This window comes from Neoarius graeffei, chromosome 1 (genome assembly GCF_027579695.1).
Source record: "Neoarius graeffei isolate fNeoGra1 chromosome 1, fNeoGra1.pri, whole genome shotgun sequence".
Lineage (NCBI taxonomy): Eukaryota > Metazoa > Chordata > Actinopteri > Siluriformes > Ariidae > Neoarius > Neoarius graeffei.
The window spans coordinates 111,668,214-111,740,302 of record NC_083569.1 but is presented as its reverse complement, the minus strand read 5'-3'; the positions used below and the strand labels follow the sequence as shown (position 1 = coordinate 111,740,302).

Genomic DNA, 72,089 nt, shown 5'->3' with positions numbered 1-72,089 from the left:
ATAGCTTACTCAGGTTCATGTTAGCTTTGATTTGAAAAACAAGAAATCCATGATAAACTACAGTATTTTTCCTCATCTATGCTGATAATGAACTGTTTAAGGCCAACTAAAAAAGAAGTACTTAACATGTAGCATTATCTAACATAGCCTATGTTAGATAATGCTACATGTTAAGTACTTCTTTTTTAGTTGGCCTTAAACAGTTCATTATCAGCATAGATGAGGAAAAATACTGTAGTTTATCATGGATTTCTTGTTTTTATAGTGGAAAGAGGAAGAGAGGAGGAAGCAGAAGCAAGGCAAGACAGTGATGCAGATGAGGGCCCAAGTTGTCACGGAGATGAGCAAGATATCCCTGATTGCTGGACATCCAATATTTTCAGGCAGAAGAAACAACAATATCCATGGTTAATATGCCAAAGCAAAAAACTTGGCTGCCTAACCTGTCAGAAAGTTAAATCAGTTGGGCCAAATGCAGGTGGGAGCCAGACGCATGTTGTTAATGAGTCGTCCAAAGTTAAAGTTACAGTCTATGGTGCAACGAGAGCAGCACAGCTGCAAGCTCTCTGTCAGAAGCTACACAAGCACAGAATGTCAGACTATCATCAAGCAGCTGAGAAAAGCATGGAAAAGGCAAAAGAAAAGAGAATGGAAACACTGGCTTCCGATATGCAGAGGGATCACTTCTTAACTACTGATCGCATATTTCGCACAGTTTATAAGATTGTGAAATCTGGAAGGCCTTTCACCGATCTACCAGTTGATATTGATCTGCAAGTCTTAAACGGATTAGACATGGGAAGAACTTTACATTCAGACCATTCATGTGCAACAATCAGCCTCCACATTGCAAATGAAATGAGAGATAGAGTAGTTGGACAGGTTCTTCAGAGTGGGACTAAATTTTCTATTCTGATAGATGAATCTACAACAGATAGTAAGAAATCTGTTTTAATCATTTACATTACAGCAAGCATAGGGAAGATTGAAGATCCATTAACATTCTTCCTAGATTTAGTGGAACTTTCTGCAACCAATGCAGATGGAATTTATCAAGTTCTAATGAATAATGTCACACCATGGCTTCTCCGAAGATGTTATGAGGGAGCACTTTGTTTGCTTTGCATCAGATGGAGCTTCTGTTATGCTCAGCAGTAAATCAGGTGTTGCAACCAAAATTGTTGAAAAGTTTCCCAACGTGATGGTGTGGCACTGCATGAACCACTGTCTTGAGTTGAGTGTTGGAGATGCTGTAGAAGAAATTGCTGGGATGAATGAATTCCAGTTTTACTTTGATAAAGTTTATAGTCTCTACCATGTGTCTGCCAAAAACCGCCGTGAGCTCACTGACTGTTGTGAGGAACTTGCATTACAGTGCCTGAACATAGGGAGAGTCCTCAGCACTAGATGGGTAGCATCCAGTTGTAGGATCATTACAGCTGTATGGAACCAGTACCCTGCACTCCACAAACACTTTTCTAATGCCTCAGCTGATCCTAAAAGAAGCTCAACAGAGAGATGCATGTTCGATGGCTTAAAAAAACGCCTATCTAATGTAACCTTTGTGCAGAACTTGGGAGTGATGTATGATGCTTTAGAAGAACTGGCTGAATTCTCTCTCTCACTACAGCTCAGAAACATGACACTCCCCAAGGCCGAAGCAAGCCTCAGTCGGTAGGTCCGAGTGCTCAAGTCAATGGCAGACCAACCTGGACCAAGGGCAGAAGAGGCTCAGTCTGCAGTGGATTTAAAGGTATTTAAAGGAGTCCCATTGACAAACAATTCAAGGTACAGAGAAATAAACCGACAACAGTTTTTTCATGCCTTGGCTGCAAAAATTGAGAACAGAATGGGATGCCTGCCGGGTAAACAGAAAAGCAAAGAAGAATACCAGTGCTTTCTTCACAGTGTTAAAGTTCTGCAGTCCTCCAACTGGCCAGATGGATGTGGGATTCGTTATGCTGAAAAGGAGATCCAGGAACTCTGCTCCTTTTTCAATCTTAATGACGAAAGACAAATTCAGAGACGGATGAGGGAGTATATTGACATGGTCACAATTAAAGCTGATGCTGAAATAAAGCCACCAGAAGAGCTTAAACCTCTCCTTCAAGCTGTGGACACACTTGTCATCTCCACAGCTGAATGTGAGCATGGGTTCAGTCAAATTAACATTCTAACAACAACTTGAAGCTCCCTAGAAGTAAGAAGTATGTCAGCGTTGCTTTTCATCCGGTGTGTTGGCCCTCCATTGACACTGTTCAAACCAGAGGTGTATGTCAAGTCTTGGCTTCAACACCATTGCTTAGCTAATGATCCAAAAGCAAGAGCCCGGAAAATTGACCACAAAAAATATGATTATGAAAGTCTTTGGACATTTCTATGAGGTAGGAAAGCCATGAGAAGTAAAGCCATTTCTTTGCCCACCTTCACTCCCCCACAAAGGAGGACTTTTTTTTTGGTCTTTTCTTTTCTTTCCATTAAAATAATAACCTGTATGGACATGTATAATTTGCATTACTCATAAGAATAAACACAATAATAACAAAAAGGAAAAAACAAAAAAAATGCATAATGCCTCAAACATCTTTTAGGAAGTTTAGTCTGATTTACAATTTACTGTTGCTTGTTTTAGCTTATTGGTTACCTACCTACCTACCTCTGTATTTAACTCAATGTTCCCAATGTTCAGCTTTGAATAAAAATTCTATTGACTTGATATGAAAAGATTCAGTTGTTCATTTACATTGCCTGCTGAGGTTTTAATAAATTATTTACCAAACGATTTAAAAGGAGCCTACCATGACTATGAAGTTACACTTCAAATTTGTCATCTGCAGAGAATGTGGTAGGATTGTCAGCCAGGAGACTGACTAAATATGACACATGACATCCACACTGTGCATGTTTTACAGTAAAATACCAGTGTATTATGTTTTTTACAACAATAAAAAGGGTACACAGTGTGTACTACACACTTTATCAGCACAAAATACTATGTCTGGTAAATGAACAAGGTCCACAGACCTACGTTGTGTGCAAACCCTCCTAAAAGCAAACCAGTTTCCCACCGACGGACCGACCGATAGGTCAACACGTGACTAAAAATTTCACCATTCCCCCTGGTTTGATTTTACAACTCGACCACTGGTTGGGGGTCATTGTCCTGTTGGAACACCCAACTCTGTTCAAGCTTCTGATGGTTTGAGGTTATGCTGAAGAATTCTGAGGTAGTCCTCCTTAATTATTCCATCCACTTTGTGCAATGAACCAGTTCCACTGGTAGCAAAACAGTTCCAGAGCTGATGCTATCAACATCATGCTTTACTTTTGGTAGTGTTCCTCTGTACCTCTGGTCACTGTGGCCAAACAACTCAATCTTTGTTTCATCTGACCATAGCACTTTCCTCCTGAAGGCTTTTTCTTTGTTCATTTGTTCAGCTACAAACTTTAGTCAAGCACTAACCCCCCCCCATATCATCACAGATGTTGGCTGTTGAATGTTGTGCTGGTAAGTCTAGATGGTCCTTATCCTCTTTAGCCTGTAGGACACAATATCCATGATTTCTAAAAACAGTTCAAAATGTGGATTCATCAGACAACAGCACACTTTTCCACTTTGCATCAGTCAATATCTGATGAGCTCAAACCCAGAGAATTTGGTGGATGTTGTTGATATCTGGCTTTCAGTTTGCATGGTAGATACAGTAATGAACTGTGTTCATGATGACAGTTTTCTGAAGTCTTTCCACACCAATTTAGTAATATCCTTTATAGAATCATGTTGGTTTTTAATGTAGTGCTGCCTGAAGGATCAAAGGTCATAGGGTTGAATATTGGTTTTCAGCCTTGCCCTGTACTTACAGAGAGTTCTCTGGAGTCTCTGAATCTTTTGATGATATTATGGATTGTCAATGGTGAAATCCCCAGATTCCTTGCAGTTGTGTGTTGAAAAGCATTCTTAAACTGTTGAACTATTTGCCCACACAGTTTTTCACAAAGTGGTGAACCTCGCCCCATCCTTGCTTGTGAATGGCTGAGCCTTTCCAATTACGAGTTCACCTCTTGACCTGTAGAACATTTCAAACAGGTGTTTTTTGAGCATTCTACATCTGTCTCTGTCTTTTGTTGCCCCTGTCCAAACTTTTTTGGAATGTATTGCTAATTTATCTAATCTGTAAATCTCTGTGATTTCACTTCTACAAATGAAGCATACACTGTAATTAAACCCTTTAAAGAAGTTCAGACGATGAAGGTACCTTGATGAATCAAAAAAAGATGCTTTTGGCAAGAATGTTTTACTATGGTTTAGTTTCAACTTAAACTGACATAAAGAACTGGTTTGCCAATGTTATATTAGCTCACTATAGACTACGAAGTGTGGAAGAGAAGAGACTACAGACATGCATCAAATTGTTAAAAAAAAGATTTTTATTTTTGAATAAATTAATTTTTATCACAAATGACAAAATAAACACATAGAATGAAATGCCAAGCATGTCATAAATCTCATTAACAGTTCACTAATGCCAGAATGTATTCCATGGCATAACGCTGAGGGAAATTTATCTTATGTAGATTGTTTAACTGGCATGATGATGAGTGGTGCTGAGTTTTTACCACCATAATTACGTGACGGACTGAAGAATGGATAAAGTTTCTCAGTGAAAGTCTGACCAGTGAAAGAGTAGATTAGAGATTTGGCCTCAACATCATAGAAGGAGATCAGACCCTCATCATAATCCACAAACACCCCCACCTTCTGAGGAGCCTGTTTCAAGGAGAGGGGCACAGGAGGAGAGTCACAAGCCTCGTATTTAGTCTTGTTTCTCAACCATATGGTCCAGTATCCATTCTTAGGACTGGTTATTATGCTTCCTTTTCTATTAACAGACTCTCGGGCCACTCCTAAATCCCATTTAGTCTTCTCTCTGACCTGAACCTCATAGTAAAATCTCCTTGAGGAGAATCCCTCCTTTCCCAGTGCACAGGCACAATAATCAAACCTCTCTGGGTTATCAAGGATATTCTGTCGCAAGTCTCCATGTCTCACTTGTTTTCTGTCATGAGACAGGATGAGTTCAGGATGAGCTGTGTCAGGATCCAGAGTCACATCCACTGAAAGGAAGAGACAAAATCCACCACCAGATTATAGCATTATATAGTGTGACTACATCATGTGTAAAAAAAAAAAAAATCCACCTTTTCGTTAAGTTGCTTCAGCTCACAGTGAAAAAAAATTTGAAAAATCCAACCTTTAATTGAAATAAATTTATTTTAAAAATCCATCATCAAGAAATAATTATTTTCAACAAAAACACATGTGCCACTATTATTGGTACTCCTGCATTTATTACTTTGGACAACCTCCCTTTTTCAGGAAAATAGAGTCTTCTCCTATAACATTTTATAAGGTTGGAGATCTAGAGCAGGGCATATGAGACCATTCCTCTTTACACAATCTCTCCAGATCATCCAAGGTCCTCTGCCCTCTCTTTTTGTGCTTTCTCCTCTTCAGCTCACCCCACAGGTTTTCACTGGGGTTCAGTTCAGGGGACTGAGATGGCCATGGCAGAAGCTTGATTCTGTGATTCTCAGTGAACCATTGTGTGGTGATTTGGACATATGCTTCAGATCATTGTCCTGTTGGAAAATCCAATGATAACCCAGTTTTAGTTTCCTGGCAGAGGCAGCCAGATTTTGATTTAAAATGTCCTGGTATTTCATGGACCCCATGATGCCATGGACCCTAACAAGATTTCCAGGGTCTTTGGAGGAAAAACAGCCCCAAAACATCACAGAACTTCTACCATATTTTACAGTTGGGATCAGGTTCTTTTCATTATAGCCATGCTTCTTTTTACACCAAACCCACCTTGAGTGTTTATTGCCAAAAAGCTCCATTTTTGTGACATCAGAATATAAAACATGGTTCCATTCAAAGTTGTAGTAGCTTTTCACAAACTTCAGAAGCTTATATTTGTGTATAACTGGCAAAAAAAGGCTTTTTTTCTGGAACTTTCCAAATAATCTGTTGGCATGGAGGTGGAGCCTGATGGTGGTTTTGGAGACTTGGAAATGCCAATATTTTACTTTTTCTTATAATTCAATAGCAGTGTTGATTGGTGTGGGTTTTTTTTTTTTTGCCTCTCTTACCCTTCTCCTCACTGTATGTGGGGGCAAAATAAACTTGGGTCCTCTTCCAGGAATATTTGTAACAGTTCCAGTTGGTGTCCACTTCTTTTTATTATTGCCCTAACAGCAGAAATCAACATTTTCAGATGAGTAGCTACTTATTTTTTTTACAACCATTCCCTGACTTATGAAGGTCAACACACTTCTCCCTCATTTGGTTCATGTGTTCTCTTATCTTTCCCATGTTGATGTTGAGGGAATTTGGCCTCTATATCACCTCATATTTGTTCGCCAGTTAATCAGGAAGTCATGGATTGCAGCTTGAAAGTTCCTATAAACTCCAATCAACACAAAAGTATACAATTTACATGGGAAACATGCTTCATTTACATTGCATTCACTATAATTTCCAGGGGTGCCAAGAATAGTGGCACATGTTTTTGTTGAAAATAATTATTTCTTGATGAGGGATTTGTTTTCCTCTGAATAAATTCATTTCAATTAAAGGTTGGACTTTTCTCTTTTTTTTTCAGTATGATGAAGCTATTTCACCAAAAGGTGGATTTTTTCCTAACCCTTTTTACTAAACTTTACAAGGGGTGCCAATAATTGTGGAGGGCATATATCTTTAGTCATGTGATATGAGAATGAGAGCTCACACACCTGCATATTGCTGAATTCTCCTCAGATCTGTTTGGAAAAGAGTAATAACTATTTATTTATTTATTTATTTATTTATAAAAGTCACAAACAAAATGGTATTCTAACCAGTGGTGAGCCCAGAAATTGAACAGTGGGTGGGCCTAGGTGACATAGGGTGGGCAAGAGGTTTGAAAAGAAAAACTCAAATGGCAACAGTCACTCAAAAAAAAACTTAAATGATTACAGAAAGTCAACAATATAGAAAATCTATCATCCATCCATTATCTGTAGCTGTTTATCCTGTATGGGGTCACAGGCAAGCTGGAGCCTATCTCAGCTGATTATGGGCAAGAGGCAGGGTACACCCTGGACAAGTCACCAAATCATCGCAGAGCTGCTACATAGAGACAAACAACCATTCACAGCTACAGTCAATTTAGAGCCACCAATTAGCTGAACCTGCATGTCTTTGGACTGTGGGAGAAACCAGAGCACCCAGAGGAAACCCACGCAGACACGGGGAGAACATGCAAACTCCACACAGAAAGGCCCCTGTCAGCCACTGGGCTCAAACCCAGGACCTTCTTGCTGTGAGACAACAGTGCTAACCACTACACCACCGTGCCACCCAAAAAGCTATCAATGAAAAGGTTTGTGCCAATTTGATAAGCCTACTTATGGACAAAAACAGGGCAATACAATGTCTCATTCTCATCTCATTATCTCTAGCCGCTTTATCCTTCTACAGGGTCGCAGGCAAGCTGGAGCCTATCCCAGCTGACTACGGGCGAAAGGCGGGGTACACCCTGGACAAGTCGCCAGGTCATCACAGGCAATACAATGTGAGAATTTAATTTCCTAGAGCTCTTCTTATTAACTCTTAGTCACTACAGCTTAACTGTGTAATACAGCTTAATTGCTAACGTTTTCAGATTAACTAAATGCAAAACTGTAGTTGTATAATTGTTTGCAGGTATACTGATTTGTCAAGAAAAGAGCTTTAAGACATGACTGGCTGAGTTACCATTTCTGAATGAGAAAAGAAATGCAAAGGGTCTCTAAGAACAGATTACAGCAGAACAATACATGACTTTTGGTTTAACTTGGAAATGCAAGTTCACCTGCTGCCTTGAAAATGCAACTTAACTCAATTTGACGATTATCTTTGTTTCAACTCAGAAAAAGTCTCAATTAGTCAAGACAGCTAAGTAATTCAAGTCTAACCTTTGAAAACTTGCACAGATTAGTTCAAATTAAAACACTTTTCAGAGCTCATTGAGTTAAAGAGAATAAGTAAGTGGACATAAAGTCTGTGCATGTTCATAACGCTTGACTGTCATGTCCAAACCTGTCAATCATCTCATCAACCACACCCCTTTTTTTGCATAAATGTGTGTAGGCATGGGTCCAGAGCATAAGTAAATATTAATATCAAACTTCAGATTGGTGGAAAAGTGACCTCATTGATTTTGATCATTGTATGGTTGTTAGTGTAATCCAGGCTGTTTGAGTATTTCAGAAACTGCTGAACTCCTGGGATTTTCACAGATAACTTACTCTAGACCTCACACTAGAGAATGTTCTGACACATTCTTGGATGTGGATATATAATCATGCTTGTCCTACAATAAAATGAGAAACATCTCTGAACAGCTGTGTCTCTGTCAGTGACTGCTGCTCCTGGATCCATGCGGCAGAATCTCCTGGGCAGCAGAGGTCTACATTCCTAGATCATATACTTTGTCAGTTCAATCTCCTTCAGTACAGGCAGATCAAAACCTATCAGTTTTGGGGGGCTCTTCTAGGATCTGCATATGGAAGGTAAGAGAACTTTTTTTTTTTTCATTTTTCAAATACAATGGATTCTCCTCTTCCATCTGGAGATCTGAAATTTGGTTATCCCAGTCATATACATATGTAGATCATACAAATAGTCCTATGGTATTTCCTTAGGCCGATTGGATGAAGTAGTTTTTGGTTATCCTAGTCGGACACATACATGAATTATATAAATAGTCCTATGGTGTTTCCTAGGGCCGATTAGAAGAAATTGTGATTTTGATTACTCGGATTTTGATTTGTCTGATTTGCCCAAGTTATCTTTATCTCCGAGTGTTTCTGGGAATAAGGTGGTCGTTGAGCCTCACTCAACCACATATATTCTAACGCTTCCATATACTGTATGGCTATGGTCTCAGTGGTGTTCCCAGAGACAGGTTGAGAGGTTTATACACTCTAAGTTGAGAATTACTTCCCAATATTATAATTTGCTGAAAAATTTATCTCACTCCACCAAGGAAATTCTCCTTTTTTTGTGTTTTGTGTGTGTTGTGTTTTGTGTGTGACCAAATGGATGGAAGTGGTCAGTCTAAGAATGAATGAATGAATGAATGGTTTATTTCGGTTACAATCTACAATACAAAACTTAAATTTTGTGCACTCAGCTGACAAAGAATTATTATACATGCTTGCACTAAACATTTTCACACACAAAAAATTTAACAAACTCTGTAACCGAAAAAGGAATAGGCTGAAGCCAAGGCTTATTTTTGCCTATCCTGTACAATCCATAAAATAACCCAGAATATCAGTAATACAAGGAAGAAAAAAATTACTCTAAATATCTCACATCAATCATTTTACATTGTAATCCTTAATTATTTTACCTTCCAATGTCTTTTTAAAACTCAACAGCAATCTACACAATTTCAAATCATCACTAAGTCCATTCCACAGTATAACTCCAAAAAATGAAACACATCTATATTTAACATTAGTTCTCACATTACCTCTTTCAAAGACACCCAACCCTCTTAAATTATCATTTTTTTCTCTTAATTAAAAAAAAAATTGAATACAGGTGGGAAGACTTTTATTCTTTACTCGAAATAGTATTTCTAATGTTTTTAAGCATACAATATCTAAGAATTTTAAGGTACAAGACTCTATAAATAGTTTATTAGTGGTTTCACGAAAGGAAGCTTTATTTACTATTCTGATACTTCTTTTCTGGAGTTTAATTATAGGGTCTATATATGTTCTATATGTATTTCCCCAAACCTCAACACAATATGACATATATGGCATTATAAGTGAGAAATACAATATACGCAGACACTTCTTGTGAAAAAAAAATCGCTTGTTTTGTAAATAATACCAATAGTTTTAGATAATTTCTGTTTTATATATTCTATATGTGGCTTCCAACTGAATTTATGATCTAAAATTACTCCCAAGAATTTAGTTTCATATACTATTTCAATTTTGACTCCATTTAGGATTAATTGAATTTCACAATTTGCCCTAACCCCACCAAACACCATAAATTTTGTTTTATTTTCATTTAATGCTAACTTATTGATATCAAGCCATTCTTTTAACCTGATCAACTCCTTTTCTACTGTTGTCAACAATTCTTTAATATCTGGTCCTAAACAAAATAAATTTGTATCATCCGCAAATGCAATAAATTACAACTTATTAAATACTGTACAAATATCATTCAAATAAAGTATAAATAGCTTAGGTCCCAATACTGAACCTTGTGGAACACCACAAGTTACTTTTCTAAGCAGTGACACAGTATTATTAATTTTTACATACTGAAACCTATTATTTAAATAACTTCTTATCCAATTTAGTGTAACACCTCTTATGCCATAACGCTCCAATTTCTGCAGAAGTAAGGAATGATTAATTGTGTCAAACGCATTATGTAAATCAACAAAAACACCTACAGTGTATTGTTTCTTATCTATAGCTGTAGCTATATTTTCTACAAATTCCATCACTTCTAAGGATGTTGATCGGTTGCTCCTAAACCCATATTGATGGTTACTCAATAGCTCATATTTCTCCATAAAATCATCCAGTCTATTTACAAACAATTTTTCGAGTATTTTTGAAAACTGAGGTAGCAAAGACACAGATCTGTAATTTGATACAATGTTTATCATTGTTTTTATAGATTGGGACCACCTTAGCCATTTTCATATTATCAGGAAAAATACCTGTTTGAAAGGATATATTACATATACAGTGGGGCAAAAAAGTATTTAGTCAGTCACCAATTGTGCAAGTTCTCCCACTTAAAAAGATGAGAGAAGCCTGTAATTTTCATCATAGGTATACCTCAACTATGAGAGACAAAATAAGAAAAAAAATCTAGAAAATCACATTGTCTGATTTTTAAAGAATTTATTTGCAAATTAAACGGAGAGCACAAACAAACAAAAATAAAAGCAGGTTTGTGGCAATTTGGCAAGATGGCAGCAGGTAGCCAGGGTCGGTGCGTTCGAAGTTGGACAGGTGCTAAGAATGCACCACGAAAGCTGCCTTGTCAGCCTCCTAATAACTCAACAGGGGTACAAAAAACGAAATGTAACCAGAGAATAATTTTCAGTTTTTGTGTAGGTTTGTGCATAGTTGTACTTGTGTGCACTACCAAGCATCGAGTTACCACCGGTAACGGCACCTCACTCTGCTCTCCTGCAAATGGTAGTCAACATCTACTATCCTCAACTTTTCTGAAAAATGGTAGTGCCAGGGTTCCCACCATCAAATGGGACACTGGCCCAAACCGGACTTTTATCAGAAATGTGTATCTTGTGGTGACGCTGCTTCTGGCTGGCGATGTGGAGTTAAACTCAGGCCCTTTACCTCTTTCTGGTAATACTGGACTATCGGACGGCGGGGGTGGAATATCTGAGGTGAATTATCCGGCTGGCGAGGGTCTGGGACATGGCTCATTACAGCAACCAGACCAAAACACTCAAGCGTTAGCAACCAGGATGCTAGCTGGGGCCTCCTATGCAGCGGAGATCAGGCGACCTCAGTTGGTAACCAGACGATGGCAAACCAACAGCGACCCGGAGCTAAACCCGGACCCATTACCACCGGCTGATAACCCGGGACTATCGGATGGCATTGGAGGTATGCAAGTGGGGATCTCTCAGACCGGCGGGTCACTGGGTCACGGCTCAGTACAACAACTTGGCCAAAACACTCAAGCGCTGGCAGCTAGGATGCTAGAAGAAGTGGATTCCCTTGCAGTGGAGGGGAGGCAAACCAGCAGCGACCCAGGGCCACGGAGTGGAGGTGAGGTGGTGCAATTAGCCCTACCGGTGGAGAGATTTCCACAACCAGAGAACACCAAAGTGGGAACGGCACGGGTTGGCACCGGGGTGCCAGCTGTCTCACAGGCGAGGGGGAGTAAGTGGCAGCCTCGGACTGGACACCTGAGGCGTTCACGGTCGGTGAATGACAACAACCAAGCTCCTGTATTCGGGGGATCTATGCACTCCCCTGTAAGTCACCAAGCCCAACATCTCTCTGCATATCAGCAAATGGATTATCGTGTCAGCAAATTCCAAGCAGAGCGCACTGTGACTCCAGATCAAGCACATCCTATCAGGTCAGAATGTTTATATGACAATGGCATTACACCTAGAGTTCCACTTAAGATCATTTTTAAAAAACAAAAATCCATAAAGTTATATCATACTCTCAATCATGCCAAAATTATTTGGGACCCAAAATGTAAGCCCAAGGGACTGCTCGGTGGTCACATAAACATCCGAAGCATTATACCAAAAAGTGATCAAGTTCAGCATCTGTTAAGTGACTCAAACTTGGATTTTTTATTTATTTCTGAAACGTGGCTACACAGCAACTCTCCAATGGCTGGCTTAAATATACCAGGATACAACATTTTCAGACTGGACAGGACTGTGGGAAGGGGTGGAGGGGTAATGTTTTATGTGAAGGAACACCTCAAATGCAATCAGTTAAAATGATTTTCTGTAAACAACCTGGAATGTATTGGCTTGAAAATAATCCTCTCTCCAGAAATGTCTGTTGTACTGGTAGGAATCTACAGGCCACCATCATCCTGCAATGGTTTTTATGATGAACTACAGGACATACTGAAAGAATGCAATTCAAAAACTGAAACTATTTTACTTGGGGACTTTAATATAAACTGGTTTGGCAAAGCGAAACGAAGGCCTCTGAAAACTCTTGCAGCAAAGTTTGACTTGTCTCAGTTAATAATATGTCCTACTAGAATAACTAACACAACACAAACATGTATAGATCTGGTTTTTAGTAATAAATGTGATAGGATCCAGAAAACATACAGTCTGCTTACAGGTTTGTCAGACCACAACCTGATTCTGTTCTCAAGGAAACTGTCTAAAAACAGACTGTTACGCCCACCCACCCAAAGGAATGGACATGTAAGGATACCCAAGAGTGAGACTGAAAACCTAAAACAAGCCTTAAATCAAATAAACTGGTGTGACCATCTGGTCAATAGTGATGCAAACAAAAATTGTGAGGAGTTTATGAGGGTGATAAAGGACACTATGGCGCAGTTTGTGAAAAAGGTTAAACAAAAACCTCACAAAAAGAACCATCTACCATGGCTTGATGAAAACATATGGACACTGATGAAACAGAGAGACTACGCACTCAAGACATCTCTTAAAACAAACTGTGCATGACAGACAGATATTTGTGTCACTGAGAAATAAGGTGGTGAGGGCTCTTAGAGCTGCGAAAGCAAACTTCTTCATCAATGTAATCAGTAATGCTAGGGGGAATGCTAAAGAAATATGGACTAACATTAAAAAAATGACAAATAACAGTAACACACACAGAGAAATTAAACAGTTGTTGATAAATAACACTGTAGTCCAGGATCCTACGGATATTGCAACAGCATTAAATGTATATTTTATTGATTCTATAACACATCTAATACAGAGCTCAGGTCCTGAAATTTTTCAGATAAGCCAGATGCCCATCAGCACCAATCTTTAACATACAGTGGCGCTTGAAAGTTTGTGAACCCTTTAGAATTTTCTATTTCTGCATAAATATGACCTAAAACATCATCAGATTTTCACACAAGTCCTAAAAATAGATAAAGAGAACCCAGTTAAACAAATGAGATAAAAATATTATACTTGGTCATTTATTTATTGAGAAAAATGATCCAATATTACATATCTGTGAGTGGCAAAAGTATGTGAACCTCTAGGATTAGCAGTTAATTTGAAGGTGAAATTAGTCAGGTGTTTTCAATCAATGGGATGACAATCAGGTGTGAGTGGGCACCCTGTTTTATTTAAAGAACAGGGATCTATCAAAGTCTGATCTTCACAACACATGTTTATGGAAGTGTATCATGGCACGAACAAAAGAGATTTCTGAGGACCTCAGAAAAAGCGTTGTTGATGCTCATCAGGCTGGAAAAGGTTACAAAACCATCTCTAAAGAGTTTGGACTCCACCAATCCACAGTCAGACAGATTGTGTACAAATGGAGGAAATTCAAGACCATTGTTACCCTCCCCAGGAGTGGTCGACCAACAAAGATCACTCCAAGAGCAAGGCGTGTAATAGTTGGCAAGGTCACAAAGGACCGCACGGTAACTTCTAAGCAACTGAAGGCCTCTCTCACATTGGCTAATGTTCATGAGTCCACCATCAGGAGGACACTGAACAACAATGGTGTGCATGGCAGGGTTGCAAGGAGAAATCCACGGCTCTCCAAAAAGAACATTGCTGCTCATCTGGTTTACTAAAGATCACACGGACAAGCCAGAAGGCTATTGGAAAAATGTTTTGTGGATGGATGAGACCAAACTAGAACTTTTTGGTTTAAATGAGAAGCGTTAAGTTTGGAGAAAGGAAAACACTGCATTCCAGCATAAGAACCTTATCCCATCTGTGAAACATGGTGGTGGTAGTATCATGGTTTGGGCCTGTTTTGCTGCATCTGGGCCAGGGCAGCTTGCCATCATTGATGGAACAATGAATTCTGAATTATACCAGCGAATTCTAAAGGAAAATGTCAGGACATCTGTCCATGGACTGAACCTCAAGAAAAGGTGGGTCATGCAGCAAGACAACGACCCTAAGCACACAAGTCGTTCTACCAAAAATGGTTAAAGAAGAATAAAGGTAATGTTTTGGAATGGTCAAGTCAAAGTCCTGACCTTAATCCAATGGAAATGTTGTGGAAGGACCTGAAGCGAGCAGTTCATGTGAGGAAACCCACCAACATCCCAGAGTTGAAGCTGTTCTGTAGGGAGGAACGGGCTAAAATTCCTCCAAGCCGGTGTGCAGGACTGATCAACAGTTACCGCAAACGTTTAGTTGCAGTTATTGCTGCACAAGGGGGTCACACCAGATACTGAAAGCAAAGGTTCACATACTTTTGCCACTCACAGATATGTAATATTGGATCATTTTCCTCAATAAATAAATGACCAAGTATAATATTTTTGTCTCATTTGTTTAACTGGGTTCTCTTTATCTACTTTTAGGCCTTGTGTGAAAATCTGATGATGTTTTAGGTCATATTTATGCAGAAATATAGAAAATTCTAAAGGGTTCACAAACTTTCAAGCACCACTGTACATATGGTGTCGCAGTCACAGGTCGACAAGGTGATCTGTGGGCTAAAAAGCTCTAGAGCTAAAGATGCCTATGGCATGGACACGTTATTTATTAAAATTTATAAGCAACCCCTCCTTTCACCAATTACAAATATTATTAATAACTCTATTATCCAGCAGGTATTTCCAGACTGTTGGAAAAGTGCAGTAATTACTCCAATCCTCAAATCTGGTGACCCAATAATAACTAGCAATTATAGACCAATTAGTATACTCCCCTCTATATCTAAAATAACTGAGAAACTGGTGGCAGAACAACTCATTCAGCACCTAAATAATAGTCTTATGCTTAACAGCATGCAGTCTGGGTTTAGAAAACATCACTCAACTGAGACAGCTGTCTGCTTCTTTCTGGAAAATGTCAAATACAAACTTGATGCAGGTGTTGTTGTTGGGGCTGTTTTTCTCGATTTTAGAAAAGCCTTTGATACAGTCAATCAGATACTGTTACAAAAGCTCACTCATTTTAACTTTTCTAGTGACTCATTGAAATGGATGGAGTCATACCTAACATCAAGGACGCAGTGTGTTAGAGTGCAACACACAACATCAACAACATGTTCAAACCATCTTGGAGTACCACAAGGGTCCATACTAGGCCCACTATTGTTCAGCCTGTATATTAATGACCTGTCAAGTTGCTGTCCTGCATCAGTAACCTGCCAGTTATATGCAGATGACGGAGTGTTGTACGTCTATGCAAAAGACAAAATTGTAGCAGCACAACAGTTAACATCAGTCATGAACAATGTGTGTACATGGTTGCAAAACTCACACCTTCATCTTAATGTGTCAAAGACTGTCTGTATGTATTTCTCAAAAAGAGTTAGCACTGACCTTGATCCCAGCGTCATGGCGCATGGTGAGAAACTGGACGTTGTTCAAGAATTTAAGTACCTTGGAGTAATAATTGACTCACAACTTGGTTTTAGGCAACATGTGAAGAAAACTATTGCCAAAATAAAATTTAATTTATCTAATTTTAGGTACATTAGGAACAATTTAACAATTGAGTCAGCTAAATTGTATTTTAATGCAATGATTATGCCACATATGTCTTACTGTTTAACCAGTTGGGCATCAGCTAATGTCACAACTTTAAAAGCCATTACAACATTACACAAACAAGCACTGAAAATTCTAGACAGAAAACTCAAAACATACCATCACTGTCATATATTGAAAAAACACAAACTATTGGACTGGAATAACTATGTTAAATACAATGATGTTGTTTTAATTTACAAAATCCTTCATGGTCTGGCCCCTCTTCCCCTACAGACATTTATCACGAAAAGCACAAACAGGGCAACCAGAGCCAGTTCCAGGGGTGATTGCTCTGTTCCACTTAGGAAGAGTGCCTTTAGTCAGGCTGTATTCTCATACAGAGCCTCTCACACCTGAAATACCATTCCCAGCACAATCAGAGAACTACAAACGTTCAACGCATTTAGTAAACAGGTAAAATTATGGCTATTGGATAATCAACACTGTCAACATAACTCTGCATAGTATGTATTTGCATTTGTTTTTTTCTTTTTGTTTGTTTTTAACTAATTTTACATTATTTACTTAATCAATGTGTGCAATATTTTTTACTTATTTATTTTAACAATCTGTGCAATACTTGCTTTTACTTTCTTAGGGACCATCAACCTGTCTAGGGACAAAAGATGGAAATTAGCCTTTTGGCTACAATCTTGTATATTTTGCATTTTTTTAAATGTTATTAATATATGCTGTCCCTTTGTTAAATAAATAAACTTTCAACTTTCAAACTTTCAAATTATGGTGGAAAATAAGTATTTGGTAAATAACAAAAGTTCGTCTCAATACTTTGTTATATACCCTTTGTTGGCAATGATGGCGGGTCAAATGTTTTCTGTAAGTCTTCACAAGGTTTTCACACACTGTTGCTGGTATTTTGGCCCATTCCTCCATGCAGATCTCCTCTACAGCAGTGATGTTTTGGGGCTGTCGCTGGGCAACATGGACTTTCAACTCCCTCCAAAGATTTTCTATGGGGTTGAGATCTGGAGACTGGCTAGGCCACTCCAAGACCTTGAAATGCTTCTTACGAAGACACTCCTTCATTGCCCGGGCGGTGTGTTTGGGATCATTGTCATGCTGAAAGACCCAGCCACGTTTCATCTTCAATGACCTTGCTGATGGAAGGTTTTCACTCAAAATCTCACGATACATGGCCCCATTCATTCTTTCCTTTAGTCGTCCTGGTCCCTTTGCAGAAAAACAGCCCCAAATCATGATGTTTCCACCCCCATGCTTCACAGTAGGTATGGTGTTCTTTGGATGCAACTCAGCATTCTTTCTCCTCCAAACACGACAAGTTGAGTTTTTACCACAAAGTTCTATTTTGGTTTCATCTGACCATATGACATTCTCCCAATCCTCTTCTGGATCATCCAAATGCTCTCTAGCACACTTCAGACGGGCCTGGACATGTACTGGCTTAAGCAGGGGGACACGTCTGGCACTGCAGGATTTGAGTCCCTGGCAGCGTAGTGTGTTACTGATGGTAGCCTTTGTTACTTTGGTCCCAGCTCTCTGCAGGTCATTCACTAGGTCCCCCCGTGTGGTTCTGGGATTTATGGCAGAAAATAATCATACCAGTTGAAAGGTCTCTTTTTTGTAAAAATACAACTCAAACATGTAGATTTCAAATTATTTTCCTGATTTTTGATGGATTGGAAGAGCCAAGCAACACACTATACTGCTATGGCTGCCATCTTGGAATTCATTCCTTCCATCTTGCCTCCAAATGAAGACAGGCCTCCAAATCACTTCAGGTGGGCTTTGACTGTTTTGTGCTGCCTTTCATTGATAATTTGGCCAGCTAGACAAGGGAAGCCATGGTCTAATGGTTAGAGAATCAGCTTTGGACCCAAAAAGTTGCTGGTTTGAATCCCTGGACCAACAGGAATGGCTGAAATGCCCTTGAGAAAGGCAACCAATCTCTCCCCAGGCTGCTCTTGGTACATTGCTCTGGATCAGAGTGTCTACTAGATGCTGTTAATGTAATGGACAAAGGGCCAACTGCAATGGAACCCTTATCCTAGAGACAGTATTTTGATGAGTTCTTTGTTAAGTACTGGTTTAATGGTAAATTATTAGCTACCTTGCCATGTCCATAAGAATAAGGTTGATAACACTGACAGAGAAAAGAGTAACTCAAAAAGTGTAAAGCTGACTAAATCTGCATTGGTGGTAAACCCATCTGTCTATTTCTGTATCGTCTGCAAATGTGTGTGTGCAAGATTCACTTCCTCCTTCAGCTCCACCATGTTAAAAGCACCTGTGAGTTTTATTCAGTATGAACTGTAATGTTTGAACAGTTAAAAATAAATTTCAATCTACTTCTAATGTCTCTCGAGTAACAGGTGTTAACAGCATCAGAATGAAATCTGTACTGCTTTCTTTACGCATTTCAAAACCGCGTAGAATGAGCATGCTTCGGATAGTAGGCATTTCACTCTGCTTTTCATAACAATATTTTTTAAATAACTTGCTTCCTGAAAATGCTTGTGTTTTGAGAATTTCCACTGCAGGTGCCCTCAGTCACATGACCATTGAGGAGGTGAGCCACAAGACTTGAGATTTGGTATGGAATTTGAAGTTGTAATCTTTTCCTACATCACTGGTTGTCATCAGCTCAAATTGTCAGATTGAGCAGTTTTTCCTCCTAAAATTAAAATACAATCTTGTTGTAGAAGAACCCCTAATTTCCTTTTCCTCATAGCCAGCAAGGGCACCACTGATGACATTTTAGCAGTCCATCATTGGTGTGGCTAGGGCATTTTAAACTTGGCAGAGCCCGTCCCTCTCAAAGCTTAATCAATGGGCAATTTAGAGTAGCCAGTTAGCCTAACAGCACATCTTTGGAGTGTGGGGGAAACTGGGTCACCTGGAAGAAACCCACACAGACACAGGGAGAACAAGCAAACTACACACAGAAATGCCCCTCATTAGCCGTGAAGTTCAAACCCAGAATTTTCTTGCTGTGAGGTGACAGTGCTAACCATTGCACCACTGTACCGCCCAATCTGAAGCTGAAGATGAAAAATTCTAGTGGCTATTAGATTTCTCTGTATAATGCAGCATTAATATTTCTTGTACTTGATATTCAGAAATATAAAAAAATTAATAAAAGAATGAACTCCACAAAAGCATATTCGTTATAAATTAGACAGCACTTCAGTAAACTTTTATTAAGTACTCATTGCTTTGTTATCATGCCTAGCTCCCCTTTTAATCTATTAGGTCGTGATATTTTGACAAAGCTCAATTGTCCCATTTTTTGAAAAAGCCCATACTGTTCTGTGCACACCAGATAACCTATGGATGGCACAGTGGTGTAGTGGTTAGCACTGTTGCCTCACAGCAAGAAGGCTCTGGGTTCAAGCCCAGTGGTCGACGGGGGCCTTTCTGTGTGGAGTTTGCATGTTCTCCCTGTGTCTGCAGGGGTTTCCTCCGGGTGCTCCGGGTTCCCCCACAGTTCAAAGACATATGGTTAGGTTAACATGAGGCAGCCTTGGGCTGAAGTGCCCTTGAGCAAGGCACCTAACCCCCAACTGCTCCCCTGATGCTGTAGTATGGCTGCCCACTGCTCTGAGTGTGTGCAAGCTCATTGCTCACTTGTGTGTGTGCATGCGTGTGTTCACTGCTTCAGATGGGTTAAATGCAGAGGATGAATTTCACTGTGCTTGAGTGTGCATGTGACAAATAAAGGTTTCTTCTTCTTCTAACCTATCTTTTGTTTCTGCTGTTTTCTGAGTATGACCTGAAGGTATGATGCATGATAACTCAAAGAGTCACTCTTTACAACAGTTGTTAACAAGAAAGCATCTCTAAACACACAGTATTACCCAGTTAAAGAATGTGGTTCCTCATAATTTGGTTGTGTATTTTGCAGAAATCTCATCTCATCTCATTATCTCTAGCCACTTTATCCTGTTCTACAGGGTCGCAGGCAAGCTGGAGCCTATCCCAGCTGACTACGGGCGAAAGGCGGGGTACACCCTGGACAAGTCACCAGGTCATCACAGGGCTGACACATAGACACAGACAACCATTCACACTCACATTCACATCTACGGTCAATTTAGAGTCACCAGTTAACCTAACCTGCATGTCTTTGGACTGTGGGGAAAACCGGAGCACCCGGAGGAAACCCACGCGGACACAGGGAGAACATGCAAACTCCACACAGAAAGGCCCTCGCCGGCCACGGGGCTCGAACCCAGACCTTCTTGCTGTGAGGCGACAGCGCTAACCACTACACCACCGTGCCGTCCATTTTGCAGAAATGTAACTTTAAATTGTACTGCAGCCAGCCACTAGAGGGCCTCAGAAACATTTTGGATTCACGCTTGAATACCTGTTATACAGAAATCCAGAAAGGCCATACATTCTTTCTTCTGTTTTTACCTTAATCAGCAATTGACACAAGAGTCTGTAGCTGGTACAGTGGTTTGCTATTTCGTCACTGCTACCTTACCATTTCAGGGTTCTGGGTTTGCCTACATGGAGCTTGATTTTATTTTTCCCAAATTTCTCTTTCCAGATCAATAAAGTACATCTATCTATCTAGCTAGCTAGCTGTCTATGTAGCTGTATGTAAAGTCCTCTAAAATAATACTGTATTTTATACTCTATATTGGACTGACCTATTGTCTATGTTAATTAACTCTATTTACCATAATGCCTTGTGGTTTAGAATATTTTCACTGCTCTGATGTGTTATGATGTACGGTAAATTCCAGAGGTGGAAAAACTGGATTGACAGAGTAAAAGTCCTGCTTAGGTTTTCCTTCTGCCTGTGCTCTCAACACAGGTGATTTCACCAATTAGCTCATCAATCTGGCTTAGGGGATGTGGTAATTAGGATCAGCTGGTTCATTGAATTGGCTGGAGCAAAAACGTGGCAGGGTTTTTACTTTCTGCACCCGGGTTTTTCCACCTCTGGTAAATTCAGACCAATCATATTTATTTGTTTTTTGTATTTTTATTTGAATTTTGTTATCAACCAATGATATTTTGTACATCAAAAATGCCTGCGAAATCGCAAGCCCTCTCAACATTATAGCACCTCACGAATGATGCTCACTAGAGTCCGTGTCAAGCCCTGGAAGAGAGAGGATCCTGTTTTCTGCAGTGTGTCAGTACTGGTTTGGGGAGACTTTATAGCTTGTAACTTCGACCTGTGTAAGTCAGTGATCATTCTAAGGGACTCCTTGCTGTTTGTCCCCTTTTTTTCCCCCCGTGTTTTGAAGTGATAAGGTTAACTTAGTTGTCCTGCTGTTAGCTACTGGGGTTAGCTGGCTAGCTGGCATAAGTTGCTGCTACACCACAGGCGCTTAGCTGACTGCTGTTAGCTCTACATCACTGCTGAGGATTGTTGCTCCCCCAAGGACTCCTCTCGTTTCTCCAGAGCTGGGCCTATCAGAGAGCTGCTGCTGAGGCTAACACCTGGCTAGGATACCAGCCAAGGGTACCGCCTCTCGGGACTGCATGAAGTTGCGAACTAGTGCACCAACAGGCCCCAACAGCGCTCTTGTTTGTTGATTTGATGCTTTTATTTTATTTATTTATTTTCCCCCTCTACTGTTTATGTAGCTCGTGCAGTTTTGATGGGCATTTTGGTTAAATCTCTGTTTGTTTTAACCAACGTAATGACGACTTAAAAAGGTTTGATATCTGTAGGGCTGCAGCCATTTATTAGCTAACTTTTAAGGTGTTTGTTTTTGCCTACTTGTCTTGTTAACCTTACTTGTCCATTTAATCTTGAGCGAGAGACTCCATTTAACGCTTTAAGTGAAAACTGTTTACACTCCTCTCTCTCGCAGGTTTTTTGTTTTGTTTTGTTTTACTAACTTTGGTCAATTCATTCCTCGCTTCTCAGGGAAGCCTTTGTTATACCAATAATATTTCCTATTATTATTTTTTTTATTGATTATTAATAAATAACATAATCATCATTATTTAATTATATCTTGGGTGTATTTACTGCTCATTTTTTTTAAACAATATTTGAATGTGCTGACATTTACACACTGCAGATAGTTATTGCCATTTAGTGTAACTCTAAGTAGCCTGTACTGTGCTGGGTGACTAGCACCCATTTGTATATCATTGCTAGACCATGACCAAATTGGTATCCGTCATTTGGGTGGCACGGTGGTGTAGTGGTTAGCACGGTCGCCTCACAGCAAGAAGGTTCTGGGTTCGAACCCAGTGGCTGGCAAGCAGCCTTTCTGTGTGGAGTTTGCATGTTCTCCCCGTGTCTGCGTGGGTTTCCTACGGGTGCTCCGGTTTCCCCCACAGTCCAAAGACATGCAGGTTAGGTTAATATGGGACGGCCTTGAGCTGAGGTGCCCTTGAGTGAGGCACCTAACTCCCAACTGCTCCCCGGGCACTGTTAGCATGGCTGCCCACTGCTCTGGGTATGTGTGTGTGTGCTCATTGCTCACGTGTGTGTGTGTGTGTTCATTGCCCCAAATGGGTTAAATGCAGAGAGGAAATTTCACAAGTGTGTGATGAATAAAGTTGTGCTTTCTTTCTTTTCTTTCTTAAGAATGACACAATAGTGGACACAATGGACACAATAGTGATTCTGCCCAGGTGATCAGATTTTTTCCCGGCCAGTCTGAGGGCCTGGGATGTCTCCATGGTTACCGCATGATGTTTGAGAGATGCTGCCTAAATCATTTGCATTTTATAAGGCAAATGGAAATAAGATGTAATCCAAATTTCAACTGAAAATAAACTGAAAAGGAAATCAGTGTTCCATCGTTAACAGAAATCGAAACACATTTCCTCTGATACACAGCTACACATTGTGCAGAGATGTTTAAACCAGTTACTGAGCAACATCACCACTGCAGCTGCTTAAATATCAGTTCCTAACAAACAAGACCTGGGCTTTGTGAATAATAGTGTATTAACAAGACTGTTGTTAGGGTTTTGCTGGGATTCGAACCTGGTTCGTTGGTGTGATAATCCAGCAAACCCCCACTAGGCCACCAGGGGGATGACTCAAATGCAGAGGCGTGAGGCGGAAGTAGAAAAAGAATCAAAAGGTTTATTTTAACTATATACACTATATACAGGGCAAAACAAAAGACAAAAAAAAAAAACCAAAGAGTATAATCCAAAAGAAAAGCAAAGTGCAAAAATACAAAAGCTAAGAAGATCAAAAAACACAGTACAAAGGAAACTGGAGATAAACATAACAGCACAAAGACTCCGTGACAAGAGGACTGAACTCAGGGGTATAAATAGACAAACTAATTAAGGACACAGGTGAAGATAATTAGGCAATTAACACAAACACAAAACACAGGAACAGTGGCGGCCTCTAGAGGCCAAAATAAACACGACATGAAAAGGAAATAACAGCGGCCTCTAGAGGCCAAAACAGTCCTAGTCCTAACAGGACCCCCCCCTCTAGGAGCGTCTCCTGACGTTCCCAGGGCGATCCGGATGGGCCGAATGGAAGTCCCGACATAGTTCTTTATCAAGGACATCCCGAGCAGGAACCCAGCAGCGCTCCTCAGGACCATAGCCCTCCCAGTCCACCAGATATTGCAACCCGCCGCGGACCCGGCGGGAGTCAAGCAGGCGATTCACAGTGAACACAGTCTGCCCCTGGAAGATGCGGGGGGGTGGGGGGTTCCTAGGGGCAGGGGCATACGTAGACGTCAGTACGGGCCGTAACAGGGAAACATGGAAAGTGGGGTTGATCCTCAGAGTCCGGGGCAACTGGAGCCGGTAGGAGACAGGGTTCACCCTGCGCACCACCTTGAAGGGGCCAATGTAGCGAGGAGCAAGCTTGCGGTTCTCCACCCGCAGTGGAAGGTCCTTAGTGGACAGCCAAACACGCTGCCCAGGGCGGAAAGCGTGTGCAGGTCTTCTATGGCGGTTGGCCTGAGTCTGGTTGGTTCTGGAGGTCTGTATGAGGGTCTTCCTGACCTTGCTCCAGGTCTTGCGACACCGTCTCACATATTGGTTGACCGAGGGCACCCCCGCGTCCTCCTCCTGGTCCGGGAACAGAGGTGGCTGGAACCCGAATTGGCACTGGAATGGCGACAGCTTGGTGGCCGATGACTGCAGGGTGTTGTGGGCGTACTCCGCCCATGGCAGCCAGGTGCTCCACGATGTCGGGTTATCCATAGCCAGGCCTCGCAGGGTGGTTTCCAGGTCCTGGTTGAGCCTCTCTGTCTGACCATTGGACTGTGGGTGAAACCCAGAGGAGAGGCTGGCAGTGGCTCCGATGACCTTGCAGAACCCGTGCCACACTCGGGAGGAGAACTGGGGCCCTCGGTCTGAGACGATGTCCTGTGGAAGACCAAAGACTCGGAAGACATGATTAAACAAAAGTTTCGCAGTTTCAAGAGCAGAGGGGAGTTTGCACAGTGGTATGAAGCGGCAGGCCTTGGAGAATCTGTCAACTAAGACCAAAATGACCGTGTTACCTTGTGACTCAGGGAGACCCGTGATAAAGTCGACTGCCACGTGGGACCAGGGACGCCGGGGAATGGTCAGAGGATGCAGGAGACCCTGGGGACGCTGTCGTGGGTTCTTGGTTCTGGTGCAAACCTCACAGGACAGGACAAATGACCTTACTTCCTTCTCCATGTTAGGCCACCAGAAGCGTCTTTTCAGGAAGTCCAGGGTCCTCCGAGCTCCCGGGTGGGCGGTGAGAGGGGAAGAGTGACCCCACTGGAGAACCTTGGCCCGGGCTTGATGTGGGACGTACAAGAGGCCTGGTGGCCCCGTCCCAGGACCGGGGTCCTGGCGTTGGGCTCGTCGGACAGCCTCCTCAATACCCCAGCGGACAGGGGCCACAATCCGGGACACAGGGATAATAGGCCCGACTTCATTCTCCCTGTTAGTGGCAGAGAACAGTCTGGACAGTGCGTCAGGTTTGGTGTTCTTGGAGCCGGGGCGGTATGAGAGGGTGAAGTCAAACCGACTGAAAAACAGGGCCCACCTAGCCTGTCGAGGGTTCAGTCTCTTGGCTTGCTGGAGGTACTCCAGGTTCTTGTGGTCAGTCCAAACCAGGAATGGATGTTGTGCTCCCTCCAGCCAGTGCCTCCACTCCTCAAGGGCCAGTTTGACCGCTAGCAGTTCTCGATCCCCCACATCGTACCGGGACTCAGCAGGACTCAGGCGGTGGGAGAAGTAAGCGCAGGGGTGCAGCTTTCCTTCCGAACGTTGAGAGAGCACCGCGCCGACACCACTGTCCGAGGCGTCCACCTCCACGATGAATGGTTGGGAGGTGTCCGGGAGAACCAGAATGGGTGCCGTGCAGAAGCGGTCCTTGAGGTCTTTGAACGCCTTTTCTGCCTGAGGAGACCAGCCATAAGATCCACCTGTCCCTTTGGTGAGGTCTGACATGGGTGCTGCCACAGAACTGAAGTTCCTGATGAACTTGCGGTAGAAGTTAGCGAATCCTAAGAACCGCTGAACCTCCTTAACGGACTTGGGAGTAGGCCAATCCCGGACGGCCAGGGTCTTGGCAGGGTCCATTTGGAGTTGGCCTGTCCGTACAATAAATCCCAGAAAGGAGACCTCGGGAACATGAAATTCGCATTTCTGGGCCTTGGCGAACAGATTGTTCTGTAGCAGCCTCTGGAGAACCTGGCGGACATGGTGGCGGTGCTCCTGCACGGTCTTGGAAAAGATAAGGATGTCGTCGAGGTAGACAAAAACGTATAGGTTAATCATGTCCCTTAAGACGTCGTTGATTAGGGCCTGAAAAACAGCTGGTGCGTTGGTGAGTCCGAAGGGCATCACCTGGTATTCGTAGTGCCCAGACGGGGTGTTAAAGGCAGTCTTCCACTCGTCTCCCTGTCGGATACGGATGAGGTGGTATGCGTTCCGTAGGTCCAACTTGGTGAAGACGGTGGCGCCTTGGAGCAGGTCGAAAGCTGTGGACATCAGCGGAAGGGGATATCGGTTGCGCACAGTGATCTTATTCAGGCCCCTGTAATCAATACATGGTCGGAGCCCCCCATCCTTCTTGCCGACAAAGAAGAAGCCGGCTCCAGCAGGTGAAGTGGAGGGTCGAATAAACCCAGAGACCAGGGCATCTTTGAGGTATTCCTCCATGGCCTTGCGTTCTGGCTGAGAGAGTGAAAACAGTCTGCCACGAGGAGGGGTAGTCCCAGGGAGCAAGTCGATGGCACAGTCGTAGGCCCGGTGCGGAGGAAGAACGGCGGCCCTGCTCTTGCTGAATACCTCCTTGAGATCCCAGTACTCTGTGGGAACTTGAGATAACTCGGTGAGATCAGGGGGCTCGGCAGGAGACACAGGAGAGCTAGAGAGCAGACAAGAGGCATGGCATGCAGGGCCCCATTCCACAACCTGGCTAGTTACCCAGTCTATGCGAGGGTTGTGGCGAGTAAGCCAAGGAAGGCCTAGAATAACTGGGAACTCAGGTGAAGGAATCAGGTGCAGGGATATTTCTTCCTTGTGACCTTGAGACTGGAGGAAGACTGGAGAAGTAACTTGGGTGACTCTTCCATCACCTAATGCTTGGCCATCGAGGGGAGACACAGACAGTGGGACTTCAAGAGGTGCAGTAGGAATATTGATGCTTTGGGCGAAGTGAATATCCATAAAGTTCCCAGCCGCCCCTGAGTCTAACAAAGCTTGACAAGAGTGGACAGACTCACCCCAGGAGATGGAGACCGGGATGTAGATTCCTTGGCCAGGGAGTCCGGGAGAGAGGGTAGGCCCCGTCACAACCCTCCCTCGGCTGGACGGGGCGGTCCTTTTCCCAAGAGTTCGGGACATGATGCTCGGAAGTGACCAGGCTTGCCACAGTAGATGCAGCACTTGTCCCTCCTTCTGCGCTCCCTCTCAGATGCGGAGAGGCGAGTACGACCCACTTGCATGGGTTCTGGACAGTCACTGAAGGAGGTAGACGGTCTCCAGGTAGAGGTAGGGAGGCTGGGGGGGCTCAAGGCTTGGTGGCGTTCTCTCATCCTGTTGTCCAGACGAATAGCATGTGAGATGAGGGTTTCGAGGTCACTTGGGCATCCAATAGAGGCCAGACCGTCCTTGATGGGGTCAGACAGACCATGGTGGAAGGCTGACACCAGGGCAGTCTCGTTCCATCCACTTACTGCTGCGAGTGTTCGGAACGAGATGGCGTAATCTGCGACGCTTCCTCCTTGCCGGATGGACATGAGCTTTCGGGCTGCGTCGGTACTGATGTCTGCCTGATCGAAGACCCGAAGCATCTCTTCAGAAAACAGCTGGAAATCAAAGCACTCAGGTCCCTGTCTTTGCCAGATAGCAGTAGCCCAGGCTCGCGCCTTACCAGCTAATAAGGTGATCACAAAGGCAATCTTGCGGCGATCCGTAGTGTAGGTGGTAGGCTGAAGCTCAAAGGTGAGTTGACACTGGGTAAGGAACTCTCGGCACTCACTGTGCTTGCCGTCATACCTCTGTGGTGCAGGAAGGCTGGGTTCGCGAGGTGAAGAAGGCAGCATTGCAGGAGGCACTGGAGCAGGAGTGGGAGCTGGATCAGGAGCAGGAACTGGATCAGGAGATGCAGGCAGAGATGTCAGCTGTGCCAGGGTTTTCCCAATTTGCTGAAGCAGTTCCTCGTGGCGAGCGAGGGCCTCACGTTGGCTGGTGAGCGTACGTCCATGAGCGTCCATGGTCGCTCCGAAGCGTGTCAAAGCTGCCATAATTCCCTGAAGGTTGGCCGGGTAGACAGTTGAAGCAGCCTCTGCTGAGTCGGTCATGACGGAGTCTTTCTGTTAGGGTTTTGCTGGGATTCGAACCTGGTTCGTTGGTGTGATAATCCAGCAAACCCCCACTAGGCCACCAGGGGGATGACTCAAATGCAGAGGCGTGAGGCGGAAGTAGAAAAAGAATCAAAAGGTTTATTTTAACTATATACACTATATACAGGGCAAAACAAAAGACAAAAAAAAAAACCAAAGAGTATAATCCAAAAGAAAAGCAAAGTGCAAAAATACAAAAGCTAAGAAGATCAAAAAACACAGTACAAAGGAAACTGGAGATAAACATAACAGCACAAAGACTCCGTGACAAGAGGACTGAACTCAGGGGTATAAATAGACAAACTAATTAAGGACACAGGTGAAGATAATTAGGCAATTAACACAAACACAAAACACAGGAACAGTGGCGGCCTCTAGAGGCCAAAATAAACACGACATGAAAAGGAAATAACAGCGGCCTCTAGAGGCCAAAACAGTCCTAGTCCTAACAACTGTACTGTAACCCCTAGTTATGAGAGTGTGTTTTTGAGCCACTGATTCTAATTCTGAGAACAAAGGAGAATCAAGGCACATGATCAACTCCCTGTTTTTAACAGAGCATTTTATTTCAAAAATAATGTAGGGCATTGTGTGTAATGTTCTGCCAGACATGTTTAAGTGAAACTAACAGTAACAAGTAAATGACCTCACCATAAATCCTGAGTTACATGTACTTACCAAAGTCAGCAAACCTATCCATTTCCTTGTTGAGAGAGTCCAGAAGCTGAGACAGAGCTCTCCTCAACATCTCCACAGTCTGTTTCGTGGCACAGTCCTTTTAAATTAAAAGAAGTATATGTTTTATGTACCACTAAAGAGGTGTGTTATTGTTTAGACTTGGTGAAGACTCAATTTTTGATTTCTGAGGCATTTCTAACTTTTTCACTGTCCTTCTGCTTGTCCTGGATAACCTTAATCTCTTCTGGACTCTTCCATATATTCCTCTGATAAATATATCATCCATTAAATAGTCCAAAAACCCTGATTTTTTTAAAGGTAGACTGCCTTTTAGATTTTGCAAGTGTAGGTCATAAAAAGAATTTTCCCTGGCACCCAATTATTTTTGTTTAGTGGACCAAAAGCTACTGAATTCGAATCACAGACTTCCAATTTTATTAGGTTTTTTTCTAATGTTGTTCTGAAACAGTTTCATCACTGATGATCTTTAACTGCCCTTGTCTTTTCGAAGCATCACAAATTTCCTTCCTCCACTGAGTCCTGTCCTGGAATGGTCTAATGTTTGCAATAATGTGCCTTCCTGTCCATTGTCTTATATTGTCACTATATTGCACACGAGGTCTTCCTCTTTTCCTTTTAGCTGGAATGTTGCCATGTATCACAGTCTTCACCAGATTGCATCCATGTGGACGACAATTATGGACGACAACTATTTCTAATAGAACAATTAATTAATTTAGGGCCATGTGACCCTAAATTCTCCGCTATTTTTTCCCTGCTTCACCATGACCCAATTCAAGATACTATGTCATGCATCATGTGGTGGCATCAGTGGCGGCTGGTAGTCTTTCAAACAGGGGAGGCTGGTCGGTTATGATATTTCCAGATTTTAAAAGAAAAAAGAAAAAACACATCAATTTTGCCCATACTCTTGCCTCTGATCTGGCTGATTGTTGGCAGGGTAACAAACTGTGAAATAACAGGTTCTTTTGGCCCATTAGCCTACTGTCCAATATACATTATGGTGGTGTTGGGGGGGTATATTTTAACATTTTATATTTTAAAATTGTGGCATGTGGCATGTTGTTTAAAAATTGATCATTATTGAAAGCAGCTCTTTGTCAGGAACCTCAGCAGTAACAGCAGAGTGTTCTGGAATAGGCACAAGCACTGACCTTGGGGAGCCAAACAGAGAGCTGGGTGCCACACATTTCATTCAATGACACTTTCCCTATATTTTACTTATTTTGACTGAGAAATGTTTTATTGACAATTTTGATAACCCTTCACTTTTAATCCAGGTCTGTAGTGTGAAATGTTCTCGGCTGTGTTTTTGTTTAAAAATGTTTTCCAAATTGCAGTGGTGTTTAATTCATCTCATCTCATTATCTCTAGCCGCTTTATCCTTCTACAGGGTCACAGGCAAGCTGGAGCCTATCCCAGCTGACTATGGGCGAAAGGCGGGGTACACCCTGGACAAGTCGCCAGGTCATCACAGGGCTGACACATAGACACAGACAACCATTCACACCTATGGTCAATTTAGAGTCACCAGTTAACCTAACCTGCATGTCTTTGGACTGTGGGAGAAACCGGAGCACCCGGAGGAAACCCACGCGGACACGGGGAGAACATGCAAACTCAGCACAGAAAGGCCCTTGCCGGCCCCGGGGCTCGAACCCAGGACCTTCTTGCTGTGAGGCGACAGCACTAACCACTACACCACCGTGCTGCCTGTTTAATTCATATCCAGAGAAATATATATTCCAATATAATATACTCAGCATAAACATTTTAAATAGATTCTATATTTTTGGTCCATCCATGACATATTACTAAAGTAGCCTATTTACTGTTGTTGATGTGGGTCACTTGCTGTTAGCCAATTCACTTACTCGTACCAGGAGAGCTGAAAGGAACGAGTATTATTCCCTACCTTTTTCACCAAGTCAATTTGAGGCATTGGTCTACCCTGCTCTTTAATTTTAATTTTTTCCTCAAAAGGAAGACTGGCAAATGGCTTTGCCAAAATTAAATCAGCAATGCTTGGCATCCGTGCACAGCTTTCTTGCTAGCTGACTAGCCCCCTCAAGTTCAAGTTCAGTCACTCAAATAAACGAAATTTCTGGAACTAAGATAGCAAACTTGACAACACTTATTTTACACTTTATTTACAATGAAAATATATATACAAACTAAAAAAGCTGGTAGAAACCGTATGTAATGAATGAAATCGAAATGTAAGCTGATCTCTTACAATAGACCACACCACTTGCGAATCCACACGGGACTGAACTGAAATTCACCGCTGCCTGTCTATATTTGAAACGAGCTGTCAATCAAAGAAAATATCCGGCTGCTTTCACCAATCACCAGTCTCCTCGGGGAAACTGCCATGTCCCTCCCACTGTGAGGCTCGGAGTCCGTAGGCGGGAATTTTTGCAGTATTTGTCCAATAACCGTCTTGCATTTTGAGATTGAAAAGCGCATAGCTCCCAAATGCCATTGCAGTCCACTGAGGCTGGGAGTCCCTGGGCGGGCGTTTTCACAGTATTTGTCCAATAATCGTCTTGCATTTTGAGATTGAAAAGCGCATAGCTCCCAAATGCCATTGAAGTCCACTGAGGCTGGGCTGCATCGCGCCGTCACGAGGGGGAAAAACTCACGCACACATTAGGCGAACTGGGGAAAGTTATAATGGAATGATTTTGCACTGTAGTTGGGTTGAGCACATATATTTCTATGATTCTGGATCTGAAATAGCAATGTTATAAGGTCGGCTATAACATAAGCCTAGCGCAATTCATCCTACACGATGTTTGTCATTTTTAGAGGAGGCTGAGCCTCCCTCATTGTCTTAGAGCAATCGCCCGTGGGTGGCATTGTGGGACACAAATTTGAAACAGGAGAGAAAAATGGAAGACATGAGTGTGTGAATGAAACATGAAAGACTGACTACAGTAACGGAAAGCAAGAAGAAAAGATGTTATGTTGCGAAGGAAAGGAAACACAGGACCAAACTAATAAATATCAGCTGTCAGTGAGCACCTCAGTGTGATCAGCTGTTTGTTTAGTGACAGAATGATGAAACTGTCAAAGGTAAACCTGCACATGCACACACGGATTTCCTCTGCCTGACTGCGCAAAGTGAGCGATTTCATGCACATTATTTGCTTGAATCCCCTCAAATTAAATAACTTCCCAGCCACAGAATGGCCTGATATTTTGAGAGATATTACAGAAATAAACATATATCACAATGACCACATTTCAGAGGGAACTAAATTTCACCGATTTTGTGAAATTGAAAGGCCGTCTAGCTTTAATGGACTTTTTTTTATGTCTAAATGTATCTCACCTTTTTGACTTGACTTTCTTGCTTTGTAGAAATTGTCAGTCTGTGTGCAGAACTGACACACACAGATTCAGTTGTCTCTAGACAACAGCTCCAGGGGGCTTTCATGTTTCTGACAGAGTAGCGCTCCAGGTTTCCAACAGAATGAACCAGTTTATGTTTTTTGATGTTAACTTCAGTTTTATGAGGCATCAGATGAGTGTTACAGAGTGAAACCTCACAGACCAGACCGGACCAGACTGGACTTTCAAGTCCTTGAAATTTTCCCTCACTTGCTCTGTGGTACTGCTGGATTTCAGCTGAAATGACTTCTTGAGATAACTGTAGAAATGAAAGCAAAGAGTTCTCATTTACATTTTTGGGGAATTCCTTCATCCAGATTGTTTGCAAAATCACAGAGGCAGTGTGAACAACATTCTTTAAGGCAGATCACGCAGATGTTGTGCTCACACTGAGTAGTGTCATTAGAGTAATTATTTTTAAAAATGAAATCTGGTGTGTGTGTGTGTGTGTGTGTGTGAGAGAGAGAGAGAGAGAGAGAGAGAGAGAGATTGAAAAAAATTCAGAACAAAATTGATTAGATTAATGATAGTATTAGCCTTATACAACTTAAGCTTGAATAAACTTGAAATACTGTAATTCCAAGGTTGTAGAATATCCCAATACCAGTTAGAGTTTAAAACTTATAAAAATAAAAAAATAAAAACCCATGACATTTTGAAGAGTGTAGTACACTTAACATAGACAGTTAATTTTAAAATTATGTGAAACAACATGTCCCATGTGTAACACTAAATTATAAAATCAAATTTGTTATTAAATAGAATTACTGTATATACACACACTTCATTAGAATTTACCTGTAGTGCTTGGAGTTGTTTGATGGTGTTCAGCTGAAATGATCTGAACTCTGACTATGAAACACCTTACCTTTCATTTCACCTAAGTGACATCAGGATTCCTTTCATTTCACCAATGTGACGCCACTCCCAGTGTTTCATTTTTCAGAAAAAGTTACAACTGCAGGTTTGTGCCACCAGTGGCCAGAAATTCACACAATCCTTCACAGCATCTCTTTCTGATCCACCCCACATATTCAACAAAAACAAAACTCCTTTGCAAATGTGTGCAGAAATAAATATCTATCTTGTCATAATTTATATAAATAATAGTAATATATGTATGAAATTCACTCACTGGTGCAATGTTGAACCTTTTTACTGACATTTTTTGTTACAAGAAATGTTTGTACTTGGCCATTAGTAGTTCAATGGTTTTTCTTTAATTTTATTAATTAAATGACACCTTATGTCTTAAACTAATGATGGATGTTGTTTCTCTTTACTTTGTTGAGCGGTTCTTGATGTACAGTGGTGCTTGAAAGTTTGTGAACCCTTTAGAATTTTCCATATTTCTATATAAATATGGCTTAAAGCATCATCAGATTTTCATACAAGTCCTAAAAGTAGATAAAGAGAACCCAGTTGAACGAATGAGACAAAAATATTATACTTGGTCATTTATTTATTGAGGAAAATGATCCAATATTACATATCTGTGAGTGGCAATAGTATGTGAACCTTTGCTTTCAGTATCTGGTGTGACCCCCTTGTGCAGCAATAAATGCAACTAAGCGTTTCCACTAACTGTTGATCAGTCCTGCACACCAGCTTGGAGGAATTTTAGCCCATTCCTCCATACAGAACAGCTTCAGCTCTGGGATGTTGGTGGGTTTCCTCACATGAACTGCTCGCTTCAGGTCCTTCCACAACATTTCCATTGGATTAAGGTCAGGACTTTGACTTGGCCATTCCAAAACATTAACTTTATTCTTCTTTAAACATTCTTTGGTAGAACGACTTGTGTGCTTAGGGGCGTTGTCTTGCTGCATGACCCACCTTCTCTTGAGATTCAGTTCATGGACAGATGTCCTGACATTTTCCTTTAGAATTCGCTGGTATAATTCAGAATTCATTGTTCCAACAATGATGGCAAGCCGTCCCGGATGCAGCAAAACAGGCCCAAACCATGATATACTACCACCATCATGTTTCACAGATGGGATAAGGTTCTTATGGTGGAATGCAGTGTTTTCCTTTCTCCAAACATAATGCTGCTCATTTAAACCAAAAAATTATATTTTGGTCTCATCCGTCCACAAAACATTTTTCCAATAGCCTTCTGGCTTGTCCACGTGATCTTTAGCAAACTGCAGACAAGCAGCAATGTTCTTTTTGGAGAGCAGTGTCTTTCTGCTTGCAACCCTGCCATGCATACCATCAGTGTTCAGTGTTCTCCTGATGGTGCACTCATGAACATTAATATTAGCCAATGTGAGAGAGGCCTTCAGTTGCTTAGAAGTTACCATGGGGTCCTTTGTGACCTCACCGACTATTACATGCCTTGCTCTTGGAGTGATCTTTGTTGGTCGACCACTCCTGGGGAGGGTAACAATGGTCTTGAATTTCCTCCATTTGTACACAGTCTGTCTGACTGTGGGTTGACGGAGTCCAAACTCTTAAGATATAGTTTTGTAACCTTTTTCAGCCTGATGAGTATCAACAACGCTTTTTCTGAGGTCCTCAGGAATCTCCTTTGTTCGTGCCATGATACACTTCCACAAATGTTTGATCCCTGTTCTTTAAATAAAACAGGGTGCCCATTCATACCTGATTGTCATCCCATTTCATTTTCAAATTAATTGCTAATCCTAGAGGTTCACATACTATTGCCACTCACAGATATGTAATATTGGATCATTTTCCTCAATAAATAAATGACCAAGTATAATATTTTTGTCTCATTTGTTCAACTGGGTTCTCTTTATCTACTTTTAGGACTTGTGTGAAAATCTGATGATGTTTTAGGTCATATTTATGCAGAAATATAGAAAATTCTAAAGGGTTCACAAACTTTCAAGCACCACTGTAATACTGATTACTACAGTTGTAGAATAGGGTTATTTATTTATTTAGTATTTTTATTACAACCCCGATTCCAAAAAAGTTGGGACAAAGTACAAATTGTAAATAAAAATGGAATGCAATAATTTATAAATCTCAAAAACTGATATTGTATTCACAATAGAACATAGACAACATATCAAATGTCGAAAGTGAGACATTTTGAAATTTCATGCCAAATATTGGCTCATTTGAAATTTCATGACAGCAACACATCTCAAAAAAGTTGGGACGGGGCAATAAGAGGCTGGAAAAGTTAAAGGTACAAAAAAGGAACAGCTGGAGGACCAAATTCTGTATTGGAAATCACAAAATGGGCTCAGGAATATTTCCAGAGAACATTACCTGTGAACACAATTCACCGTGCCATCCGCTGTTGCCAGCTAAAACTCTATAGTTCAAAGATGAAGCCGTATTTAAACATGATCCAGAAGCGCAGACGTCTTCTCTGGGCCAAGGCTCATTTAAAATGGACTGTGGCAAAGTGGAAAACTGTTCTGTGGTCAGACGAATCATAATTTGAAGTTCTTTATGGAAATCAGGGACGCCGTGCCATTCGGACTAAAGAGGAGAAGGACAACCCAAGTTGTTATCAGCACTCAGTTCAGAAGCCTGCATCTCTGATGGTATGGGGTTGCATTAGTGCGTGTGGCATGGGCAGCTTACACATCTGGAAAGACACCATCAATGCTGAAAGGTATATCCAGGTTCTAGAGCAACATATGCTCCCATCCAGACAACGTTTCTTTCAGGGAAGACCTTGCATTTTCCAACATGACAATGCCAAACCACATACTGCATCAATTACAGCATCATGGCTGCGTAGAAGAAGGGTCCGGGTACTGAACTGGCCAGCCTGCAGTCCAGATCTTTCACCCATAGAAAACATTTGGCGCGTCATAAAACGGAAGATACGACAAAAAAGACCTAAGACAGTTGAGCAACTAGAATCCTACATTAGACAAGAATGGGTTAACATTCCTATCCCTAAACTTGAGCAACTTGTCTCCTCAGTCCCCAGTCATTTACAGACTGTTGTAAAGAGAAAAGGGGATGTCTCACAGTGGTAAACATGGCCTTGTCCCAACTTTTTTGAGATGTGTTGTCATGAAATTTAAAATCACCTAATTTTTCTCTTTAAATGATACATTTTCTCAGTTTAAACATTTGATATGTCATCTATGTTCTATCCTGAATAAAATATGGAATTTTGAAACTTCCACATCATTGCATTCCGTTTTTATTTACAATTTGTACTTTGTCCCAACTTTTTTGGGATCGGGGTTGTATTTACTATTTGATCTCAAACACATTAAGAAGGCAAGAAACTCATCCACTAATTAACTTTTGAAGAGGTACACCTGTTAATTGAAAAGTATTCCAGGTGACTACTTCTTGAAGCTAGTTAAGATAATGTCAATAGTGTGCACAACATCATCATGGGAAACGCTGGTTACGCTGAAGAATCTAACATATCAAACATTTTTTGACACATTTTTGTTTTCCCGCATAACTCCATATATGTTCCATATGTTATTTCATAGTTGTGATGTTTTCAGTCTTCTTGTACAATGGATAAAATAGTGTGGCAGCGGAGGTGTGGCCAAGCAGCAGTCTGTGAATGGAGGGCAGTGTCAGGGAAGGTAAGTGGCTAAGTCATTCCACCTGCTGTCAATTAATGTGTCTGTGTGTGTTGGTTACAGGGATGGAGCATAAAAGGAGAGAGAGAGAGCAGAGAAAAGGAGCTCTCTCCCCGACCACAACGCATGTGTGAGTGAGTGAGTGAGTGAGCAAGCGAGCGAGCGAGCAAGCAAGCTGAAAAGCTAAATAAAGTGGTTTGTGTAAACATCAACTCTTGCCTGCCGTGCTTCTGAGCTCCACCCACATCAGGAACTGTTACAAATTAAAAATACAGAAAAGGAAAAACTATGAATGAGTTGAGTAGGGGTGGACAAACTTTTGACTGGTACTGTAAGTTAAGTTAAACAATATCCACTATATACTTTACAGTGTAAACTTTGGATAACAAAAGATTAACTGTTAGTTGAACAAATAATTACAGCATATTAGCATGGCGAGCATGAAATCCAATACACTGTCACTTTGTGTTTATGAATATTTTTATTGTGATAAGGCAATACAAATTGATAACAAACCACCACCATATCCATCATCGCTGTTAAAAAATCGTTAAACATGAACAACAATTCTTGTGAAAAATAATTTCAGCAATAGGCTTTAAAGGAACAGTCCATCGTATTTCCATAATGAAATATGCTCTTACCTGAATTGAGACGAGCTGCTCCGTACCTATTCAAGCTTTGCGCGACCTCCCAGTTAGTCAGACGCAGTCTGACGCGCTGTCACTCCTGTTAGCAATGTAGCTAGGCTCAGTATGGCCAACGGTATTTTTTGGGGCTGTAGTTAGATGTGACCAAACTCTTCCGCGTTTTTCTTGTTTACATAGGTTTATATGACCAGTGATATGAAACAAGTTCAGTTAAAAAAATTGAAACGTAGCGATTTTCTATGCTATGGAAAGTCCGCACTATAATGACAGGTGTACTAACACCTTCTGCGTGCTTCGGCAGCACATTGATATCTGAGCTCCGTATCAATGCGCTGCCGAAGCGCGCAGAAGGTGATAGTATGCCTGTCATTATAGTGCGGACTTTCCATAGCATAGAAAATCGCCACGTTTCAATTTTTTAACTGAACTTGTTTCATATCACTGGTCATATAAACCTATGTAAACAAGAAAAACGCGGAAGAGTTTGGTCACATCTAACTACAGCCCCAAAAAATACCGTTGGCCATACTGAGCCTAGCTACATTGCTAACAGGAGTGACAGCGTGTCGGACTGCGTCTGACTAACTGGGAGGTCATGCAAAGCTCGAATAGGTACGGAGCAGCTCGTCTCAATTCAGGTAAGAGCATATTTCATTATGGAAATACGGTGGACTGTTCCTTTAAGAAGAAAGAATATTTCGTGAAACTTAGGACAACTCTGGGCCCCTGGTTTTCTTTAAGAAGCTAGCGCTTAAAATGTTTAGTAGGCATAATGACCAGCGGTGCTGAATTTTTACCTTTATCACTGGGGCCAGGGCTGAAGTATGGATAGAGAGTCTGAGTAAAACTCTGCCCAGTGAAAGAGTAAATGTGAGACTTGGTTTCAACATCATAGAATGAGACCAGACCCTCTTCATAATCCACAAACACTCCAACCTTCTGGGGAGCTTGTTTCAAGGAGAGGGGCACAAGTGGAGATTCACCAGCTGTATATTCTATCTTATTTCTCAGCAGGATACTCCAGTACCCATTCTTAGGGGTGAGTGTGATTTTTCCTTTCCTGTTAACAGACTTTCTAGCCACACCTAAATCCCACTCAGTCTTCCCTCTGACCTCTACCTCATAGTAAAATCTCCCTGAGGAGAATCCCTCCTTTCCCAGCACACAGGCACAATAATTAAACCTCTCTGGGTTATCTGGCACTTTATGTCGCCAGTGTTCACATGCAACTTGTTTCCCATCGTCAGACAACATGAGGTAAAAATTTGCTGTATTTGGATCCAGAGTCACATCCACTAAAAGAGAAAATTTAATATTACATAATAGAAAAGACATAGATATTTAGTAATGTCATCAGGAAAAGCCCACTCACCTGCGTGCTGCTGAATGTTCTTGAATTCTGTTTGGGGGAAATAATTTATGAACAATATAATTTCCTATTAGATTTTACATTTTGTTGAATAAATACAGTAGGCTGTCTAGCATCTACAGTCTGACTAATGTGAAAAAGAGCTTCCGTATAAAGAAAATAACAACAATATCAACAAACGCTGCATGTCATCTTTCAAAGTAATAAACTGTCATATGAAATTCATGGTTTCTCTATCACTTTGCTGTGGAGCACTCAATAACTGAGCAGGCATGTATCTTCGGGACTTGGTTACAGCTTGCTGAAAATCATGTTCCTACAAGGCTACAATAAAATAAAGCTGATGGGTAGAAACAAGTTACATCTTAGTTTATTTTGAAAATTAAACAGTTTTAAACCATGAATAATTCTGGTTCATGTCTGTCCTGTCATGGAAGTGACAAGTCAGTATCATTTAACTGTGCAGTGCTTCTATTTTGAGGAAGTCATTCTTAAACGGAGTCTATTTTGTACTCTGAACAAACAAATTAATCTTAAATCGCTAATAGAAAAAGTTTGACATTTATCATCTAACATATAGTCTAAAGTACAACCCCAGTTCCAAAAAGGTAAGATAGATAGATAGATAGATAGATAGATAGATAGATAGATAGATAGATAGATAGATAGATAGATAGATAGATAGAGTGGTGCTTGAAGTTTGTGAACCCTGTATAAATATGACCTAAAACATCATCAGATTTTCACACAAGTCCTAAAAGTAGATAAAGAGAACCCAGTTAAACAAATGAGACACAAATGGCCCTTTTCCACTACCCTTTTTCAGCTCACTTCAGCTCGCTTCAGCCCGACACGGCTCGCGTTTCGACTACCAAAAACCAGCACGACTCAGCTCGTTTCAGCCCTGCTTAGCCCCTAAAACTCGCACCGTTTTGGAGTGGGGCTGAAGCAAGCCAAACCGTGCCGAGTGAGGTTGGGGGCGTGAGGAGACACTCCCCTGTGCACTGATTGGTGAGGAGGAGTGTCCTCACATGCCCACACACGCCCCGCGAGCGCGCTGGGATCTGTAAACACCGCAAACCCGGAAGAAGAAGAATTACGAATTACGAGAATTTCTGAAGCCTTATGCGCCTCGCCTCATCTATACGCTCTTGCCAGTATCTGTTGGCGTTGTCGGTGACAACAAGCCACAGCACCAGGACCAGCAACACTAACGACTCCATGTCCTCCATGTTTATTGTTTACTATTCGGGTCGTGAGACTACCGCTTAAAAGATCACTGAATCAGTGACATACAGAGCATCGTGGACGAGTTCGCGGAGCGCAAGGCTCGTCGTATGCCCTTCAAATAATGCGCGCAGTAGGCTATTGATGTTTTATTATGAGCCATGTACAGTATGTCACCTGTTTTTTTGTTTCTGAGTTACATGTTCGTTTGAAGGACTTAATGTACAAAATAACATAGTTGCACCCCGTAGTGTTGAAATTGGTAAACACAGTGCATTCAGTGAGGTTTGCACCGCCCTCCTTTTATTTCTGACTCTTCCTGTCACCGTTGCAACCTCTGAGCGCTCATTCGTATGCCCTTCAAATAATGTGCGCAGTATAGGCTATTGATGTTTTATTATGAGCCATGTACAGTATCCTAATGTTTTTTGTTTCTGAGTTACATGTTCGTTTGAAGGATTTGATGTACTAAATAACATAGTTGCACCCGGTAGTGTTGAAATTGGTAAACACCGCAGTTGCGGACATTTTGTAGCCTAAAATGATGTTATGATAAGCTTTAATAAAGGGCCCGGTCATTTGCCCCGCCCCCGGCCCGGCTCTGACTTGTTCCGCCACTGTCACTGATGTCACTGTTTGCGCTGCTTAACGACATCACGTGACGTCCACCCACTTTTGCTAACTCCACCCAATGTGTCCACCCACTTCCAGCCAGCACAGTTCAGCGCGGTTGTAGTCGAAATGCAACTCCAACAGCCCCGCTCAGCTCGACTCAGCTCGACTCAGCACGGCACGGCTCAGCCGCGTTTGTAGTGGAAAAGCGGCAAAATATTATACATGGTCATTTATTTATTGAGGAAAATTATCCAAAAGTATGTGAACCTCTAGGATTAGCAGTTAATTTGAAGGTGAAATTAGAGTCAGGTGTTTTCAATCAATGGGATGACAATCAGGTGTGAGTGGGCACCTTGTTTTATTTAAAGAACAGGGATCTATCAAAGTCTGATCTTCACAACACATGTTTGTGGAAGTGTATCATGGCACGAACAAAGGAGATTTCTGAGGACCTCAGTAAAAGTGTTGTTGATGCTTATCAGGCTGGAAAAGGTTACAAAACCATCTCTAAAGAGTTTGGACTCCACCAATCCATAGTCAGACAGACTGTGTACAAATGGAGGAAATTCAAGACCACTGTTACCCTCCCCAGGAGTGGTCGACCAACAAAGATCACTCCAAGAGAGTCACGTGGTACACCCGCCCAGGATGGCTGCCTAAACCAGAGCGGAGCTCGGAATTCCTCAAACCCTCGTTAATATTCATGTAACGTCGATAATTTTACAATATATTGATTTAGGTAGCTTTACTGCAGTGTGATGAGTCAAAAAAGTCACTATTTTACACGGACTCAGCCTACTACTTCTCGAGGGAAACCTACACAAACTTCGCCGGCTACAACTTCATTGAAGATGGCGGAGCCACCTGCTGAATCTAAAAATCTATCGAAGGACAATGTTGCTGGTGAACTGACTGCCATAAGATCTATTCTTGAGCAGTTAGCTAACGATATGACTGTAGTGAAAGGTGGTATTGAGAGTCTTAATGAAACGGTGACAACTCTTGGCGGTAGGATGGACGAAGCAGAAACCAGAATTTCCCGCCTGGAGGACGAGGAGAACAAAGCGAGCTCAACTAGGAGAGAGTTGGAGAAACAGAACCGCCGCCTGCAAGAAAAACTGACGGCTCTAGAGGGCTTTTCCCAACGTCAAAACGTTAGAATCTCTGGTGTCAAAGAGGGGACAGAGGGTTCTGACCTAGAGGGTTGTGTGAAAACCCTGCTGTCTGAGGCATTGCAAATTGAAGGGGAAGATGCTTGGTTTGAAATCGATAGAATTCATCGCCTGGGCCCTAAATCCGACGAGGAGGATCCGAGACCTAGACACATCATCGTCCGCTTTTTAAGGGATAAAGCCAAGACGCGCATTATGGCGGCAGCTAGAAAGAAGAAGAAGATTGTCTGGAGAGGCATGAGAGTGCGCCTGTTTCAGGACTATGCGCCAGAGGTCCTAGAGAAACATAACAAGTTTGACGGGGTGTGCACCTTGCTGCAACAGCGCAAGATATTCTCTATGCGCTGTGCTTTCCCGCCATCATGTCCTTCTCCGTGAACAACGAACAACACGAGTTCTCCAGTCCCGCAGAGGCAAAACGATTCATCAGTGGACTCTTGCCAATTGTAGTGGAGGATGACCGAGATCAGGTGCCTTCAGAAACTGAGGATACTGGTTAACACAGCTTAATCTAATTACTTATAATAATGACAGGTAATAGTTGATTCACATATCTTCCCTGTTGCTGGCTTATTAGCCTAATGGGGTAACTTTACTTATTCTTTATGGGGAAAATGTATAGCCTATGGGCTTGGAAACGTTACAGGGAAATTATTTTCAGGGTTTTTATTATTAGAGCTGCTAACTGACGACGTGTACTTTAGTACATTCCCTAGTAGGAAAAGAGGCGTGGTTATACTGGTTAAAAGAAACTTTGACTTCCAGGTTTTCAAACATTATGCTGATAAAGATGGTAGATGGGTGATTTTGGATGCTGCGCTAGAGGGTCAGAAGATGACTGTGGTGAATATTTATGTCCCCAACTCTCCTCAACCTGATTTTTTCCATGAAATTTGCAATTTAATACGTAATGTTGGGAATACGGATATTATTATCGGAGGGGATTTCAACCAGGTCAGGGATGTGTTTCTAGATAAGTCTTCAAAACCCAAACAAATACACGATCCCGTGTGTGTGGCTTTGGATGTGGTGTCAGACGAGCTGGCCTTAGTGGATATGTGGAGAGTGCTCCATCCACAAGAATGTGACTACACATTTTTCTCCCATCCACATTCTACATATTCTAGGATAGATTACTTCCTTATATCTTGCTCCTTGGTGGGTCAAACTATTGGGTCATCTATTGGTAACATTGTTGTAACTGATCACGCCCCAATTGAGCTCCTCTTGTCTAGTAGGGAAGAAGTTCCACCCTCATTTAGGTGGCGTCTTAACAGTTCACTCTTACACAATAAGAGCTATTGTGAATATATAAGGTTGAAAATGACGGAATTCTGGGCAGGGTTTTTTCTAGAAAAATTTAGTATGAGGGCGCTCACCATGGCGAGGGAGCGAAGCGGGGGGGGTGCCGGTTGTCCGTCGCCCCCCTCCGCCGTGCAAAGCCTTTGAAAAATGCTCCAATGGGACATTCTGAGGCTATCTGAGAGGGAAATTGTAACAAATTGTCTGTCAACATTGAAAAAGAAAGAAGTAATCTTCTTCTGCCCCGGACAGTCTTTGGCTTTCTTCTGCTTCGTGCTGCGGGATGACATCTTTAAATGCCCAAGTGTCAACAAAAACAACTCGCAAACTACTTCTGTCAAAAGCTCCCGCGCCGATGGGTGAAAGGTCATTCAGTCTCGAGAAATCTCGCTCTACAAGTCAGCTGACCTTGTATGGAACCCATGTCAAATCTCACGAGAGCAGCCGCGACAAGTAAACAACTAAACAACATGGCGCCTCAGTCTGGAAAACGCCAATTTGGATTGTTTTTGCACCGTCTGGCGGTGTATCTACTATGATTGGAATATTTTTGGAGCAATTATAACGTATTTGATGATCAGACACATTGTCACGTAGTGTTGCTGGGATGTTTTCACGGAGTCGGTAAGGGGGCGCACGCCGAGAGTAAGAGGGCACAGCGCCCCTGTTCCCCCGTTTAGACGAAAGCCTGCTGGGAATGTAATGAAGGATCTATTGAAGATGTTGGCCTCACCTGGGATGCTTTCAAAGCCTATATAAGGGGCTGTCTTATTCAATATAGCTCCTTGATGAAAAAGGCCCAGAGAGGGGAAATGTTGAGGTTAGAACAGGACATTAAGGCTCTTGAAAAACAACACATGTCACATCCAGACGAGGAAATATGGAATAAATTAATTAAACTGAAATTTGATCTAAATAGTATATTACAGAAGAAAGTTGAACACGCCATGTTCTGTCTAAATCAGAAATATTTTGAACAGGGTGAGAAAACTGGCAAATTACTTGCACATAGAGTACATCAAATACAGTCTAATAATTTAATTCCCTCCATTTTCAATGAGGATAATAATACACTGACCACTGATAAGATGGAGATTAATGAGGTGTTTACTAAGTTTTATAAAGAGTTATATACCTCTAATGGACCTGTAGAGGAACAAAGATTATCAGAATTCTTTTCTTCAATTAAAACACCTACTTTGACGAGGGAACAGAGAGCGGGGCTAGAAGAAGAGCTTACTATAACTGAAATAAAACAGGCTATCAAAAGTCTTAAGTTGGGCAAGTCGCCTAGTAATGATGGATTTCCATCAGATTTCTATAAAATTTTTGTGGACGAACTGGCTCCTAGGTTATTAGCAGTCTATACAGACGCTCTGGAGAGGGGTAGACTGCCACTTAGCATGAGATCAGCAGTTATTACATTATTACACAAAAAAGGGAAAGACCCTCAACATTGTGGTAACTACCGTCCAATTTCATTGATTAATGTGGATGAAAAAATTATTTCCAAGGTTCTTGCAATTAGGCTTGAGAAAGTGCTTCCTAGTTTAGTGCATGGGGACCAGGTGGGTTTTGTTAAGCATAGATGTTCAACTGATAACCTGCGGAGGATATTGCACATATTTTGGAGGAGCAGAAATAACCCAGATCCTGTTGTCGCCTTCTCCCTAGACGGCGAGAAGGCGTTCGATAAAGTGAAATACGCCTTTTTATTTTACACGTTAAGAAAATTTGGTTTTGGTCAGTCTTTTATGCAGTGGTTGGAGTTAGTGTACCCTGACCCTATGGCTACTGTTCTTACAAATGGGATAATGTCACCATCCTTTAATCTTAGTCGAGGTACTAGACAGAGCTCACCTTTATCGGCACTGATTTTTGCTTTATTTCTTGAACCCCTTGCAATTGCATTACGTGAATGTAAACATATCGAAGGGGTACATATGGGGCAAGAAGAACACAAACTTTTTTTGTATGCTGACGACATTCTTTTGATTTCAAGTAATCCTGATGTGGCAGTGCCATCTATGTCCTCAATTATTGACTCATTTTCTGAAATATCTGGTTATACCATTAATTGGTCAAAGTCAGAGGCTATGCCTCTTTCTAAAATGTGCCCCCCGCCATTAGGAGCTCATGGCAATTTAAATGGATGCCTATGGGTATGACTTACCTGGGGATTAAATTGACCCCTGGTTTGGATAAAATAATGCATGTAAATATTAATCCAGTTATACAAAATATTAGATCTCTTCTGCAGAACTGGGCAAAAATTATTCTTTATTAGGCAGAATTAACTTAGTTAAGGGCGGCACGGTGGTGTAGTGGTTAGCGCTGTCGCCTCACAGCAAGAAGGTCCGGGTTCGAGCCCCGTGGCCGGCGAGGGCCTTTCTGTGCGGAGTTTGCATGTTCTCCCCGTGTCCGTGTGGGTTTCCTCCGGGTGCTCCGGTTTCCCCCACAGTCCAAAGACATGCAGGTTAGGTTAACTGGTGACTCTAAATTGACCGTAGGTGTGAATGTGAGTGTGAATGGTTGTCTGTGTCTATGTGTCAGCCCTGTGATGACCTGGCGACTTGTCCAGGGTGTACCCCGCCTTTCGCCCGTAGTCAGCTGGGATAGGCTCCAGCTTGCCTGCGACCCTGTAGAACAGGATAAAGCGGCTAGAGATAATGAGATGAGATGAGATGAGATGAACTTAGTTAAGATGATTATTTCCCCAAAGATTCAGTATATTATGTATATGTTACCTTTGACCTTTCCACAATACCTGCTTAAACTTTACAACAAAATTGTGGAGGACTTTGTGTGGGCGGGTAAAAAGCCAGCTTTTAATAGGTCTAAACTATATGCTGCCAAATTTGGGGGCGGTCTGGCTTTGTCTAAGGTGGACTGGTACCACTATGCATTCTCTCTCTCCCAATTAGCGAAAATGTATAAACTTTACACATTTCCAGATCAGAGGCCATCATGGGTGAACATGGAGGAAGGGCTTTTGGCCCCGACTACATTAAAGGCCTTTCTCACCCAGAGTGGTAGACGGACACCCTTTGACAACCCAGTTTTGGTTTTTGTACAAGAAACATGGTCGAGGTCTTACCAACTTATTAATATTTGTCCTTTTCTTTCAACCAAAGCTTCCATTTGGTTTAATAAAAAATTGCTAATTGGTAAAAAAACATTTATGTGGGAAACATGGTTCAAATCTGGTATTAATCTATTGGGGGATGTGTTTAGTGACAATGGTATTAAATCATTTAGTGATATCAAACAAGAATTTAACCTTGATCAAAAGGAGTATTGGAAATATTTACAACTCTCACATTGTATTAGAGCTAAATTGAAGTCTGCCCCAGACCCGCCATCTGGTTTTCAGGAGGTATTTATGAAACCTGGCTTTAAAAAAGCCTCTACTTTCTACCATCTTATCAGAGAGGCACGAGCCCCCAAATTAGAGGGATTGAGGTTGTGTTGGGAGAAAGACTTAGGCACTCCAATTCTAGAAGATACGTGGAAGTGGTTGGTTGAGTCTTGGTATATTAGCTCACAGGAAACGCAATCTCAGCTCATTCAGTACAAACTGCTCCACAGAAAGTACTGGACCCCCTGTAAACTAGCCAAACTGAAATTAATGGACAGCGATACTTGTCAGAAAGAAACTGGGACTTTGATTCATATGTTGTACGAATGTGAAAAAAATGTTGATCTCTGGGATGGGATTGTGAATCTTTTAAGTTCTCTTCTTCAATGTGATCTCTCTATGTCACCAGATTTATGTATTTTTGGTTTGCTGCCATAAAATATCAAAATAACTAAAAGATACAAGTTATGGGTACGTTTGGCAACTGTATCAGGATGTCGCATTATCCTGAGACACTGGAAATCATCTACGTCTTGCTCATTTAAAGAATGGACTGAGCTACTGACAAAAATCGCCCTATATGAGCAAGTTACTTTCAATGTTAGGGGGAAAGAAGAACTATTTAACCAGATTTGGGGGCCTTTTTTGAACTACTGCATATAGAGAACATGTCTGTTTAGCTGTATATATGTAACTGTTCTGTATGAGCAGAGGTCAATGTCGATTGTTATTTATGTTTGTAGGCACTTTGTTTTGTTTTTGTTGGTTTGTTGGTGTGTTTGTTTTGTGAGTGGTGTTCATACTGTAAAAGAACAGATAGCTGAATTGCTTTGGGACTATTGTATTTGCAGTGATGCAGATGTTAAATATTTCCTGCTGTCTGTGAAAAATACAAATAAAAAAAAAAGATCACTCCAAGAGCAAGGCGTGTAATAGTTGGTGAGGTCACAAAGAACCCCAGGGTAACTTCTAAGCAACTGAAGGCCTCTCTCACATTGGCTAATGTTAATGTTCATGAGTCCACCATCAGGAGAACACTGAACAACAATGGTGGTTACAAGGAGAAAGCCACTGCTCTCCAAAAACAACATTGCTGCTCGTCTGCAGTTTGGTAAAGATCACGTGAACAAGCCAGAAGGCTATTGGAAAAAATGTTTTGTGGACGGATGAGACCAAAATAGAATGTTTTGGTTTAAATGAGAAGCGTTATGTTTGGAGAAAGGAAAACACTGCATTCAGTAAGAACCTTATCCCATCTGTGAAACATGGTGGTGGTAGTATCATGGTTTGGGCCTGTTTTGCTGCATCTGAGCCAGGATGGCTTGCCATAATTGATGAAACAATGAATTCTGAACGATACCAGCGAATTCTAAAGGAAAATGTCAGGACATCTGTCCATGAACTGAATCTCAAGAGAAGGTGGGTCATGCAGCAAGACAACGCCCCTAAGCACACAAGTCATTCTACCAAAGAATGGTTAAAGAAGAATAAAGTTAATGTGTTGGAATGGCCAAGTCAAAGTCCTGACTTTAATCCAATCGAAATGTTGTGGAAGGACCTGAAGTGAGCAGTTCATGTGAAGAAATCCACCAGCATCCCAGAGTTGAAGCTGTTATGTATGGAGGAATGGGCTAAAATTCCTGCAGGACTGATCAACAATTACTGGAAACATTTAGTTGCAGTTATTGCTGCACAAGGGGGTCACACCAGATACTGAAAGCAAAGGTTCACATACTTTTGCCACTCACAGATATGTAACATTGGATCATTTTCCTCAATAAATAAATTACCAAGTATAATACTTTTGTCTCATTTTGTTAACTGGGTTCTCTTTATCTACTTTTAGGACTTGTATGAAAATCTGATGATGTTTTAGGTCATATTTATGCAGAAATATAGAAAATTCTAAAGGGTTTACACACTTTCAAGCACCACTATAGTTAGAGCAAAAGAAATTAACCATAAAAATACTTAAATATGAAATACCTGTAAACAAATACTAGACTTTATTTTTAATCAAAAGGTTGTACGTAGGGGCTAATATAGCCAGTAAAGGGGGAAAAAAAGACAGTTGACAAAAAAAGGCTATTTTTTCACAATAGAACACAGACAACATATCAAATGTTTAAACTGAGACATTTTACTATTTCATGAGAAATATTAGTTCATTTTGAATTTGATGGCAGCAACATGTCTCAAAAAAGTTGGGGCAGGGTAACAAAAGGCTGGAAAAGTCAGTGGTACTAAAAAGAAACAGATGGAGGAACATTTCGCAACTAATTTGGTTAATTGGCAACAGGTTACTTAGCATGATTGGGTATAAAAAGAGCATCCCAGAGAGGCTGAGTCTCTCAGAAGTAAAAATGGACAGAGGTTCACCAATTTGCGAAAAACTGTGTCTACAAACGGTGGCGCAATTTCAGAATAGCGTTCCTCAATGTAAAATTGTGAAGACTTTGACTATCTCATCATCTACAGTACATAATATAATCAAATGATTCTGAGAATCTCTTGATCATTAAATCCCTCTGCACAAGTGACAAGGCCGAAAATCAATATTGGATACCCGTGATCTTCAGGACCTCAGGCGGCACTGCATTAAAATTAGGCATGACTCTGTAATGGAGATCACTGCATGGGTTCAGTAACACCTCCAGAAATCATTGTCTATGAACACAGTTCACCATGCCATCCACAAATGCAGGTTCAAACTCTATCATGTAAAGAAGAAGCCATATGTGAACATGATCCAGAAACGCCACCATCTTCTCTAGGCCAAAGCTCATTTAAAATGAATGAACCCTTTATTATCACTGTTACCAGCGAAATTGACCATCAACCTGTCCTTACATACACACATACACACACTTGACAGAGGGGGAATAGACAGGACAGGAAGACAGGGATAAAAGAAAAATACAGAGTAACTTGAGGAGTGGGGAGGAGAAAAAAGCAACCCCCACACAATGCTCCTGTGAGGAGTACAGTGTGGGAACATTAAAAAACCTCAGCATATAAAATGGACTGAGGCAAAGTGGAAAACTGTTCTGTGGTCAAACGAATTGAAATTTTAAATTCTTTTTGGAAACCATGGATACCACGTCCTCCACACTAAAGAGGAGAGGGACCATCCACCTTGTTATCAGCACTCAGTTCAAAAGCCTGCATCTCTGATGGTATGGGAGTGCATTAGTGTCTATAGCATGGGCAGTTTGCACATCTGGAAAGGCACCATCAATGCTAAAGGGTATATGCAGGATTTAGAGCAACATATGCTCTCATACAAATGACGTCTTTTTCCGGGAAGGCCTTGCATATTTTAGCAAGACAATGCTAAACCGCATACTGAATCTATTACAACAGAATGGCTTTGTAGTAGAAGAGTAAAAATGCTAAACTGGCCTGCCTGCAGTCCAGACCTTTCACCAAGTAAAAACATTTGGTGCAACATGAAATGAAAAATACAACAAAGAAGACCCAGGTGTAGGGATGGATTGCCATGCCTGTAGCCATAGTAATCATTTATGAACCATCATCTCCCTTTCACTGTACAGCACTGAACACACCAATCTCATTCTTCTGACTCCCTGTAACGGTATTGAATACAGAGACGATACCAGATACCAAATACAGTGACGTCACGACTGCTTTAAACCTGCAGCGGAACCAAAATTTTTTCTCTCTGGCGGTGGATTCCACGCGTAAAAGAGAGAAGCCGATGCATCTGTGCTACAGAAGGACAAAGAACAAGCTATTGATACCGGATCTTTAGCCAAAGTTCAATGTATTTGACCTTCGCAGAGTTGTAATAATAACTGAACCGGTTAGTTACTGCATCCCACGCAGTATTTCAAAGAGAAAAGGCAATCGGATCCCTTTTCCCTTTCCCAACGTCAACAAACTATAAATAAGATTCCTTCCAGATCATCGGACAACCAACGGAACACCGAAGATCTTCAGGTGATGATCTGTAAAGTAAAAGGAACAGAACTGCTTTCTCATGGGACCTGCGCTCCACGCTGTCTTCGGATAACAGAAGGCGCACTTTCAATCACTAACAAGAGTGATCTCAAGTAAGGCTGGCATCTGGGCAATTGTTAGTCTTAGTTGTGGCTAGTTAATGTAAAGAATGTTGTTCATTTGAATTCATTTATGGTTTAAATGTACGCATTTTGATTCACATGAAAGTCGGTCTTAGACCGCGTGTTGTTTGATTTACTTTGTTTACTATCTGTATTTAGTTAGATCGTGCATGCGTTCTCTCTCTCTCTTTTTAACTCCCTCCGTCGTACTCCACTCCTCAACATTGGGATTTCAGGAGTAGCTAAGGGTTAAGTAGAAGCTTGGGTTTAAGGCCTAGCCGAGACTAGTTTAAACCACAGATTCCTTTGTTTCTTCTTTTTCGCACGCTCTTCCTGTGTTGACCATCCCCCTTCTGGGCACGCACTGGCACAAAGTTTGCGCATTCCATTCGCATTCCATACACACACTCTCACATACACACCTACTCATACACACACCCACACACACAAACACGTGATTTCCCATCACATTTTAACATCCACTCGCCCCGACACTGTAACACTGGCATATAGCTTATTACTTCTGATCACCATCAGTGCCTTAATTATCATATACACTACTGATTCTTATTTGTATACATTGTATCACCATTTATATTGAATTATTCCTTGGCTGCTATTGTTGCTATATCTGATCAGTATTAGTTTGCTAATTCATGTCAGCTGTTTCAATAAATGGTATCTTTGGAATAAATTGTGTCCTGTCCATTGCTACAACACCTACTGAATGCCAGCCTCTGCCGAGTAAGTATTCTAATTGCTTTCACCCATTTGGTTGTTATATGAATGTTATAGATCTAGAGTAAACATATTAGAGCTACAATACTCAATAAACTATAGCAACATCACCACTAAGTTATTCCATTGATTTTAATAGTTTAGCTATAAACTATTAGACACTTGAATTAATGATTAATGAATTTATGAGACTGATCCCTTTTTACATGAGACTGATTTGATAAGCCTATTGCACCTACACAGGACTGTTGAACAGATAGAATCCAATATCAGGCAAGAATGGGACAACATTCCTCTCCCAAAACTCCAGCAATTGGTCTCCTCAGTTCCCAGGCATTTATGGACTGTTGTTAAAAGAAGAGGAGATGCTACACAATGGTAAACATGGCCCTGTCCCAACTTTTTTGAGACGTGTTGCTACCATCAAATTCAAAATTACCTTATTTTTTCTTAAAATGGTACATATTCTCAGTCTTTAACATACATTGTCTGTGCCCTATTGTGAAAAAATATATATGGGTTTATGAGATTTGCAAATCAATGCATTCTGTTTTTATTTACATTTTACACAGCATCCCAACTTTTTTGTAATTGAGGTTGTACAATCAATTACGTATCCAGTTTTTGTATCAGATTGTATATATAATTTCAAATGATAGATTTTTCTCTAATCTGCCAAAAAAAACCTCACCACAAATTCTTATCAATCAACGAGTTATCAGTACTTACTAATCTCAGGAAACTTCTCCATTTCTTCATTGAGAGACTCCTGAAGCTGAGTCCTCAGACTCTCCACATTCGGATGAAAGTTAACCGTGACGCCAGTCCAGTCCTGAGTGTGTGGAGGGCTGCACAGTGATGGGTAAATCTACAGTACAGAAGGAGAGAGGAGAAATCCCTCAGAATGGGAACTGCTGTCTTGTCATGTTATATTAGATTAGATAGAACTTTATTGATCCCTTTGGGAGGGTTCCCTCAGGGAAATTAAAATTCCAGTAGCATCATTACAGAATAAAGAGAGAATAGAAAAAAGAGAGAACTTATAGATAAATTAAGCATTTAGAGAACTTCTAGATAAATTAAGTATTTACATACAAATATGTGTTGCATTGCTATTGAGAAACAGAGGGACTCTGACCTGTAGGAGGTGGAGGTGATCCTCAGTGTGGGACAGCTGCTCCAGCTCAATGTTTCTCCTCTTTAGCTCAGTAATTTCCTGCTCCATCTCTTTAATGAACTCTTCAGCCTGCGCCTCTGCTGCTTTCTGTTTCTCCTCCATCACCTTAAGCAGCTCAGACTGGCTTCTCTGAATGCATTGCATCAGAGCACTGAAGACCTCCACGCTTTCTGCTTTCTCTTTCTCCGTGTTCATCTAACAGGAGACAAATCAAAGTAATTCTTGTTATTTAAATGTTATTAAAGGTTTCAGCAAAGGTGATGGTCATATAATATCTGACAACCTACTGGCATCATTTCAACAGGACTGACTGTTGAATGTTTTGCTTTAGACATGTGGCCATACATATTGTTATTAAGTTGCCATTTAGGTGCTGTGGAGGCAGAGTAACGTCTTCTTAAAATCATAGAAGAAATTCCTCATGGTTTGTGAGAATCGTTGAAAAATTTTCAACTTCCTAACCTGTATTTCAGGGCAGAATGGTGATGTATTTGTTATGCTCTGATGTAGTTGGAAGATGGATTTGATCAATGCATATATTATTTGGGCTCTGAACATCTTAGGCAGAGCTGTGTCCTAACTACAACATAATGCTGTTAGTGACAGGCAAAGTCCTGCTGTCTATTCTGCATGGCGACAGTGAGAAGTGACGTAAACATAAGTTATGGCTGCAGAGCCTATTGGGAAGAAAAGGGTAAGTGAACCAACACAAGCAGAACTCTGTCAGCTCTCCACTGTAAAGATGAAGAACAGTGCCTTAACTGCACTGAAAGGCAGATCTGCATACCTGCCAACCTTGAAAAAATTTTATGAGTATAATTTTACAATTTCATGATCCCCCCCCCCCCCCCCCCCCCCGCGTCAACCTCACCCCAACCCGGCGCGCATGCGCCCCCACAGACCACAACCAGCAGACCAAAAACACACTTTTAATCCAGTTTTATTGATTGACCTTGGGAACATAGTCCAGTTTTGTAAAACATTCTTATTGATAGACTTTGGGAAACTGTTATTGATGGCTCTTGGGAACTTCCTTCCGTTTTGAAAAGCACAACAAACATTAAATACATGTGCAAATGAAATGAAATTAAACCAGAGCCACTCTTTCAAAATAATTAACAACACATTAAATTAATACAGTATGTAAAAAAGGCACTTTCAACACAAAACATGGTATGCACAAATTTCCCATGCAATAGGTTTAGACTTCTGCATTTTTTAACATGTTGGAAGTATATTGCATTATACAGTAAAAATATTGCATTATACAGTACACTGCAGTATTTTGTAGTATGCCTTTTTATGTGCAAACTATTGCATTTGCATTCGAAATATTGCATTTACTGCAGTAATACTGTATAAAAAAGCATTTGATACTGCAGTACCACGCAGGTTTTTTCATAAGAGGGATGACCAATTTTCGACTTCACATCATCTGCAAACATTCTAGGCTACCATTGACAGAAGTTACCGACTGCCCTTAAGATATACAACACACTATGTTTTGTTGAGCACATCAATAAAGTGGTACTTATCATAGTGATTCAATGAGAGCGCGAGAGGAATTGTAATCAGGTTTCGTTGGTTACCGCATCGAATATGCAACCTCGAGTGACGGCTTCGAAGTTAAATGAAGAACTAGCCTGTACTGTTGGTGTTGTGAATGCACAAAATAACGGCTAGGAAGCTCTTGAGTACACGTGAAACACAACCGTTTCTGTTACAAATATAAAAACGACGTCTCTAACCGACGTTTCAATCCCCGACTCGCTCTAGCCACCTGGCTGCACCGCTGCACTCAAGTCAGAGGCGCGAAGGAGGAAGGGGAGGGGTGAAGAGGGCAGAGCCACACGCTCTGGAAGAGGGGCAGGGGGATTGGGCAAAGCGTTCCATTCTGGCTTTGAGTTTTCTCACAGATCAGCGGTATCAACTTCAGCGAGAACTTGACTGCAATGCGAGTTCAGACGATATGCGTACTTTTTAATGTGAAAACATACAGTCGTACAATGAGGTAAAAATTTGTAGCGGCTACGCAAGATGCGTACAGGTTGGCAGGTATGGATTTGTGGAGCTGGCCATGTACAACCTGAATATACCAGAGCTGATATGCTGTTTTGTAAAGCATTTGATAAGAGGTAAGTGTGAGATGTAACATCTGTACAATGGTACACTTCTTTCTGGCCGTTAAGGACCTAATGTACACATCAAGTGATGCAATAGCAGAGAGAACTTCAAGCATGTCAAGCTATACCAACAAGTCGTGGCAAATCACTGGAGCTATTAAGACAGATGAAGTACCAAGTTTGGCCATTTGTCAAATACCATTGTCAGAGCCAAGGAAACACATGATGCTAGATGTTGTTGTTGCCTGAACATGTCTTTGGTGCACAGACCCAGGAGGCATTAAATGATTGCCAACTTTTGTCTGAGACAAGACCAAGGCCAAGCAGTTTGTGCAACTTGAACAGAAGCTGTTGATATAAAATGTCTTTCATGAAGATATTTTAATGCCAACTGCTTGTTGTGCTGTGCATGAAACCAGTATTCTTATCAAAGATATTGACATGGCTATTTCAATAAACCTATCAACCTGCTCTTGCAGATGATTATGTGCCCAAGGCAACTCCATGCCCAATGAGGGATCTCAAGTCGCTTTGTAGAAGTGACTGTCAACTGCAGGTCAAGAGCTGCCTTCTATTAAATGTCACTGAACTCTTTGACTACCTTTTATGAAGCACCAAGGGGAGTGTCACTTGTGGCCAACATGGAGGTCACTGTCTATTTTTGACAGAAAGTAACAAGTAGGGCTGCTCGATTATGGAAAAAATAATAATCACAATTATTTCAGTCAATATTGAAATCACGATTATTCAAACGATTTTTTGAAACAATGCATTTATTCAGCATTTCTCTTTAAAACAAAAAAAAACCTCTTTGTTATTGATCATTTACGGTCACCTTTCTTTCAAACTGAAAATAAATATAGTCTAGAAAAACTTAAGTTTGCGATGTATAAAACAAAATAAAAATATTCTTTTGACATAAGACAGAGAAAAACAAATGTACATAGGCTGCATGTCTTTGGCTAAATAATATCCGATGGATGCTGTGAGTGCGTTGTGCCTCTCCGAACTCGTGGCATACGGAGTGGCATTGTAGAGAGTGGCTGAAATGGATGGCTGCATTGTCTTGCTGGTTGTGGCGGCATCGGCTTTATCTTTTTGTTTGTTTTTTGTTTCGTCGTGAATAACTTTATGGCTCAGTTTCAGGTGGTTGAAGAGGTTTGTAGTGTTGCCAAGAGGCACAGATACTACCTTATTGCAAATCTTACACACGATGCGCTTCTGTTCCACGTCAGATTCTTCGAATCCGAACTGATCCCATATTACAGACGTTTTTCGTCCCTTTTTGTCGACCAACTGATTCTGCCCTCCTTCTGTCATCTTGCGAGCCTACCTCGCGCCAAACAATTCACAATCTCTCCTCCTTTCAGCTGCATGAGTGGAGAGCCATAGAGACACACACACTGCTTCCGCCGCGTGAGTGTTGTCGGCAAGTCTGCGCATGGGCCCGCGGGAAGGAAATGTATTGTGTGTGCGCATCCCCGACAAATGGCAAAATAATCGATTCAACTCATCTCATCTCATTATCTGTAGCCGCTTTATCCTGTTCTACAGGGTCGCAGGCAAGCTGGAGCCTATCCCAGCTGACTACGGGCGAAAGGCGGGGTACACCCTGGACAAGTCGCCAGGTCATCACAGGGCTGACACATAGACACAAACAACCATTCACACTCACATTCACACCTACGGTCAATTTAGAGTCACCAGTTAACCTAACCTGCATGTCTTTGGACTGTGGGGGAAACCGGAGCACCCGGAGGAAACCCACGCGGACACGGGGAGAACATGCAAACTCCGCACAGAAAGGCCCTCGCCGGCCACGGGGCTCGAACCCAGAACCTTCTTGCTGTGAGGCAACAGCGCTAACCACTACACCACCGTGCCGCCTCGATTCAACTCAATTATATGAATTTTGAGATCGTTTGACACAAAAATCGAAATCGTGATCAAAATTCGATTAATTGCACAGCCCTAGTAACAAGTTTGCTATTAGTACTCAACAAGGAAACAAACCAGTGGGAAAACTCCACTAGCTCTGAAGCCGTCCACTCAGTCACAAAAGCACGGTTACCTTCCAGTATTTTTGTAAGTCAGTCAAGACTAACCTTATTGAGTTTTACAGATTCTTTGACTTCTTCAATCTTCTTGAGTCGCGTCTGGATCATCCTCTGAACTGCTGCCTGTGTCTTCCCCAGTTGGTGCTATTACAGATGGAGAAATTATAACAAATCCCTGAGCATTTGACAAGTTTCATGATGCAAAAATGCCATTAAAATGTCTAAATGTCACTTACTTTCTTCACAACACTCTCCTCCTCTAGAGGAACAGTGTTGTGAGTTTTGTGGTGTCCTTCAATACAGAACTGACACACACACGTCTGGTCATTTCTACAGAAGAGCTCCAGGGGTCTCTCATGTTTCTGGCAGATGTAATCCTCCAGGTTTTCCACAGGCTCGACCAGTTTGTGATTTTTAAATTTTGCTGTAGTTTTATGAAAGAGCAGATGAGTGCTACAGAGAGAAACCCCACAATGCAGACAGGACTTTAGAGCTCCCAGTTTTTCCTCAGTACAGGTGTCACACAGAACCCTTCTGACCAGCGGGTCTGTAGTGCTGCTGGGTTTCACTTGAACGGACTTCTTAAATTGAGAAGCCAGTTCAGAGATGAACGTATTCACACGAAGCTCAGGTCTTTGGGGGAAATCCTCTTTGCAGATTGGACATTGGCAATGTGGACTGGTGTCCCAGAACCTCCTGAGACAGATCATGCAGAAATTGTGTCCGCATGGAGTAGAGATTGGATCAGTGAACACATCCAGACAGATGGAGCACTGGAGCTGGTCTTCGTACAGGACATTGCTGAAGGAAGCCATGACTGAAAGAGAAGACACGGATAATGATGATTTGTACACACATTTGAAACATTTCTCATTTTTCATGGATGTCTAGCAGAAGAAAATAACTTGAGTATATACTGTAAAATTTACAGTAATTTACTGCCAGCACTAACCCACCACAAGCAGCCACCACTGAATTAACTCACATGATGAGATGTATGTCATCACTTTACTAAACAAAAGTTTTTACTATAATATTCAACAGAAACAGGGTTTGTATTCACCTAAAATAGTCACGAAAATAAACAGCAAATAAATCATCCACTAAGTTCCAGATGTCAACATCAGGAGAAGTTTTACCATAGCCATTTTTACCATCAAATTCTTTACAAAAATATTAGACATCCCACTATACGTTGGGATTCTACAGTCAACAATGCCTATCACGCCATGCCCTGCCATGAGAGGACGATTGGCTGCAACCTTCCATCACTTCAGGACCTGTACAAGTCCAGGACCCTGAGGAGAGCAGAATGGATTGTGGCCAACCCCCTCATCTCAGTCACAAACTTTTCAAACCACTCCCCTCTGATAGGAGGTTGCAGTCCATTAGAACTAAAACTTCATGCCATAACACCAGCTTTTTTCCCCACTGCACTTGACCTCATCAATAAGGTCAGAGACCCCCACTGACTCTAACCTCACACTTCCATTCTGTAACATTAATGCACTTTGTCTCTGAACTGCAATCTTGCACATTTCAAGGTCATCTCCATTCTGTGAACCTTTATTACACATTCCAGCTCACACTGTACAGCTTGGCTATTGACTTAGACCATTACACATATTCTCTTCCTCTTATGCATTCTCTTCTCCATCTTCATTATGTGACCTATTTTTGCATATTCCGGACATACTGTACAGCTTAGATTTCAACAACTCATGCACATACCACTTACATACGTCCACTTTTCAAATCTGTATATTTCAGATTCTTCTATTTTTTATTCTATGTATATAGCTACATTTTGTCTTTGCTAAATTCTTCTATTTTACCTGTTCAAGCACCAATCACCAAAGCAAATTCCTTGTATGTGAGAATGTACTTGGCAACAAAAAAAAGATTCTGGTTCTGATTCTGATTCATTGTGTTGTATGGTATTTTACGATAAACCAATGCACTACTCTGATTACTTGTTTAAAGTACAATCCTGTACAAGAAGAAAACAGTGTGTTGCTGTAAATTGAATATTGTACATATTCAGCATTACAGTGCAAGACAAAATTACATTTGAGTTGAATAGAATGAATAAGTGACATCACTGTACATAAGACTAGGGAAATATCTATCAAAGTCAAAAAGTGTAAACTCCCCCCCCCCCCCCCCCCCCCCCCCTGCAGTAAAATCCACTAATGTTTAACAACTATTCAATAAAACACATTATTAGATATCGTTTTATTTCTTAAACTTGCTTTAAAATTTACCTGCAGTTTTTAGTTCCTCAAAGAAGGGGAAATGCTCTGGCAGTTTCGCGCCTGAATTTTAAGTTTCGTTTTGTTTGAAACACAGAAGCCCCGCCTACCATCAGCCGAGTGTTAGAGGGTTTATCCGGATCCTCAAGAGGTTTGGGACTTGCTTTATTTTTATTTTCAGTACAAATGCTCTATATACTGCGTCATCCACCATTATTATTATTATTATTATTATGATGATGATGATGATGCGGAGGAGGAGGAGGAGACGGCGGAGGAGGAGTGATATTATTATTATTATTATTATTATTATGAGTAATGGTAGTAGTGTCTGATGATGATGATGATGATGATGATTAGTAGTAGTAATAGTAGGAGGAGGAGCAGGAGGACAAGGAGTGCTATTATTAGTAGTAGTAGTAGTAGTAGTGGTAGTGTCTGATGATGATGACGATGAAGATGATTATTAGTTGTAGTAGTAGTAGGAGGAGGAGAAGCAGGAGGAGGAGGAGTGCTATTATTATTATTATTATTAGTAGTAGTAGTAGTAGTGGTAGTGTCTGATGATGATGATGATGATTAGTAGTAGGAGGAGGAGGAGCAGGAGGAGAATGAGTGCTATTATTATTATTAGTAGTAGTAGTAGTAGTAGTGTCTGATGATGATGACAATGAAGATGATTATTATTATTATTATTATTATCTCATCTCATTATCTCTAGCCGCTTTATCCTTCTACAGGGTTGCAGGCAAGCTGGAGCCTATCCCAGCTGACTACGGGCGAAAGGCGGGGTACACCCTGGACAAGTCGCCAGGTCATCACAGGGCTGACACATAGACACAGACAACCATTCACACTCACATTCACACCTACGGTCAATTTAGAGTCACCAGTTAACCTAACCTGCATGTCTTTGGACTGTGGGGGAAACCGGAGCACCCGGAGGAAACCCACGCGGACACGGGGAGAACATGCAAACTCCGCACAGAAAGGCCCTCGCCGGACCCGGGGTTCGAACCCAGGACCTTCTTGCTGTGAGGCGACAGCGCTAACCACTACACCACCGTGCCGCCTATTATTATTATTATTATTATTATTATTATTAGGAGGAGTGCTATTATTATTAGTAGTAGTAGTAGTAGTAGTAGTAGTAGTAGTAGTGGTAGTGTCTGATGATGATGACGATGAAGATGATTATTAGTAGGAGGAGGAGAAGCAGGAGGGGGATGGAGTGCTATTATTATTATTACGAGTAGTGGTAGTAGTATCAAATCAAATCAAATCAAGTTTATTTGTACAGCGCTTTTAACAATAAACATTGTCGCAAAGCAGCTTTACAGAATTTGAACGACTTAAAACATGAGCTAATTTTATCCCTAATCTATCCCCAATGAGCACGCCTGTGGCGACGGTGGCAAGGAAAAACTCCCTCAGACAACATGAGGAAGAAACCTCGAGAGGAACCAGACTCAGAAGGGAACCCATCCTCATTTGGGCAACAACAGACAGCCTGACTATAATATTAACAGTTTTAACAGGTATAACCCTCAACTGTCCTCATGGGGCCGTCCTTCACAGGAGTGGGGCGATAAAACTCCGACCAGACACAGGGCACCAGGATGGATCAAGCAGGTCCGAGGGGCAGAAGAGGCCAGCATCTCAATCCCAGGATCAACATGTAAACATGTAGTAGTGTCTGATGATGATGATGATGATGATTAGTAGTAGTAGTAGGAGGAGGAGGAGGAGGAGGAGAAGCAGGAGAGGGATGGAGTGCTATTATTATTATTATTATTATTATTACTACGAGTAGTGGTAGTAGTAGTGTCTGATGATGATGATGATGATGATTAGTAGTAGTAGGAGTAGTAGTAGTAGAATAGTAGTGCTATTATTATTAGTAGTAGTAGTAGTAGTAGTAGTAGTGGTCGTGTCTCTTTTACCACCCACAGTTTATATGACCTGGATGACTGAGAATCTTCATAGACATGAGGAGAAGGAGTGCTATTATTATTAGGAGGAGGAGGAGCAGGAGGAGTGCTATTATTAGTAGTAGTAGTGGTAGTAGTGGTATTGTCTGATGATGATGATGATGATGATGATGACGATGAAGATGATTATTATTAGTAGTAGTAGGAGGAGGAGAAGCAGGAGGGGGATGGAGTGCTATTATTATTATTATTATTATTATTATTATTATTATTAAATATTATCATTATTATTTTGAGTAGTGGTAGTAGTGTCTTATGATGATAATGATTATTATTAGGAGGAGGAGGAGCAGGAGGAGGAGTGCTATTATTATTAGTAGTAGTAGTAGTAGTAGTGTCTGATGATGATAATGATTGTTATTAGTAGTAGGAGGAGCAGGAGTGCTATTATTATTATTATTATTATTATAGTAGTAGTAGCATTTCTCCTTCGTTTCTGAGAGATGATTGCGTCATCATTGTTTCCGGAAGTATTTTGACCCATCTGTACAGGGGGAGGTTCGGACCAATCAGAGACCGCCTTCACATCCGGGTATTCCGTGTGAGCCGGAGCCCGCTGCTCTGAGGTAAATTTGAAATGTCGGTGTTTCCGGTGAGTGATTTGAGTGTTTACTGAAGATTAGCGACATGCGAACGCCTGCTGGCTGAAGAGTGAGCTTTAGGGATGGAGTGCTTTATGAGAAGTGAAAAAATAAGCGTTATATAAATGTTGGCCCATCTGGTGTAAAGACTCTAAATCACAGACCCCTGATGTGTTTATTGTACCGGAGTTGTGTCCAGAACAACCTAGAGCAGGGCTTTTCAAAGTGTGGGGCGCGCCCCCCCTGGGGGGCGCCAGAGTTCTTCAGGGGGGGCGCAACGTGAGAGACAAAATGGATCGATTTTTAGTACCTAAAGCTACAGTGAGTGAGGAGATAAAGTCTGGGGGAAGCAAAAAAACAGAGCCTCCAGGATGTTGCGATTTGCAACTTCAGCGCAAATTCAACCAATCCCCGCGAATTCAGGGCGGTGTTGCAATTATATCCAATCACCGCAACTTTCCCGCAAATTTGACCAATCATTGGCGTCGTCTTGAGGTGACGTCGACAAACTACCTTCCGCCTTACTTCCGTGTGTTCAAGAGAAGCAGCATGCGCGTTATGTTTACAGTGAAGGACTGTGTGCACTTTATTTTTTTTTTTTACTTAATACAAGAAATTAATGGATGCCAACATTTTTGCCAAAATGGTATTTTATTTTCCATTGTTTAGGCAGCTTCAGCATCATACTGTGAGATTCTGTTCAAATTGTTTTTTTTTTCTTCTATGAAGCCTGAGCCATTTATTTTATTAGTTTATAATTATTGTTTAATTTAGTCTTCAGGAGAGACTGCCTGCACACAGTACTAGTATTAATAGTTTTTTTCTTATATGAAAGCTGAGGCATTTATATTATATTTTAAGGTAACTTCATGTTGTGCTGTGAGGTTCTCTGCACTTTAACTTTTGAACCAACAGGTGCATTTGGATAAGTAAAGCCTATTTTTCTGCATTTTTGTAGTCCTGGTAATCTTTTATATTGGTAAAGTTGTTTATAGGACCATTTCTCAGTGTCTTTGTTTTTTTTAATCAATAGTTTTTAGTAATAACTTAATATTTAACATATCACTCAATTTTAATCACAAAAAGAGAAAATTGCAACAATTTCTCGCAACTTTCACTTCCTCCCGCAATGTAATCGCAACAAAAACCTAAAAAACACCGCAACTTTCATCGCAATTTTTTTTGGAAAACCCCCCGCAACATCAGACATTTTAGCCCGCAACAATCACAAAAAAGGCCCGCGGAATCCTGGGGGACTGGAAAAAGAAGGAAGTATGACCACGATTATTTAAAGTTTGGATTTTCATGGACTGGATCTGAAGATGCTCCACTGCCACAGTGTGTTGTCTGCCAAGAGGTGCTAGCTAACGATGCTATGGGATGTTTAAAATGTGTAAAACAAGATGCTTTAAAAAGCACAGATGTTTAAAATGTGAAAAAGAAAAAAATGTGTACAACAACCATTTTTAAAAATACGAATGTAACATTAAGTATAGCAACAACAAAAATTGTAAGGGGGGCGCTGTTGTTTATTTGCTCTCCGAGGGGGGGCTGACTCTCCCACACTTTGAAAACCCCTGACCTAGAAGATTGTGTAAAGGTGCCACAGGTAAGGAGTAAAACACTCGGGGAGAGTGCTGATGTAGGAAAATCATCAACGGCGAAGTGGAACATGAACTGAAGGCCAATTGTGTTCCCACCCCAAAGCTGATATCCAGTCAAAAGTTTGTACACCCCTACTCTACTCATTCTTAGGGTTTTCTGTATTTTGACTATTTTCTACATTGTAGAACTAAACTGAAGACATCAAAACTATGAAATAACGTGGAATTATGTGGTAAACAAAATCTGTTTCACATTTTAGATTCTTCAGCATTTACCTTGATGATGCTGTGCACACGACTGCCATTCTCTTAACCAGCTTCATGAGGTAGTCACCTGGAATACTTTTTATTTAACAGCTGTGCCTTGTCAGAAGGTAATTAGTGCAATTTCTTAACAGTAAATAATAAAAAAATATAGTAAATAGCCCTATTTCATAACTAGTAATCCATACAGTATTATGTCAAGAACCGGTCAACTAAAAAGAAATGACACCATCGTTAATTTAAGACATGAAGTAACATTTAATTAATAAAAATAAAGAATTCAAAGGTGTGTCCAAATTCTGTCTTTCGACTGGTACTGTATTATTCCTGTATGTTTTATTCCCCTTATACCACAGCAATTTGCACTTACTTGCGTGGTTAATAATGTCATTATTTAAACTAGTCTACTACAGTGAAATGTAACAGGTTGACTTGGTAAAATTCAAGGTAACAGACTAGTTTCAATAATAATGGGATGCCCACTGCAAATACTCTGAAATACATTTAATTATGTGGTGGTGTAAGTGGTTAGCACAGTCACCTTACAGCAAGAAGATTCTGGGTTTGAGCTCAGCAGCCATCGGAGGCCTTTCTGTGTGGAGTTTGCATGTTCTCCCCATGTCTGCGTGGGTTTCTCCCACAGTCCAAAGACATGCGGTTAGGTTAATATGGGACGGCCTTGGGCTGAGGTGCCCTTGAGCGAGGCACCTAACTCCCAACTGCTCCCTGGCCGCTGTTAGCATGGCTGCCCACTGCTCTGGGTATGTGTGTGTGCTCATTGCTCACATGTGTATTCACTGCTTCAGATGGGTTAAATGCAGAGAGGAATTTCACAAGTGTGTGATGAATAAAGTTGTGCTTTCTTTCTTATTTCATCATTGTCGAGTGGCAAAGATTTTTGAGGAGTGTAATGTCCAAGAACAGGAAAGTTTAACCCAGAAGCTCATTATTTCCTGATCCCACTGACAGGCGAGCAAACACTGGTCAGACCAATTAAAAAAAAACAAAAAAACGTACAAGTCTGATGGTATGTTGATATATATTAGCATGCTAGACAATTTTATTTAAATTGTGTGATATACTGTAACAAAGCACTGACAATGGAGACTCCTTCCCTAAACATTAAGCAAACGTCTGATAATGATTTTCTCAATAAAAAATGTTTTCTTGATAGCATTTGGCTTACTATAACTCCATCTACAATGTAATAACACCACCACCACATGAACTGTTTGTATTGTCATTTTTTTTTTTTAAATAAAGTAAAGAGTCTGTGTGTGTGTGTGGAAATAAATTGATTTGACTATTAAGCACCAATCCTGTTTGACCACTAGGTGGCGTCCACGCATTAAAAATCCAAAACTGCTTCAAACTGACAGCAGTGATATCCTGTACGTAGGCTGCTGCAATCATGAGGTTGTAACCACTATTGTTACACAAATTGAAAACATAATTTAAACAAAAAAAGATGTAAAGGTACACCTTTTACAAAATGCTGACACTGGAGTCCCTGGGGTAAGTTATATCTTATAGTAATGACAAGTTAGCATTGTAACATAATACTTTTTTAAATGAAGGGCAAGAAACAAGAAGGCATGTTGCTATGCGCGGCTTCACATAGCCGAGTTTTGGTGAAAAAGTATCTCAGACTGTTCAACAGGAGTGATAATCAGTGGTGCAGAATTTCTACCTCCATCGTTGAGGAAGGGGCAGAAGAGTGGATAGAGTTTATCAGTAAAACACTGATCAGTGAACGAGTAGATAAGAGATTTGGCCTCGACATCATAGAAGCAGACCAGACCCTCTTCATAATCCACAAACACCCCAACCTTCTGGGGAGCCTGTTTCACGGAGAGGCGAGCATGAGGAAATGTACAAGCCTCATATTTAGTCTTGTTTCTGAGGCACATGGTCCAGTATCCATTTTCAGGACATGCTGTAATCCTTCCTTTTCTGGTATTGGACTCTCTGGCCACTCCTAACATCCACTTAGTCTTCCCACTGACCAGCACCTCATAGTAAAATCTCCCTGAGGAGAATCCCTCTTTTCCAAGTACACCAGGAAAACGATCAAATCTTTCAGGTTTATCGGGGAGAATCTGTCGCTGTCCTTTGTGGCTCACTTGTTTCTGATCTTCAGACAGGATGAGTTTAGAATTTGCTGTATCAGGATCCAGAGTCACATTCACTGAAAGAGGCACACAGTATCAACTGATTATAGTGTTCAGAATGTAATAGTTAATATGTATAGATTTAGTCACGTGATCAAGAAGAGCTCATACACCTATGTACTGTTATTTTCTTCAGATGTGTTTGTGGAAAAATAATGGACAATAACCTTTTTGTTGTTAGATGTTACAAGATGGTGAATTAAACAGCTGCACTGGTATTAAATATAGGATGCGTTAAACATTTATAATCAGAACAAACAAGACACACTGCGATACACTATCCATCCATCATCTGTAGCTGCTTATCCTGTTCTACAGGGTCGCAGGCAAGCTGGAGCAGCTGACTATGGGAGAGAGGCGGGGTACACCCTAGACAAGTCGCCAGATCATCGCAGGGCTGACGCAGAGACAAACAACCATTCACATTCACACCTACGGTCAATTTAGAGCCACCAATTAACCTAACCTGCATGTCTTTGGACTGTGGGGGAAACCCACACAGACACGGGGAGAACATGCAAACTCCACACAGAAAGGCCCTCGCCGGCCACTGAGCTTGAACCCAGGACCTTCTTGCTGTGAAGCGACAATGCTAACCACTACACCACCGTGCCGCCCCGTGATACACTAGTCAATTTTTTTTTTTTTATTAAAAAATAGGCACCATGTATCAAGTATACATTGATCAGCCTCACATTATGACCACGAATAGTTGACATGAATAATGTTGATTGTCATTACAATGGCACTTGTCAACGGGTAGGATATATAAGGCAGCAAGAAATAGAACAGTCAGTTCCTGAAGTTGATGTGTTGGAAGCAGGAAAAATGGGCAAATGTGACTTTAACAAGGACTGCATACCAGGAGCACCCTACAAGATGTGCCATTTTGGAGATGCTCAGACCCAGTCATCTAGCCATCACAATTTGGCCCTAGGTGTCAAAGTCACTCAGATCCTTACACTTGCCCATTTTTCCTGCTTTCAACACAAACTTCAAGAACTGACTGTTCTCTTGCTGTCTAATATATCCCACCCTTTGACAGCTGCCATTGTAATGAGATGATCAATGTTCTTCACTTCACCTGTCTGTGGTTTTGATGTTATGGCTGATTTGGTGTATGCTACTGTGGAAAAGTCTTTGGCACCCTCATGTTATAAAATGGAAACATTAATTTTGTATGTCAGTAAAGTTGAAAACATCTCATGTAATAGACCACTTTTCAGACAAAAAAATGAATGCTGGCAGTCAGGGATTATCTGCAAACACAGAAGCTAGTGTGAAGGTCAAAGTCTCCAGAAAAGCTGTGGCAGATTCTCCAAGATGCTTAATAAAACTTACAGCTATGAAACTTCCTTATGAAATCACATAATATGATCCTGATGCTCCTGATTCAATTTCCAAAGACAAAGGAATGTCAGACCAAATATTGACTTTGTTTAGTTTAGTGTTGTTTATTGCTCTTCTTTTTTATGTAGAAACATTTCATTATTTCTGAGACCATCTTTGCTTTTGAGCATTTCTTGCCCATAAGACTTTTGCACAGTTCTGTATGTTTCTGGTGTCAGGATGTTGGTGAATTCCTCAGATAGTGTCGCGTTCCCTGTCCTGTTAAAATGCAACTTCCTGAAGTCACTACAAACTCTTACTAATCAAGTAGTTACATATGCTCACCAACTTTAAAAAGCTTCTCCATTGCCTCATTGAGAGGTTCCTGAAGTTGACAGTGAGGTTAGAGGTTTCACACTCAGATTATTCTGGATCCTGGAGTTTGTATCCTGCTGAAAGAAAGGGGAAGCTCATGAGTTTGACTTTGTTTTCCATTCTTCAGAGTGACATCATGAAGCCTCTCCTACTGTTTTCTTAGTTTGGGCCACCAGGTGGCAGATCTTCATCCACTGAACTGCAGTATGTTGGCTGGATCCCAGTCTTTTTTCACCATAAAAAATGTATAGAATTTAAACTAAAATACTTTGACAACTATGGCAAAATATATTGTTTAATTAATAACTTTACTGTTAACAATTGTGAACTCCTTTACAATGTATTAGAAACCTTCCTGAGAATTCACAAATATTTTAGGAGCATTGTGGAAACTTTATTAAGGTTATGAAAATTTCCAAGAATGGTTTCTGAATCCACTATGATGATAGCCAGGATGGAGCAGCTACTGGATTCAGAAGGTTGTTCTTTTTGGTTCTTGTTCACATTTTGAAAGAATTTTGACTGGAAACAGATTCATGGTTTTACTGTAATATAATGTTTCAGCTAATCCACTAATACTCAAGCACTTAAAAAGTTGGCTGTTGTGCTTGGAGAAGGGGAAATTCAAACTATATTTCAGTGAGCATCCTGCATTGCAGCTGATAAACCCAGAAAATCAGAGTGGTGACAGATGGAATAAAGCAAATCAAGTGAGCTGGGAATGAACTCATAGTTGTGAAGACTATCCCAAGTTAACAAGTAGGAATTTCAAATTTAGAGGGCATTTTCTTTAGCTTTTCCTGGTTGGAGGTTGGGAATTTCAAGTCGCAACCTTGCATCGAATGCAGCATTATCTATTTGGGGATGTACAGTGGTATGCAAAAGTTTGGGCACCCCTGGTCAAAATGACTGTTACTGTGAACAGTTAAGCAAGTTGAAGACGAAATTATTTCCAAAAGGCATAAAAGTTAAAGATGACTCATTCCCTTTTTATATTTTAAGCAAAAACAATTTATTTTCATCTTTTACATTTTCAAAATGACAAAAAAGAAAAAGGGCCTGAAGCAAAAGGTTGGGAACCCTGCATGGTTAGTACCTAGTAGCACCCCCTTTGGCAAGTACAACAGCTTGTAAACGCTTTTTGTAGCTAGCCAAGAGTCTTTCAATTCTTGTTTGAGGAATTTTCATCCATTCTTCCTTGCAAAAGTCTTCCAGTTCTGAGAGACTCCTGGGCAGTCTTGCATGCACTGCTCTTTTGAGGTCTATCCACAGATTTTCAACGATGTTCAGATCAGGGGACTGTGAGGGCCATGGTAAAACCTTCAGCTTGTGCCTCTTGAGGTAGTCTATTGTGGATTTTGAGGTGTGTTTAGGATCATTATCCATTTGTAGAAGCCATCCTCTTTTCAACTTCAGCTTTTTTACAGGTGGGGTTATATTTGCTGGAATTTCATTGAATCCATTCTTCCCTCTACCCGTGAAATGTTCCCCGTGCCATTGGCTGCAACACAACCCCAAACCATGATTGATCCACCCCCATGCTTAACGGTTGGAGAGGTGTTCTTTTCATGAAATTCTGTGCCCTTTTTTCTCCAAACATACCTTTGCTTGTTGCTGCCACAGAGTTCCATTTTAATCTCATTGGTCCACAGGACTTGTTTAGATGTTCTTTTGCAAACTTCTGATGCTGAATTTTGTGGTGAGGACGCAGGAAAGGTTTTCTTCTGATGACTCTTCCATGAAGGCCATATTTGTGCTGGTGTCACTGAACAGTAGAACAATGTACCACAACTCCAGAGTCTGCTAAATCTTCCTGAAGGTCTTTTGCAGTCAAGCGGGGGTTCTGATTTCTAGCAATCCTATGAGCAGCTCTCTCTGAAATTTTTCCTGGTCTTCCAGACCTTATCTTGACCTCCACTGTTCCTGTTAACTGCCATTTCTTAATTACATTTCGAACTGAGGAAATGGCAACCTGAAACCGTTTTGCTATCTTCTTATAGCCTTCTCCTAATTTGTGGGCCTCAACCATTTTCATTTTCAGAGTGGTAGAAAGCTGCTTAGAAGAACCCATGGCTGCTGATTTTTGGGACTAGGTTAGAGGAGCCTGGGTATTTATAAAGTTTTGAAATTTGCATCACCTGGCCTTTCCTAACGATGAGTGTGAACAAGCCATAACCCTAACAAACTAATTAAGGTCTGAGACCTTGGTCAAAGTGATCAGAGTGCTCAAATCTCCTAGGGTTCCCATACTTTTGCAAGTTACTCCTTTCCTTTTTTCACTCTAAAGTTGTACAAAACCAAAATAATGCACTGATATTGCTTAAAATGTTGAAAAGTGTGTTTCATCTTTAACTTTATGCCTTTTGGAGTTAATTTCATCTTCAACTTGCTTAACTGTTCACAGTGACTACGTTTACATGCACGTCCAAATCGAGCCGCTGTTGGTAATCGAGCAAAGGGTCCCAGCAGGGGTGCCAGAGAAATCCAATCCTACATGCACAAGTGAAATCGGGCTATTGTGCAAGGTGCATTGTGCACCCGAGCCACACGTGGCGCTACACGCCCCATCGTGTTGGTACACTTCCGGTTGTCGTCATGAAGAAGAGCTATAGTGTTGCCAGATACTGCTGACGTTTTCCAGCCCAAAACATGTTCAAATCCGCTAAAATGCACTTAAAACCCCCAATCTGGCAACACTAGCAGTTCCGTGTTCAAGCTGTTCGGCTTGCTCTAACAGACTATGGCTACAAACTGTCCGGCGCAGACCACTGTTTTGTAAGACAACTTATTTTGTACAATAATATTTTTCTAAAGTCCATTTTTTGCTTACAAAAAATTTTTTTTTTTGCTTACAATTTAACTTATGTCTTAATAAACACACAAAAAGTTCAATTGTTTTGTTTTTATTGACATTCTTCAGATGTTGGACATATACACACACACACAAATACAGTGACTTGTTTATGTACACAATTCACAGCTATGCAACAGCTGTACAGATGTATTTGGTGATACAGTAAGTGAGCTAAATTTTAACAGTGCAAACAATGCCACAAAAAGAAAAGATTCATGCCGTTGTCATGATTCGTTGTCATGCCGACCGAGGCTGTTGTTTCCCGCTTGTGGTCTCGTCACTCGTCACTTCCGGAAGTAGCTCGACAAGTAGCTCGATAGGGTATACATGCACAAAGTAGCTCGGCAGAAATCGCATAAACTAGGTCGCGTAGCTCGATTCCGAGAAATCAAGTTCGGTTCAATTTCAGCCGAATTAAGGTGTATACATGGCATTTTGAACCTCGATTTCAGTCGAGCAACGGCAGAAATTCGATTCTCTCTATGTGCATGTAAACGTAGTGAGTGACAGTCATTTTGACCAGGGGTGCCCAAACTTTTGCATACCACTGTACCTACCAATGACACAAAGAATACATTACCTCTGATACATTACCTCCACCCATCTAATTGCACACTCCACTGAGATGTGCACCTTGAGACCAGTAACTTGGGACTTCCTTGGGACTTCAAAAATGCACAAAAAGGGAGAGCCTAGAGCTGCTGCGAACATGCGCACCGCCATCTTGGAATCAAGATGGCGGTGCGCGTGTTCGCAGCGGCTCTAGGCTCTCCCTTTTTGTGCATTTTTGTGTGTCTTCTGTGTACACATACTTCTGCAGACCGGTGCTACAGTCGACAAGACCTGCTGGACATCGGTTTTCAACCCAAGTTACCGGTCTCAAGTGTTTTTCACCGCACACACAATATACCAGACAAGTTAGCGAGATCTCTGGGCTCTCCATGGATTGTTATTGGGCCTAGCAGACGATGCGGAGGGAAAGAAAACAGAAGCGAGGCTGTAGGGCTGGACTCCTGGCTAAACTCAGGAAAGAACCCTACAAGCTTCCTCTTCCCAGCATATTACTTACCAACGCCAGATCCATGGTCCACAAAACAGATGAATTGGAACTGCTTCTTGCTGGGAACTGCTACATCCGTAACTGCTGCATCCTGATCATAACGGAGGGTTGGCTTCACCCGCAAATCCCTGATGCTGCTGTGCAGCTGGCAGACTACACACTCCACCACTGTGACAAGAATCAGGGCTCAGGTAAGAGCAGAGGAGGGGGGCTCTGTATTTACATGCATAATGACCGGTCTTATAACAGCACCATAACAGACAGCCATTGTTCTCCTGATTTGGAGTACATGTCAGTCAAATGCCGTCATTTTTTTCTACCGAGAGAGTGAACAGTGGTTATTGTGACTGCTGTGTACATACCACCTGATGCTAATGCTAGCACAGCTCTCACACTCCTGCTAAACGCCATAAACAAGCAGCAGCGTAGCCATCCTGACCGTGCTCATATTATAGCCGGCGATTTCAGTCAGGCTGAACTGAAATCAGTACTCCCAGCTTTTTACCAGCACGTGAAGTGCCTGACTAGAGGGAGGAACATTTTGGACCATGTTTATTTTAACATCAAGCATATTTACAGAGCTATTCCCCTCCCTCACCTAGGCCAGTCAGATCATCTCTCCCTGCTGCTTGCCCCAGCATACACCCCCCTCAGATGGAGATCATCATCAGCCATAAAGACTATTACAACCTGGCCCAAGACTGCACTCTCTCAGTTACAGAACTGTTTTGAACACACTGCATGGGGTGTATTCGGACATGAGGACCTGTCAACATACACAGAGTCTGTCCTATCCTACATCAAGTTCTGTATCGAGAATGTTATTGTGGTTAAATGCATACATGTCTTCCCCAATGAGAAACCCTGGATGACCAGCCATGTCTGCACGCTTCTCAGTGTCCGGGACTTAGCATTCAGTTCAGGTGACAGAGCTCTGTATAGTGCAGCCCAAGCTGATCTGAAGAGAGGAATAAGGGATGCTAAGGCGGACTATAAGAGGAGGATAAAGAACCATCTCTTAGACAACAATCCACGGCAGGTATGGC

The 72,089-nt window shown here is 41.4% G+C and overlaps 2 protein-coding genes across 3 annotated transcripts; both read right to left on the bottom strand.

The window, feature by feature from the left end:
* Window positions 1-37,991: 37,991 nt before the first annotated feature.
* LOC132882049 (E3 ubiquitin-protein ligase TRIM39-like) lies at window positions 37,992-58,929 on the bottom strand. Its single transcript, XM_060915259.1, has 7 exons — window positions 58,827-58,929; window positions 56,799-57,379; window positions 56,611-56,706; window positions 52,344-52,577; window positions 51,935-52,073; window positions 38,715-38,741; window positions 37,992-38,637 (listed from the first exon to the last, which is right to left on the bottom strand). The coding sequence occupies exons 2-7, from the start codon at window positions 57,375-57,377 to the stop codon at window positions 38,087-38,089; spliced, it is 1,626 nt and encodes a 541-aa protein (XP_060771242.1). The 5' UTR covers window positions 57,378-57,379; window positions 58,827-58,929; the 3' UTR covers window positions 37,992-38,086.
* Window positions 58,930-63,550: 4,621 nt separating this feature from the next.
* On the bottom strand, window positions 63,551-67,242 carry LOC132882055 (E3 ubiquitin-protein ligase TRIM21-like). 2 transcript variants are annotated; one of them, XM_060915274.1, is made up of 2 exons: window positions 67,100-67,242; window positions 63,551-65,442 (listed from the first exon to the last, which is right to left on the bottom strand). In XM_060915274.1, the coding sequence occupies exons 1-2, from the start codon at window positions 67,119-67,121 to the stop codon at window positions 64,868-64,870; spliced, it is 597 nt and encodes a 198-aa protein (XP_060771257.1). In that variant the 5' UTR covers window positions 67,122-67,242; the 3' UTR covers window positions 63,551-64,867. The 2 variants fall into 2 exon arrangements, with proteins under 2 accessions (XP_060771257.1, XP_060771265.1); XM_060915282.1 differs by having other exon boundaries at window positions 67,104-67,242.
* Between the last annotated feature and the right edge of the window lie 4,847 nt (window positions 67,243-72,089).

Coding starts and splice junctions, on each gene's coding strand:
- LOC132882049 (XM_060915259.1), bottom strand. CDS start 57,377: ATGGCTTCCTTCAGCAATGTCCTGTACGAAGACCAGCTCCAGTGCTCC. Junction 52,074..52,343: donor ATCACCTCCACCTCCTACAG/GTCAGAGTCCCT, acceptor TCTGTACTGTAG/ATTTACCCATCACTGTGCAG. Junction 38,638..38,714: donor GAACATTCAGCAGCACGCAG/GTGAGTGGGCTT, acceptor TTTCTCTTTTAG/TGGATGTGACTCTGGATCCA.
- LOC132882055 (XM_060915274.1), bottom strand. CDS start 67,121: ATGGAGAAGCTTTTTAAAGTTG. Junction 65,443..67,099: donor GGAGAAGCTTTTTAAAGTTG/GTGAGCATATGT, acceptor TGCCTCTTTCAG/TGAATGTGACTCTGGATCCT.